Raw genomic sequence first — 72,089 nt, forward strand, 5'->3', positions numbered from 1 at the left:
GGAAGCTTCAATTTCTGACAGGAGCACTACAGGCTTGATTGAGAGTCAAGCCTGACATGGCCTCACGAGTCAAGCCTGACATGGCCCATGGCCTCACAGAGCGCGCATTTACAGACGAGCTGTCATTCACGGTGTGCGCGCGCACTGGCGCGTTTTCAGTTCAGAGCGGTCGTGTGCATGTTACTTTCGGTTAGATAGAATTAGTGATTTAAAAGCCTTCTGTGATACCGGTATTACCGGTGTTGTCACACATCAATTAACCGGTGGGAAAATTTCCTCACCGTCACATCCCTACTAACCAGATTGACTTTATTTCTGTCAGACGACTACAGAAGCTCTTATTGAGAATCAACAGAGGGTTAGATGTTGATGTTTTATTGAAAATAATTGATCCGTTTGAAGTCACCGTTATGGTGATTAGTGTTTGATTTAGTTGGGCTCTTGACTTTTCAAACTTAGATTTTCTCTGGCTGCTGTAATTAGTTTTTATGTTGAGAACAGCAAGAGAAAGTTGATGATGTCGAATTGATGATACAGTTGTTATCGTCATATAGTGGCCTTAATTGCTGATCTGCAGAGACTCATTGATTCTTAATCAGAGGAGATCCAACAGTGTTTTCATCAGATAAACTGAATGTTTTTTAAAATGTGTACTTAAGTTTTGTCCTCCGGTTTAATTACACAACACACAATAAGCACTTCTGACTCCTACAAGCTTTACTCACACACAGACATCAAGAATCAGTCTATGAATCTCAACAATGGTGACAAGCTTCATGCCGCAATGCAGTCTGGGTGCATTATGCAAAAAACATTCATGGCTCCCAGAATGCCTTGTGGCATGAAGCATGTCACCATTGTTGAGATTCATAGGCTGATTCTTTATGTCTGTGTGTGAGTTAAACTTGCAGGAGGTCAAAGTGCTTAGTACACAATCTTTTTTCAAACGTATTCAGCTTTTCTGATTAAAGCTGTGCTGGATTTCTTCTATAATCACAATAATACAAAGTTAATAGTATATTGCTCATACTCAGTCATAAGAGCTGTGAATTGAGCCACAACACAATGATCATATTCTTATCATTAAGCAGCCGACAGCATCTGATTGTGTTTTCTCTTGCTTTTCTTGACATAGCAAACGCAGATACAGCAGTCTGAGAAACACTAACATTAAAAAGTTGTAAAACTGCCCAAATAAAGAAAACACTGATCACCATGATGGTGGCAAAAACAAACTCTATTAATTCTCAATAAGAGCTTCTGCAGTCGTCTGACAGACAAACAGTCAATCTGGTTAGTAATGTGTGAAGCTGGTAATGCTGTTTGTGGAGTTGTTTAATCCTCCTCTGCTGAGATCTTCAGATACGTAATGTCTTCTTTTATTTTCTGTTGATTTCATCTAAGGCTGTGGCTGAAGTCACTTGTAGTTCTTGTGTTTCTCTGTCCTTCAGTGATTCTGCTCATTATCATCAGGTGTTCATCTCTAATGCCCAATCATCACTTAATTATCTCATTAACTTCAACACTGATTCAATGTTACCTTTTAACACTGTGAGTGTGGACTCATATAAACACCAGCAGTGTTCATTTAACACATTTTTGCGGTGTACTAAGTGGTAGGACGTCCTTCTAGTAGTTTGTCTCTTCTAGAGTGTGTTTACTAGAGACTGACGCTGGAGCTTCAGTTGGGCATATTTGCTTAGTTGGCCTAGGCTGTATGGAGGTTGGAGGTGCGCTGCTGAGGCACTGTCACCTCTGGCTGTTCACTACGTGAATCTAAGCCTTTATACCATCCCTGTGTTGCTAGCCTCCTCTCATGTGAGAGTCACTCGGTCAGAGCCAGCCCGTTTTTGCTAATGTCTGGGTTCACAGCAGCTGCGACCAGGTAGCTGCCTAAAAGGCCTCCTGTGGGCGGCCCCAGTTGTGTGAATTGGTGTGTTATGCTTCCCAGATATGTTGACTATTGTGAAGACTCGTTACCAGCTTGTAGGCTTTACAAAGCCTCCCTGAGGGCGGGTCCCCATAGCAAGGTGCAATGGGTAGTTACTAGTCAGCCAGTAGTCTAACTGTCAAGGGTTTCATTGCAGTCAGTTGTGACTATCTACCAGGTGGTAGGCCTCACCAGGCCTCCTTGGAGGCGAGTTCCTGAGTTCGATACTCGGCTAGCATGGCTTGCTATCGAGTGGTAGGCCTCATCAGGCCTCCTTGAGGGCGAGTGCCAATGTGTGACATCGGTACGGCTAGCCTGACTGGCTATCAGGTGGTAGGCCTCATCAGGCCTCCGTGAGGACGAGCCCCCAGGGTCTTTTTTGTTATTCTGACAATTTGTATAAATTGCTATCAGTTGCCAGGCCTCTCTAGGCCTCTCTGGAGGAGTGCTCTGAGTCTCAGTCACTTGACGGTTAGCATGGTTAATGCTAGTAGATAGTAGGCCTCACCAGGCCTCCCTAGTAGGCTTGCTATCAGACAGAAGGCCTTTCTAGGCTTCTTTTTGAAGGTGAGCTCCCGAGATAGGAGTGCTCGGGTAGCTAGCATGACTTGCTATGAGGGTAGGTTCCTCACCAGGCCTCCCTGAACGCAAGTATCGATGCGTGGCATTGGAATAACTAGCCCGGCTGGCTATCAGGTTATAGGCCCCAGTAAGCCTCCCTGAAAGTCGGCTTTCAGGTGGAAGGCCTCACCAGGCCTCCCTGAAGGCAGGTACCAATGTATAGCATCGAGGTGATTAACCTGGTCGGCTACCAGGGTTTAAAAGGCCCCATCAAGCCTCCCTAAAAGTCGGCGTTCAGGTGGAAGGCCCCACCAGGCCTCCCTGAAGGCAGGTACCGATGTTCAGCATCGGGAAGAATTGCCTGCTGGCCATCAGGTTCTAGGCCCCATCAAGCCTCCCTGAAGGTCGGCTGTCAGGTGGAAGGCCTCACCAGGCCTCCCTAAAAGGCATGCTATCATTTGGAAGGCCTCGCCAGGCCTCACTGAAGGTAAGTACCGATGTTGGCATCTGGTTAAATAGCCTGGCAGGCTGTGAGGTGGTAGGCCTCATTAGGTCTCCCTAGAGGCTTGCTATCAGGTAGGAAGCCCCATCAGGCTTCCCTGAAGGCAAGTACCGATGTTCTTCACATCCGGACAGCTAGCCTGCTGGCTATTAGGTTGTAGGCCTCATCAGGCCTCCCTGAAGGCCTGCTGTCAGATGGAAGGCCTTAGCCAGGCCTCCCTGAAGGCGAGCACCGACGTACGGCGTCCGGGTATGCGGCCTAGCAGGTTATCAGGTGGAAGGCATTACTAGGCCTCCCTGAGGGTGAGCTCCCAGATTGTGGTCACTTGAACAGTTAGCATGAGTTGCTATCTGACAGTAGGCCCGCACCGGGCCTCCCTAGAGGTGACCTCAGCTATTAGCATGCTTCGCTGGCAGGTAGTAGGCCTCACCAGGCCTCCCTGAAGGTGAGCTTGAACGCTCTAGAATCCGGCATATATTGCTATGCAGGTGGTAGGCCTCTTCAGGCCTGCTGGAAAGCCTGCCGTCAGGTAGTAGACCTCACTAGGCCTCCCTCGAGGGTGGAGTCCCGAGTCATGCTCGGGCAGCTAGCATAGCTTGCTATCAGGTAGTAGGCCTCTGTAGGCCTCCCTGAGGAACCCGCTATCAGGTAGTAGGCCCCACGGGGCCTCCTTGAAGGCAAAGTTCCCGAGTTTAGGCACTTCTCGGTTACCAGTTCTCTGTGAGTAGAACCTACGGTAGCTTAGCCTACAGCTGGAGGTTACCCGCCAGGCAGGTTCAGCTGCTCCCCTCATTGAGGGTTGTCTACAGCACACAGCCGCCTGAGCCTGGTCAGACGGTCGCAGGCCTGTTGTGAGGCTTCCCTGTTAGATCAGTCCATAGGCCTTTCCAGCCTCCCTACTGCTTTGAAACACAAGCACTTGGTAGATCCTTGATTTGAGCAGGCACACTCCCCTCGCTAGCAAGGGTTGTAAAGCGCTACGCTGAGTGTTGCTCTCTGGGATAACCCGTCTCTGAGTTCCGGGCTAAGTAGGACTGCCAGGGTTTCAGTCTCTTAGTCTGGATGCCTTCTGAGGCACCATCCGGAGGCTCTGTTTCTGAACAGACAGGGTTGGCTAAACCAAAGTGTCCATAACACTTAGGGCACCAGGTCAGGCCTCCCTGGTGGCACTCGGGATAACTTGTTTCCCGAGTAGTGACTGGCTGGGGCTCCTTCGGGTCCCCTAGCCACATTCCCTTAAAGGGACCCCTTCTGTTGAAGTAGTTGGTCCCGGGCCTTTGAGCAATCTGGATAAGACCTCATGCAGTTGCATTAAGGTCCCGTTTTAGGCGTATAGCTTGGGCTATGACCGAAGGGGATGCTGTCACTGACAGCCCAGTGTGACCTGAGGGGGAGTTGCCCAGGTTTTTCAGTTGAATTTACTTGTGCTGACAGTTGTCACTGCCAGTGGGCAGACACTCCCCTCAGCATTGCGGCGTGGGTATATCGTTCCCCATAGTGTCAGCTGACGCAGCGAGAGTTCCCTTTCGAAAGAGAACGTCTCAGGTTACGTATATGTAACCTCTGTTCCCTGAGAACAGGGAACGAAACGCTGCATCTCGTTGCCATGCCTCTGGGCCTGTCTGCCGAACAGTCCCTTCAGACGAGAGGATGTGTATGTGTTGGCAAGGCACCCTTATATACTTCTGGGTCGCACATTGATGACTGTCGCCGGTCAATAGGATTGACTTGATTCGATAGTAGCTTCAGACACCTGTCACGCTGGAGGCGTTCCCCATAGCGTCAGCTGACGCAGCGTTTCGTTCCCTGTTCTCAGGGAACAGAGGTTACATACGTAACCTGAGACGTTTTATATTCATAATGGGGTGGGATATCACAATTAATAATGGCTCAGAATCAGAAATCAATTTTATTTCCAAGCACCGCAGTACTTTCTGAGTATGAACCTTAGAAATAGAGAAAATATATCTGAAGAATCCTGAAAAATCACTAGGCCTATTTATTTCTGTTTTCTATTTGAGATAGATAGCATATGATAGCATAAAATATTGGTATGAAATTCACAGCAGAAAAGGCATACAGCATACATAATAATGGAGTTCTATTACCTCTAATTGGGGCGAATCCTTCAAGAAATAAGGCAGAATATAAAAGAAAGTACCATTTTGTATAAAGTACCAGTTATAGTGAAGGTGAGAACTATAGCAGGATGCACCCAGTGGAGGAAACGTCTCAGGTTACGAATGTAACCATTGTTCCCTGAGAACAGGGAACGAGACACTGCGTCAGCTTTTGCTTACGCTATGGGGAACGCCTCCGGCGTGACAGGTGCCTGAAATCACAATACCAAAACGTCAATCCTATTGACCGGCGACAGCCTATGATGTCATCAAGGTGCGACCAGGAAGTATATAAGGGCGCCTTGCCAACATGACAGTATCAAATCGTCTGAAGGGACTGTTTTCAGCAGGCAAGCCCTGCGGCATGGCAAAGCGACGCAGTGTCTCGTTCCCTGTTCTCAGGAAACAATGGTTACATTCGTAACCTGAGACGTTCCCTTTCGAAAGGGAACTCGCACTGCGTCAGCTTTTGCTTACGCTATGGGGAACGATATACCAACGCCGCCATGCCGACGGGAGTGCATGCCCACTGGCAGTGACAACTGTCAAGACAAGCAAATTCTACTGAGATGCCTGAACCACTCCCCTTCTGGTCACATTAGGCTGTCAGTGACAGCGCTCCCTACGGTCATAGCCCAAGCTATCGCCCAAGAAGGAACCTTCACACACATGAGGTCCTTCCCAGGCCCTGCTCGAAGGCCTGGAACCAGCCCATTCGACTTAGAAGGGGTTCCTTTAAGGGAACGTGGCAAGGGAGCTACGAGGGAACCCTATGCCAGTCACTATTCGGGAGGTTCTCACCGAATGCCACCAGGGAGACCTGACCAGGTGACCCAGACTAATGTGGGACACGTAATACGGTCAACCCTGTCTGTACAGTACAGAGCCTCTGGTACTCGCCTCCGAAGAGGCATCCCGCTAGGGTGCTGCAAAAAAGGCAGTGACATCCACTAGCCAGATCTCAGAGACGGGTTATCCCGGAGAGCAGCTCTCAGCGAAGTGCTATATAACCCTTGATAGCGAGGGGAGTTTAGCCGCTCGATCCTCGGATCTACCAAGCACCTACTTTAAAACGTGCTTAGGAGGCCAGAGGCCTTACAGGCTGATTATGCCAGGGAGGCCCCGAAGGGCCTACGACCCTTAACCAGCGCCAAGCGGCCGTAAGCTCATAGTAGACCCTCATTCGAGAGGAGCTCATAAGCCTGCCTGGTAGGTAACCATGCAGTAGGCAAACTATGAAAGACCCCTCCCGTGGGGACCGCATAGCAGCAGTAACGTCTCGTCGTGCTAGGGTAAGAGCACCGCCTCCAGGTCTCGCGAACGGCCAGAGACCGGCGCCTGATAGCGGGTGACCACTAGCTGTCAGCGTAAAGCCAGTTGTGCGTTCCCACCCAGGGAACTCGTTCTTCAGGGAGGCCGAGAGGGGCCTCCACCTGATGACAGAACATGCCGCCCATAGCCAGAATGTGCTACTCATAGCACTCCATGGTCACCGCCTCAGCGGCTGCACTCAGGGAGGCCAGTTGTGGCCTACTACCTACTAGCACTCGTGCTAGCCATCCAGTGCCTACTAGCAGTTTGTACCAGCCGTCGAGGGACTTAATGCCAGTAGTGCCCCCTCGGGGAAGACCAGGCAGCGCCTGCTGACCACAGCAGGCCCTCAGGGAGGCCAATCGGGCCTACCACCTGAGCGAAGGTAACCCAACCGGGAGCCTACCCCTCAGGGCGGCCTTAAAGAAGGCTGGCTGCTGCGCCTGGGCTGGCGGCAGCTGTCTGCTGCTGACAAAGCCTGGAAATCCAGATCACACCTGGGGACTCATCCCCAAGGAGACTAGCTGACGAAGTTACTGCTGATGTCAACACCAGTGGAGAAAATCCTCCAGGGCCCACTCGTGGGCCACGGCGTCGAGACTTCCTTGCAGGGAGGCCAGTTGACGCCTACTACCTGTTCTGAAGTCCAACTGCCCAGACTGCCCAAGCTGGCTACTAACAACCAGCTGGCTCCTACGCCCTGGGGCTGGCTCCATCCCAGAGGCAGCTAGGGACAACTGCATTGCCGTGTCCTAGGGCCCCCAGGACGGCGCAGTCTCTCGGGCAGCGCCTACAAACATGGACCTAATCACATTGCCAACAGCAGTGTACTCAGCGAAAGTGCTTAAACAAAGACCCTCTAAAGCGAGGGGAGTACAACTTACGTCACCTGCCTTGGGGCGGCTGTCCTACTTTCCATGCAGCGGCCAACCATAAGTGCGAGGGCGTCAGCCATTGGCAATGCTCGGGCCTCAGGGGAGCATCCGACCAGAACCTCCACAGAGGTTTATCTGATGTTCAGTTCAACCCGAGCCCTAAAGGAGGTGGAGCAGAGACATAGAGCAAGGATGAAACAATACCTTTTCTTTTTAGAAAATATAGAACCCACCGGCCGAACATCCTCCAGGAAGAGGCCGGGGGCCGCCAAAAGATGGCGGCCACCAAGCTCTGAAAGGCGGAAACGGCAGATAAAGTCTGATCGCAAACCAGCGAAAGACGCTTCACTCCGCCCCACGACCACTGGCAAAGTCGCTGTCTGCTGCAACACCCCGACTGCGTTACTCGTAACCCCAGAACGCAGAGAAGGGGGCGGGCCTTGGCCGGACGACTCTGTAACAAGAGGAGGCTGAAACAAGGATGCATAAACCACGCCATGTTCTTATATCAAAAGACAGGTCAGGGGCGAACAACCCTCATAAAAGGGAACGCCCCCATCCTTGACAAAGCCTAGGCCAAGTGGTGCGACGTAAGACCGCACTAGATCCACTCAGGGCTCGGGAAAGAAATATTATCACCCCTAATATTACACACTGAGGCCCCGAAACCCCTTTTTCCAAAGCCCCGCAGAGCTGGGCGCAGATCTTACTACAGCTCGCGCATTAGCGCGTACCCGGTCTTCAGCTACTTCCCACTTCTACGCTAGGAAAACACAGCTAGCCCTCTACACTACAAGCCCTCGGGCAAGAGCGCGAATTAATCACCCACATAGTGGGAAAAATAACACGGAGAGGCAGCAAGACTCAACTAGCAAAAGTGAGGCATACACACACAACCACATAATGTTGCAAAGAAGATCGTTCTTAGCTTACTCACGGGGAGCTGCAGGCCCTGCGAAATCCCGCGACGATCCAGAAGTTTTCCCCAGCACCCTCTCAGGGGAGCGACGGTTCAAAAGTCCTGAAAAACATAGTTTTGAAAATGTTTCGCCCTCATAGAGGGGACTCACCAATCGCTCCTAGCGGCGCGTCAAACCAGCCTTTTCTTTTTTTTTTTTTTTTTTTTAAGCTAGTATCCGCCCGCCGCCCTGAGGGGGGCACTTCAACAAACAAACCAGGCGGGCCGTCAGAATCTTACATTTCCTGCTCATCATAGGCCCACCGGCCTGATGTAAAAGCGCCCGGGGAAAAGTCAGAGGAAGGGAAAAACAGCATTCATCTCCGCGCCCTCGGGGGCGGAGTCTGCTGCCTACGCTGTCGGTTGCCAGCCCCGGCTTCCCTCCTCTTCCGGTTGCGGGTGTCCCGCCCCCTCAGCGCCCCGCTCCTCCGCGGCGGGGGCGCTCGAGAGGCAACGCTGGCTCGCTGCTCCTTTCTCCAGCCCTCAGACTGAGACGGGAGAGGGACACTCGACCGCCTGGGCGCTGTCCCGGACCTCCGCGGTATACATGTCCTAAATGCCGCCGAGCGCGCCCTCGCCTCTCTGAACTTTCCCACCACCGCTTCTACGGAGGTGCCGAAAAGCTCAGAGGGCGATACTGGGGCATCAAGGAGAAAGATTCTTTCTTTCCCCCCGATGTCCGCCAGGTTGAGCCACAGATGTCTCTCCGTGGCGACCATCGCCGCCATCGAGCGACCGATGGCGAAAGCAGTTTGCTTGGTGGCCCGGAGAGACAGATCCGTGGCCCGGCGCAGCTCGGCTACCGCCTCAGGGGTTAGTCCCACCCCCTGATCGAGGTCCCCCAGCAGGTCTGCCTGGTAAGCCTGTAACACTGCCATCGTGTGTAAGGCTGCCCCGGCATGACCCGCCGACATGTATGCCCTGCCGTTCAAGCGCGCGGTCGTCCTGAGAGGTTCAGACGGCAGGGTGGGAGTCCTTAATGTCGATAGCTGCCCGGAGGCGAGGTAGTTCGCAAACGCCTCGTCTACGGGCGGCAACGCCACATATCCAGCCTCGGGCAATCCCTCGACATCAGCGAAATTAGCCCGCTGATGCCGATGGATACGGGCTGAATAAGGTTTCTTCCATCCTTTCGCGATCTCTTGGTGGAGATCAGGAAAGAATGGAAGACTCCCGGGAGCTGGTTGGTCATGGGCGGGGAGATAACGGTCGTCCAACCTACTCGGACGCACGTCATCTCTCCTAACGCGCTGCCAGGGCAGCTGCAGTCTACCTGCAGCACGCTCCATGACCTCCAACAGCTCCCCATACATGGGACAGGATGGTTGAGAAGCCTCAGCCTCAGGCGCTTCATTCGCCTCCTCAACCATCCTCTGCTCAAATGGAAAAGCAGCAGACGAGGGGGAGGAACTCAAATCCTGCTCCTACTCCGAGGTCTGCCCCTCGCGATCTGGCTCGTTGTCTGCCAACACTACACCGGTCTCCAGACGACGAGCCAGATCCAGCTGGGAACCCCAGGTCTGAAGCCGCCGCTCAGCCTCAGCACGAGCGGGGCCGTTCCCAGCTGCTGAGCTCTCTCCCCTCGAGAAGAGAGCCAGACGAGAGCGGAGCGTTCTCATGGGAAAACGCTCGCAGTTCGCACAGGATGCTCCCTCGAGAACATCCCGTGCGTGCTCTTCCCCCAGGCAGTATACACAAAGTGTGTGCGTGTCATCAGGTGTAAGGTACCTGGTACAGGGATCCACACACTTGCGGAAGTGGCGCTGCTTCTTGGCACACTTCATTCCTTGTTGACGCTTTTCTTCAAATGCGATAACAGGCAAAACAGTCACTGAAGACGAAGAGATACTGTCATGTTGGCAAGGCGCCCTTATATACTTCCTGGTCGCACCTTGATGACATCATAGGCTGTCGCCGGTCAATAGGATTGACGTTTTGGTATTGTGATTTCAGGCACCTGTCACGCCGGAGGCGTTCCCCATAGCGTAAGCAAAAGCTGACGCAGTGCGAGTTCCCTTTCGAAAGGGAACACACAGGTCCACTGCATGAAGCCAGTTAATGGGTAGAGTAGTGGTGAAATTATACAGAGGATGGGCAGATTTCCATCTTGTTCTCCCTGTATTGGAATTACGGAAGCACGTGTAAAATCATGTCACTATTATTGGCTGACGGCAGTCCTATGATGTCACATAGAGTGCCTGTGCATATAAATGGTCAGCTGCATTACACATCATCAAATATTAATTGTCTCAAGGAAAACGTGCAAACATTCCCGAAGTATGGAAACTTGTTCCCTTCTCAGGGAGCCCCAAGACCTTCCCTTTCAGGGTACCTTGATGCTGTATCAGACGCTATGGGGACGTTAATACCCAATATTCAATTAAAGTTCCTAGAGGTCCAGGTCTCCATATTTCCTTTCAAGCGGAGGTACAGACAATACTTTTTTTCTGAAATAGTTATACATTTACATCCGGGCAGCAGTAGTACTTTGTTAAAGAAAAAAATCAGGAACAGTCAAAAATAGTCATCAAATTGGGCCAAGAGCAAAGCAGTGGTGTCTAAAAAAAATCCACAGAAAAAAAAGTACATATTTCATAAGTTGAGCCTAAATGGATATGAATATTAAAATGTAAGATCTGATGTTTTAAAATATTTGTACATTTAGACATTTATGTGTATGGTACATAGGAGGCCTTGTGACTGAGAAAACATACTGTATGGGGGTGCACGGTTTTCCTCTTAAGAAAAATCAGTGCCATTGTTATATGTTGTTATATGTTGTCAAAATAATAAACAAAAAAACAAATACACAAAATGTACATAATCGAATAACCCAAACACTCATCATGAGCAGAAACAGTTAACTAGTCATTTCAAGTAGCAAGTTTTGGTGACTTCCTAGACTGGGTAAACCCAGCCTGATCTGCCGGCGATTTGATTTTGCCCTGCAACTCAGTCTGGAAACCTGTACATTAATTTCTACTGCGTCTGTTACACTTTTGCGGGAACCAATCACAGACTGGCTTATCCACCTGGCACGCTATTGGCAGGTTTAACACGATGACTAATAGAGAAGCGATGGGTCGTTGCCCGTTGATCACGCCTCTTTTGGTCTGATTGGTTGAAGGACTATACAGAGTCTTTTAATTTATGCTCGTTTATCACACCTCTTGTGCAGTAGAAAATACATAGCAGACTCCCCAGACCAATGTTCAATCTTAAATTGAGCTTGGTCTGGTGATAGCCAGACGATTGATCCAGCAGAGGTAAGGTAATTTATTCTCACTTATATTAGTTAACATGTTATTGTTGCATAACCTTCACATTGTACTGCTGTTAGTTGAACTATTGCAAGACTAAAATGTATGAAATCGACAGAAACATGGTGAAATATGAAAAACCGAGACCAGACAAAGAAGGTATCCAAGGTGTGTGCTTAAGTAGGGTGAGATAATGAGCTCAGTGGTGTCAGGTCAGGTGCGGTTCAGGTGTGGATCGTGACAGTACTCCTCACTCCCGGAAGGCGTATCCAGATCAGATGGTGGACCTGCGCCCAGAGAAGACCAAAACATGACCCTAAAGTGTCTGCAGAGACTGTGTCAATTAGACTCCCCTGAAATTGCATCGTCGACACTGCATCCTCAATTAACCCGTCTCCGGCGTGATGACTCCGATTGTTCGAATATTAAAGTTTAATAATTATTTAATCAACACATCAGCCTCAATAAACCCGTCTCCGGCGTGTTGCCTCCGATCTTTCGAATATTGCACTTTAATAATTATTTAATCAACACATCAGCCTCAATAAACCCGTCTCCGGCGTGTTGCCTCCAATCCTTCGAATATTGCGATCTATTATGACCTCTGACCTGTAAAGTTTCCAGAATAATAATCATACACTGCTTGTTAATTGGCCAGAGGAGAACTGCCACCCCGACTGAGCCTGGTTTCTCCCAAGGTTTATTTTTCTCCATTAGGTCACCTGATGGGGTTTTTGTTTCCTTGCCACTGTTGCCTGTGGCTTGGCGAGCTCAGCTGGGGACACTAAATTTTTCAAAATTTTTCAACTAAATATCCAAATAAATCTAATTATTAATCTAAATTAACCATATAAACTAAATTACTGATCTTACTACTGATCTAAAGCCCACACTGTCACTGTATGATAATTGAAATGAACTGATGACATAATCGTTTTCTCCAGAATGGCTAGACGGCTGGATAAAATTATGCTGCATAATTTTCCTGTTTTACACTGTAAAGCTGCTTTGAAACAATCTGCATTGTTAATATAAATATAGTTGACTTGACTTGACTTGACTTGACTAACCAAGCAGATAGAGCAACTATTGACACATGAGTCACATGAGTCAATGAATGCATGCGAGGCACCGGACCCACAAATGCACATCTTACTCGTTGCACGCACAGATTCGGACCAACATCAATACAAAATCGAAGTTTTGCATTCACAATTATGTCTCTATTTGTACCAAATGCTGCACATTCATGTAATTCTGTATTTAGCACACACAAGTTTAAAGGCATTTGTTTGTGGACAGTAAAAATATCTACAAAATGTATCAAGTTCATGGATAATTGTGCGTGCATTTATCAACCATTTTGATAGTAAAATCATCCCATATTTGTCCAGTGTACAGGGAGAAACGAGGCGATCGGATGGTCGGATGAATTTCTGGCACGTCAGTTCTTCTGGTTGGCCCTTGTGCGGGTATCGAAGCTACGAACTGATTGCCCTGTTGGTGCGGTGAGGGGAAATTTGACAATCAGTTTGTAGCTCTGCTTCAGCTGTGCGATTAGCTCACGAGGGCCGACCAGAATTACAGAATTCAAATTTAATCTTTAACAGAGTTTATTTGAAAAAGCACGAAGCAGCAGGCAATGTAAACAGGTAAGTAGACACACAGTACAGACTTGATGTTCTTTGGATGTGAGAATGATTCCTTACAGGTGCAGGGACTCAGGTGATTCAGGTGAAGAGGAAACCAGGTTGAATACACACACCTCTGTTTGTGATGGATGAACATGAAGAGTGAAGGTAATCGCAGGAGAACAGGACACTGGGGAAATCGCTGGAGAACAGGAAACTGGGGAAATCGCTGGAGAACAGGATGCTGGAGAAACGTAGGTAGTCTGTGTTGTAGAATCAGGCTGATCCTGATTGCTCCTGTCTGATTGATTGCTCCTGTCTCCTGTCTGCCTCCTGCTGCAGCTAGAGTTTGTAGCTCTGTACAGTCTTGCTTTTGAATCTCTATTTGATATATTTTCTTTGTTCTACTGCTAAATATAACTTACTCACCACCATATATTGTTTAAATATTGCCTATCACGTTAAATATGACATTGCTAGCCTTTAATCTAAATCACCATCACACGTTAGCATTTCGCTTGCCTGTTAGCTTGTCATCTCTGCACCCGAAACTCCTGTTTTCTGAGTTCATTAAACAACCGTGGTGAGTTGGATTAGTAAATAGTGTCCAGCAAACAACTGTGGTAAGTTGGATTAATCAACAAACGCGATAAGCCATATCATCTTCTCCCATCACTTGCTCTACATGTAGTATGTTTAGCATAGCCTTCTCCATTGGCGAACAGAGCTTTACTTGTGATAAATGTAAGGAGATAGTCAGGCTGACGGAGAAGATTTCAGAATTAGAGAATTAGATAATTACTTTATCTGAGAGTAGTGAGAATGTAACAGCTTTAGACACTGATTTGGATGCAAATAGCTTAGTGAACTCTGTACATTGTTCCGTTCCGGCTTTAGAGCCCCTGCAGCAGGGCAACTGGGTAACGGTGAGACGGCATAGTCGGCATGAAAATCGCTCTTCCGTTCCGATTAGAACATCAAATAGGTTCTCCCCTCTCAGTGATGCACCCACTGAGTATATCCTGTGGAAAGTGTCCTAGTCATTGGCGATTCTATTACACGGAACATGAAAATAGACACACCAGCCACCAAAGTCACATTTTTACCGGGAGCCAGAGTGCCGGACATCAAAGCAAATTTAAAGGTGCTGGCTAAAGCTAATCGTAAATTCTCTAAGATAATTATTCCCGTCGGCACTAATGATGTTCGACTTCGCCAGTCGGAGCTCACCAACATTAACCCTCTCGAGTCGCCGTCGCTCCAGCGTGATTGGCTTGCTTTTTTTCTTATCAGTACCAAAGAGACTCAATAACTCTGTAGTTTTTTATCATTCAGGCAAGTGTTATACATCCTTATAATCTGTTAAGTTTCTATTTTTTTGTGTACAGTCACAATAAAAACAAATTGTTGTGCTTTTTGCAAAATAAAGAAATCATACATGATGCGCGATCTGCAGCCTCTCTGTCAAAGACGTTCATTCAGATAGTCTTCAGAAATTGACCTCTAGCTTAGTGAATACTTGTCTCACAAACATGAGACATATGTCTAAAGAAACGCTGAAATGTCAGGTTTTAAACACTGTAAACCAAATCCAAAAACAAATATTCTGTGTTTATGTAATCTGGTTGAAAGCAGAGAGATGTTAGTCGTTCCTGAGCAGCTCATTATACACTAATGCGACCACGCCCAAGAAGCGTGCGCTCTATTGAGATTCAAATACTGAGGCTCCGGAGACTACACCCACACACATCATCATCTCAAACTAACGCATCAAGGACTGCATTCCTACTTCAACTACATCGTTTTGAGACGCGTTTAATAATCCTGGAATAATTCTCCATTACAAGTTGTTCATTTCTGAAAGAAACGATCCACCGTTGTGTGTAAGTAGGCAAAGATTACTCTGTAAGCATCTGTGAATATTAAACGCAAAAACCTGCACGAGGACGCACTGAAGCTTTCTTTGTTTAAATTAGCTCAAAATTACTCTCAGATGTAAGTAATTACCTAGACAAACTATACTTAATTTAAAAGATCTAAGATCTAAGATAAAAGATCTCCATTTTTTACCTTTTTATTCTCAAAGTCATATAGTGACCGTAATTTGTTAATATGTGTCAGGAGTTATGAATATGAAAACCGCGTCGGTACCTTTGATTGTAATATGAGCGTCAGCTGATGTCATTCATAAAAAAGTCCTCTATGTTCGTCATGAAGTCTCGCGACAAAACAACGTCCCTCAGGGCTTTTAGTTCAAAAGTGTGCAGATGAGGAGAAATATTGATAGATTCGCATATGTCTGTGTCAAATTTCTATACAGAGAAGTGTTATTTCAATCTGTTGTGTTTTCAGTTCATAATGGCAGCCGGAGGGCGCTCCGTGCACATGTAGTCCATATATAGCACGCATGAAGAAGATACCATGTGACATTCTCTCTGACATAAACAGCTTCCAGAAATCGCTCTAACATGCAGATAGACACGTTTGAAGATAACACACAATCGCGACAATATATGGCTTATCTGTGTTATTTATACCATGTTGGCTTGGCTATTTATAACTTTTGACTAGAGATATAAAGTAAGTTTGGAGTAAAAACATGGTTTTAATCTAATTAATTGTTGTGTTTTAATAAATTGGTGTAATAAATCATAAATTATGGTTTAATAAATCATAATACAGATATAATAAAGATAATACAGATAATATGTTTTAAGTTATCTGGTCTACCTTTATGAAGCAACTCTGCACTGTGCCCAAGCAGAATTTCCCCTTGGGGACAATAAAGTTAACTAACTAACTAACTAACTAACTAACTAACTAACTAACTAACTAACTAACTAACTAACTAACTAACTAACTAACTAACTAACTAACTAACTAACTAACTAAATAACTAACTAACTTTTTTTAAATAATCTTCCTCATCAGTATCATCTGCTCAGCATCCCAGATAGTATAGAAGAACTCGATGTTGCAACAGAAACTATTGACTCTCTCTTTTCCAGTACTTTAGACACAGTTGCTCCTCTGCGCTTAAAGAAGATTAAAGAAAATAGTCCAACGCCGTGGTACAACGAGCACACCCGGGCCCTTAAAACAGCAGCCAGAAAAATGGAGCGCAGCTGGAAGAAAACAAAATTAGAGGTATTTCGTAATTCGTGGAAAGAGCATATGATCACATACAGAAAGGCCGTAAAAACTGCTAGATCTGCTTATTTCTCAACTCTCTTGGAAGAAAACAAACACAACCCAAGGTATTTATTCGATACAGTGGCTAAATTAACCAAAAATAAAGCTTCAACTTCTGATGATTGTAAACAGCACAGCAGTAATGACTTTATGAACTTATTCACATGTAAGATTGATAATATTAGGAAAAAAATGTTAACCATGCAGCCGTCTACTACAGTATCACATCAGACAGAGCATTGTAGTGTCACTGAGGAAAAATTACATTTATTCACTGCTATAGGAGAAGAAGAATTGGCTAAACTCGTTAAATCATCAAAATCGACAACATGTATGCTCGACCCTATACCGACTAGGCTATTAAAAGAGATGCTACCAGAGGTCATAGATCCTCTTCTTAATATAATTAATTCATCTTTGTCATTAGGATATGTACCGAAAACTTTTAAGTTGGCTATTATTAAACCACTTATTAAAAAACCGCAACTTGATCCTACAGAATTAGTCAATTATAGACCAATCTCAAATCTACCCTTCCAGTCAAAAATACTTGAAAAGGCAGTGTCTTCACAATTATGTTCCTTTTTAGAAAGAAATGGTATCTGTGAGGATTTCCAGTCAGGATTTAGACCATATCATAGCACTGAGACTGCTCTCATCAGAGTTACAAATGATTTACTCTTATCATCCGATCGTGGCTGTATCTCTCTATTAGTGTTACTCGATCTTAGCGCTGCATTTGATACTATCGACCACAACATTCTTTTGAATAGACTCGAAAATAATGTAGGTATTATTGGAATTGCTTTATCATGGTTTAAATCATACCTATGCGACCGTTATCAATTTGTAGTAGTAAATTAAGATATGTCACACCGATCGCAAGTTCAGTATGGAGTACCACAAGGCTCAGTGCTAGGACCGCTACTCCTCACCCTGTACATGCTACCACTGGGAGATATCATTAGGAAGCATGGCGTTAGTTTTCATTGTTATGCTGACGATACTCAGCTCTATATTTCTTCACGCCCTGAAGAAACTTACCAATTCACAAGATTAACGGAATGCATAGCTGATATAAAACATTGGATGACTGGTAATTTCCTGCAACTCCATTCAGAAAAAACAGAATTTTTAATTATTGGACAAAAAAGCTCCACAAGTAGTAGCCTAGAATACTGTCTAACACTTGATGGCTGTTCTGTCAAGTCCTCGTCGTCAGTGAGGAACCTGGGTGTGCTCTTTGATACCAATCTTTCGTTTGAAAGCCACGTTTCTAGCATCTGTAAAACTGCTTTCTACCATCTTAAAAATATATCTAAATTACGGCACATGCTCTCAATGCAAAATGCTGAACAGTTAGTTCATGCGTTCATGACCTCAAGGCTAGATTATTGTAATGCTCTACTGGGTGGTTGCCCTGCTCGCTTAATAAATAAACTCCAGCTGGTCCAAAACACAGCAGCTCGAGTTCTTACTAGAACCAGGAAGTATGACCATATTAGCCCAGTTCTGTCAACACTGCCTATTAAACATCGCATAAATTTTAAAATCTTACTTATTACTTACAAAGCACTAAATGGTTTAGCTCCCCAATACTTGAGCGAGCTCTTAACATATTATACTCCATCACGTCTACTGCGGTCTCAAAATTCTGGCCAGTTGATAATACCTAGAATATCCAAATCAACTGCAGGCGGTCGATCCTTTTCCTATTTAGCTCCGAAACTCTGGAACAGTCTTCCTAACATTGTTCGGGAAGCAGACACACTCTGTCAGTTTAAATCTAGACTAAAAACACATCTCTTTACTGTGGCATACACATAAAACACTTTTTCAATGAAATGATTGTTAGGCTGCATTAACTAGGTCAGCCGGAACCGGGAACACTTCCCATAACACCTGATGTACTCGTTACATCATCAGAAGAATGGCATCTACGCTAATGATAGTCTCTCTGTTTTATCCCGAGGTTTACTGCAGTCAGCCGGATCCGGGCCGTATCCAGTTCAGATGTTGGACCTGCGCCCGGAGAAGACCAACACAGGACCCCGAAGTGTCTGCAGAGACCGTGATTAGACTCCCCCTGCAACTGCCTCATCGACACGGCATCTCAATAAACCCGTCTCCGGCGTGTTGACTCAGATTGTTCGAATATTACAATTAAATAATACTTAAATCGATATGTCCTCCTCAATAAACCTGTCTCCAGCGTGTTGCCTCCGATCATTCGAATATTGCACTTTAATAATTATTTAATCAACATCATCCTCAATAAACCCGTCTCCAGCATGTTGCCCCCGGTCCCTCGAATATTCCGATCTATTATGACCTCTGAGCTGTAAAGCTGCCAGAATAATAATAATAATACGCTGTTTGTTAATTGGCCAGAGGAGAACTGGCACCCCGACTGAGCCTGGTTTCTCCCAAGGTTTATTTTTCTCCATTAGGTCACCTAATGGGGTTTTGGTTTCCTTGCCACTTTTGCCTCTGGCTTGGCGTGCTCAGTTGGGGACACTCAATTTTTCAACTAAACATTGAAATAAATCTAATTAATAAACTAAATTAACCATTTAAACTAAATTACTGATCGAATTATCGATCTAAAGCCCACACTGTCACTGTATGATAATTGAAATGAACTGATGACATCAGCGTTTTTTCCAGAATGGCTGTACAGCTGAATAAAATTATGCTGCATTATTTTCCTGTTTAACACTGTAAAGCTGCTTTGAAACAATCTACATTGTTAAAAGCGCTATATAAATAGGTTGACTTGACTTGACTTGACTTGACTAAGCAAAAACTCAATTCATTTTGTGTTGCAGGTCTGAATGACAGGAAAGGATGCATATTTACAAATGACATGAAGTTGACCAGACAAAACATGAAATATTTTGTGTTCATATTGTCTGCAATGAAATACAAGTCAAAGTAAATTTAGAAATCACTTCTTTTTTTTTTTTTTTTGCATTTTCCATACTGTCCCAACTTTTTCTGATTTGGGGTTGTAAATGATCAGTGCTTATGCCACTCTCTCTCCTATTGCGGTCCTTGATTTTGAAATTAGCTGTTGATCAATACAATGCAGCTCATATTTGTTGATTTCGGTGACGTGAACTCCATTATAAAAGCGTATATTGTGGGAATTGAAGACAAAACAATTATGTGACCAAGTCTAAATGGAATCGTTTTGATAAATCATATATCTGATCTGTAAAAACTAGGGGTGTAACGATTCGTTTTAACAACGATTCGATTCGTATCACGATTTGAGGTTGTCGATACGATTCAAGGACGATATTGGTTAATTTAGAACGATACGATCTGAAACGATTCAGTGACTTGAAATCGATTCAGTAACTTTTTAGCCAAAAATTGTGTGACTGAAATAAATATCTGGATACTGGTCAGTGCAGGTGAAGTTTCCTAGATTCCTGTTGTTTCTTGTAAGGGAATCAGGTATAAATTAATTATGGATATAAACAAACAAGTAAACAACAATTAATGGCAAATGCATTCAAATTTTATTTGAATAAAGTGCAACCAACAGTTTAGGTTGAATTAACAGGAAGTTAACCTTTTCTGCTCTCATTTTCAATATTCAATACATTTTCAATAAAAGCACAGTAAGTGCAACCAACATTTCAACAGTAGGTTTACCTGCTACTTCTGCTTTTGTTTTCCAACATAAAAATATTACAATATTAATATCAAAAATAAAGTGCAACTAACTTCTCTTCAGGTTTAATTAATAGTAGGTTTACCTGCTACTTTTGCTGTTGTGTTTCAACATTAAAATAATATAAATACAATATTAATATAAAAAATAAAGTGCAACTAACTTCTCTTCAGGTTTAATTAATAGTAGGTTTACCTGCTACTTTTGCTGTTGTGTTTCAACATTAAAATAATATAAATACAATATTAATATCAAAAATAAAGTGCAACCAACATTTCTTCAGGTTGAATAAACTGGCTGAACCTGCTACTACTCTCAGTTTAATAAACAAACAATATTTAACAAAAGATAAAATGTAACCAACTACTCTTCAATGACTCTACAGATTTTTTTTCCAAAAATATCAACATGATCTGACCGCAGAACACTTCTCAGTGCGTTCATTATGTCACCAGCAGTACTAAAAACTCGCTCTGCTGGCACACTGGTGCCATGAATGCACAGGTAACAAGCAAGGGTTGAAAGGACAGGTAGCTCTTTCTCCTGGTGGCTTGATAATATCGCTCATTGGCTTCTCCTCTACCATCCGCCATGCAATGTTTTGTTTTCTTAGCGCTGCTGCTGGTGCGTGCGTTGCGATGATGTCACAGATAGGCAGACTGAATCGAGTAACGTTTGACGCCTTTATCATTAAAAGTGCTAAGAAAAAACATCCTTATAAAGTCTGACGTGCTTAAATCCAATGCGTTATTTCCTATTATCGATACAATCGATTGATTATGTCACCGGGTGAAAACCTGGTAAATCCAAAAAGATTCCTCATTGGTTCTAAATCTGGCTCTGTTGAGTGTTGGCCATAACGAGCGCCAGCTGAAGCAAATCAGCTGTGCTTCATTGAAGCATGTGCTCAGGAAAAGGAGCATAAAAAGGCAGTGTTTGTGCAGTGTGGGAGGACGGGTAGGCAGCAGTGTGTGTTCTGACAGCGGCGGTGAAAGAGGAAGGCTGAAGGTTTAATGCCGGATCGGAGTTCTACTGTGAGATTCCCCGAGGCATGCTCATTTAGTGAGTTTTCTGAAGAAACCACGAACAGCAACGTAATGAAGTAAGTGAGAGAGGAAACCACTGCAGGATATTGAGTGACTCACCGAGGAAAAGTTAAGTGCACCCTTCATTTGATTACCCGTTGAGAAAACCACAGTTGAAGATTGACCATCACCAGAGTGCAACTAACCTTTGTTTGTGGGCAGTGTGTGATCTTGTTGACAGAACGAAGCGTAGTAACTGGAACAGCTGGGAGGATCGTTGCTGTGTTCATGCTGATCTTCTGAAAACGTTATTCCTCGAGTCATCCACCCTACAGAGAGAAGAGAAACGAGTCGATTAATCACTGTGGAGATGAAGTGAGTTTGCAGTGTCTGAAAGAGTGAAGTGCACACGTGTGAAGATTTATAAGAGTGATTTATGCACAAGTGTGGTGAGATCAAACGACTGCGTTTCCCTCTGAAACTTTGATGGATGAATATTGACTTATGACTGTGAAGATCCCTTCAAATTGATCTGTCTAAAGCTGTGTCCAGGTTTCCACTTGAGTGTACGGTGTGGAGGGAAAGAGCTCAACGCACCCCGAGTACCACACTCCACGAGCACTGTCTCCCGCGTCCACGAAAGTCCAGTCTCACGAACTCTCCCAACGACGCCGCTCTGCTACGCACGGAACGAGAGTAAAGGCGGGTAAATTACCACGGTCCTGTCTCACTTGTTATTGCCTGATCCACCGTCACTGTCTGTCCCTCAGAAGAGGTGAGGAAGCTGCTGTCATTCGATCGGCTGTTCTATGAACACGTCCACAAGCCGAGTCTGGGCACCGTCACTGTCTGTCCCTCAGAAGAGGTGAGGAAGCTACCGTTCATTCGATCGGCTGTCCTAAGAACACCTTCACGGGCCAAATACTTACCTGCTCTGTCCGTGGGGAAAGTTGAAGGCGAGAAGAAGCCTCTGTCCGTCCTACAAGCACCTTCTGACGAGTCGAAGAAATTACTGTCCCACCCACGAGTCAGTAGAGAAGAGGAATATCCCCCCCCAGTTCCTCTTCCCAAATCGGGTTCCAGCCACGAACATTCTCAGCACTGTTTTTATTGTTTTAAATTAATAAAAAAACTTACCTTTTGAAAGTCATTCTGTTGTCCGCCTCTTGGTATCCTCAGGTGTCTGCTCCTCCGGAGTGTGGTAATCGTCCCTCGGCCCTAACATCGGTTACAATTACCTTTTAAAACGATGTTAGATCGATATATGTCGTCCGGAAGGCCAAGTTGCAGAGCACAGATCGATGTAGTTAGATCATAGGAATATAAATCGATACATCGATGTAGTAGATTAATCGTTTCACCCCTAGTAAAAACACATGAAGTGGACCAGGTATAAATAGTCCCAGCAAGATAACTGTTCGGGATGCTTGAAATATAGGAAGAAAAATATAAATATTGAATTGGGGAGGGGAGGGGGGTTACATGTATCTCTGAATGAAACTGACTGTCTCCAGAATAGTTTTGATGGCATTTTACAGTGGTACCCAAAGAAACGCTTTTCCATAAGCACCATCTACTGTCAAAGAGTGAATTAGCATTTTTATTCAGTACATCTTTTTTTGTTTTGTGCAGGTGTCTTGTGTAACAATTTCACAAAGCTACAGTCAGACCATTCTGTGTTTGCTCTAAGTCTTGAAATTATGCAATCTAATTTAAATAAAAAAACACTGCTCATGCTACATGTGTCACAGACACGGCAGGTTCCACCCTCCACCAATCACAGCGCACTCCATCCCCAGAGTACTGATCACTATCACCTGCACCTCATCATGGCACTAATCTCCAGCACTATAAGAAGCACACGCACACAGCACTCCACGTCCGGTCTCATTCGCAAATACTCCTGGCTATGCTTACCTCAAGGACTCTACTACTGATACCTACCTGTCTCCAGCGTGTCTCCTTCCTTCCGTGTTCCTTGTCTGCTGTGTGGGTGTGTTCCTGTCTGTCCCTCTGTACTCCAGCGATCTCCAGTCTCCAGTTACCTCCAGGCTCCAGCGTCATTCCATCTTCAAAACAAAAGACAGTAACTCTCTCTCTCGTATCACCATCTTATCTACCAACAACCGGTTTACTCACCTGCTCCACATCCCCTGCTCTACTGTGGTCTAATAAACTAACCATACCTGTTTACATCTGTGTCTGCCTCCTGTCTACTTGTAACAACATGTGTGTATCTTTGTTTGGATCATGATTAAAATGCAGGGGTTTCCTCACATTTCAAATGGCTAATTTTTTTTTTAAGGCTAGTTTGGGCTGTTATAGAGCAAATAAACAACAAATTAATTTGCTTGAACAAAAAACAAACAAAAAAAACCAGACAGATGTTCTCGAAATAAATAAAAAAAAACCTCTGAATCGGCCATGAAAAATCTATAAGTAGATCTTGCCTTTCATCAAGGCTGAGGTCAGGGATCTTTGGCTTGAAAAGGTTGGTGACCACTGCTTTATATGATTACGCTTTTTCTCATATAAACGTTGATCAATTACTATTACAATTATCTCACAAATTTGCTAACTAATTGTGTTGCAATAGCTTACACATACAGCACAAGGAAGCTTGATTTCGAATTGAATTTAAAAAGACGAGTAAACGGTAATTAAATAAGCACAATAGCACAAATAAATACAATAGAATAAAGATACAAATGAAATAGACTGCTTTATTTTTTCAGGTAGGTCTAACAGTATTTAGGTAAGAAACTGAATAAAAAAACAAAGTAATCAAATTTAAAATAACATTGGATAATCTTCATTAAAAAAAAAAAAATAGAGATTAATCCATTAAAGTTACACAAGTTAATCAGTCAAGAGCAGTAAGTGATCGTTTGTCTTTTTGTAGTTTGAATAATAAATAACTGCTGTCCCTTTAAGACCTGACGCACGCATGGATCCCAAACACTGTTCCTGTTACACATTCTGAACTGGTTACGACTGTGTTTACGTTAATACTCACTAAGATGGACATTTACATTTTTTTTGAGTGTATTTTACCATTAATAAGCTGGAAAAAGGAGCTAATTTTTTCACTTGTATGTCAGAGGTGGCTTTATTACGGTATGTGTGTGTGTGCGCTTCAGATGCGAACGCGAAATCTGCTGGAATTAGTAGAATTAACGTTATGTGCAATCCCGCGCGAAATTTCAAACCATTCACACCAACACCAACACGCTGTCATGAGGAAAAATCCAGCAGAACATGCGTTCGCCATGTTCAGAGAGTTAACCGGACTGAATGCGAGGCAGGTGCGTGTCAACTCGCTGTCGGTCGGAGAGTATGGAAGCAAATTAGAGACATAATTATTTGAAATTTAACAGCCACTGAATACTTAGTTTTGAAATATTTTAGTTTTAAAAACTTTTATCTGAACTTCTTTTGCTCTGAATTCACCCCTTTGAAATTATTTTACTTTGGAAACCATTCGAATTTACCTCTCAACCTGAATTTCGATTAATATTTTTCAATGCTCACAAATTCAGATACAAAAAAAAAAATCAACTTGCAGAATTTCAGATAAAATAGATTCAGGTTGATTAAATTTGATTGCTCAAATTCAGATCTCAAATTTCAAGTTCATATTTTTCAAAGAAAACTTCGGTCTAATTCGACTGCTCAAATTCAGATCGAAAAATTCAAGTTAAATATTCAGACGGTAACATCCGGGCTACCCAGGATAGGAAAAACAGTTGAGCGCCTATCAGAGCACGACGACCTGTCTGTCGTGATGACTCGTGATCCAATCATCCAAGAAGTCGATCGGCACGGAGGGTATTAAGATGTCTTCCAGGGGAAATGAAGTAAGTTTGCTGTTTATGTACAATCAGACTCAGGGCTCGACAGAAGTATGTTGTTGCTAATTATGTTAGGAACACAGCTATGGTTTGTGTGAATCGTCTCTCTTTGTAGACAGTCAGCTAGGTAACACGTTATAAGCTAACGTTAACGTTACTGAGAATGAGCGCTCAATGCGTGCTCTAATAACACACACACACACACACACACACACTGGACGCTCGTGGTGTTTTCAGCGTTTCACTGTATGAGGACATGATGTAGGCTGCATGTAAACTTCATGACAGAGCTGCTATGAGAGTCAGTTCACGAGAATCTCACCAATTCTTTTGATAAAACTATCGTCATTCATTTGTATCATATACACACAGAACTAGTGTCTTTACGACAACCTGTCAAAATAAAAGTTCGGTATCGCGAGGAAATTATAACAGAAATATATTGCGATTACACAGTAGAGTACAGTATAGTCTACTTCAAGTAACTTTAGGCATAATAATACAGTAGTTTATTAAAACACACAGAAACTCAAATGTCTATAACCCACCGAAATAAAGGTCCGGTCTAACTCAAAGAAATTATGAAAGAAATTGCACAGTAAAATGTACTTTAAAATAATAATAATAATAATTTAAGATACTTAAAAAAAAAACGTTACAGCGGGCTATTTGTCATATAAACAGCTCTCTATGCAGATTACACTGTAGCTTTAACATCAGTCGTATGGTCAGTGGGTTTAAACCTTTTTTTCTCTCTTGTGATGTTATTTTGTATTTTCTGTATGATGTTTGTGTTGACAGGGTACTAGTCATGCTGAGCTGTTACGATCAGCCAGGCACTTAATGTCCTTATTGACCGAATCTGAAAGGGGAGGATGTGCAGCCAGTAACGTTAGTGATGTTCCTTGCAGCAGTCAGGATATAAGGTTAAGTGTTTAAAAAACATTTTTAAATCTGTTCACATGGATATTTTTCAAATCTGTGATTAATGATTATTTTTGGTTACTATACTGCAGGGAACGGAGGCAAATAGGCCAAAATGAGAGGTCAGGCAATCAGCCACCAAGACCTTCTGTTCAGATGGAACAGAGGCAAATAGGCCCAATTGAGAGGTCAGGCAATCAGCCACCAAAACCTTCTATTCAGATGGAATTGACAAGGTTCAGCATTATATTCTCTGGATTAATTGAATCTTATAAAAACTCATAATTTGATAGTAATCAAGTTTTAACAGACTGTGCTATATCCTACAGGTCGTTTCCAGGTATGTTCACTAAGGGAAAAGGGAAGAGGCGTTTTCCGGCAGTGAATCTTGTTCCTGCTAAAAGGCCTAAACCAGTAGAAGTTGCTTTTTACCTTTTACCAAAACAATATGAGAAAACCCCAAAAGAACAAGACCAACTAGTCCACTTGCAGGCAGGACTGGGCCGCAGGACTGTTAATTTAGATGAGAGCACAACACATGATGAGGTAAGCAGATTCCATAGATGTATATTTGCGCTAGCTTCCATAATGACTGAATTTTAACTTTTGGGTAAATTATACCTTTAACATAGTCTGCATTAATGTATTTGAAAATTATAATCCTTTGGCACAGGTTTTAATTCTGAATTCTAATAAGCTAAAATGCATCTAATCAAGACTGATGTTCTAGTACAATCATCCTTCATTTCAACAGTTCAGCATCCTTTCTGGATACATGCATATTATGGACACTTTATATTAGGTGGCCTTAACTACTATGTACTAACATTTTAATTAATAATTTGATACATTGCACTTATTGTGTACATACATGTTTTTACATTGTACTTACATTTAAAAAAATACCTGCATGTAATTACATCTGTAATTAATTTCGGTAGCTACATTTGTAATTACACTGTTGACACTTTACCTACACCTAACCTTACCCTTAAACTTACCCACACCACCACACCTGTCCCTAACCCTACCTTTAAACTTACCCACACCACTACACCTGTCCCTAACCCTACCCTTAAACTGACCCACACCACCACACCTGTCCCTAACTCTACCCTTAAACTGACCCACACCACCACACCTGTCCCTAACTCTACCCTTAAACTGACCCACACCACCACACCTGTCCCTAACCCTACCCTTAAACTGACCCACACCACCACACCTGTCCCTAACCCTACCTTTAAACTTACCCACACCACTACACCTGTCCCTAACCCTACCTTTAAACTTACCCACACCACTACACCTGTCCCTAACCCTACCCTTAAACTGACCCACACCACCACACCTGTCCCTAACTCTACCCTTAAACTGACCCACACCACCACACCTGTCCCTAACCCTACCTTTAAACTTACCCACACCACCACACCTGTCCCTAACCCTACCCTTAAACTTACCCATACCACCACACCTGTCCCTAACCCTACCTTTAAACTTACCCACACCACCACACCTGTCCATAACTTTACCCATATCCCACTTCAATATCAGCAAAGATGTTTATAGTAGTTAAGGCCACCTAATATAAAGTGGGGCCCATATTATTAATGTTCTGTGTATCTGCTTTGCTTACAGATATGTGAGACACTCAAAGGTGTCTATCCTCAATTTGAGGCTGTAACTGGAGGCTGGATGATTTACAAAGCAACAGGTATGCACAACTTTTTGTGTGTGTGTGTGTGTGTAAACAGTTTATATCATATTTTAAAGCATTTTTAGATTTTTTTTCCCATGTTCATGTTTTCTATAGGAGGATGGGGTTCCCGAAAGCTCTCCCTGGTGGCACCTGATCATACTGGATACACAGGCAAGATCGTAAAGGCTGCAAGCCAGGGGGGTAAATCTCCTCTTTACATAGCTCCAATTCAAGACGAACTTAACACTACTCCTTTGCAACTAAGTAATGAAGTATTCAGTGGCATGCCCAAGGCAATGTGCCAAAAGTGTGGAGCAGCCATTCCCCTGCAGCTCCTTATGGAACACTTGAAGTCTTGCAACATCATTGATGTTGACAATGATGAAGACAATCTGGATAATGTGGAGGAGAACAGTGTGCAAGGTGAGAGACAATGTAAAAAATAAATTAAGCATTTTCAATAGATTTGACATTCAATATGGATGGCCTAAAATCATAATTTTTGATAAGGGCAAATGGCCTTGTTGAAAAATACAACGCCATGACTAAATTTATTGGTTCTTGCTGAAGTCACATTTTTGATTATCTTTGCTATTTCCATTTTCTCAGCACCAGTTCAGGAGCCCTGTCCTATCTGCATGGAAATGTTTACCACTGACTTTATTGAAGTACATGCTGCTTCGTGTGGTGAAAGGTACATTATATACTGTAATTCAGTTTTATTTGTATGTACTTGTTTCACTCACCATCAGATATAAACCATGAAGCAGCAACAAATATAATTATAGTGTTCAACATTGTGTTGTGAATGTGGGCAGTGCAGAAATGTATGAGGTGTTGGATAGGAGTACTGTTGAAGAGCAAGAAGCAATGCCTGGACCGTCCAGTTGTGAACATGTTACAGATGGTAGGTCCTATTCAGGGTTAGCAGTAGGACAGTAATGTTATGGAGGGTAAACTGTGAAAGTAAAATTGAAGAAATACTCTTTCCGTATTAACTTGCATATCCAAAGTCATTTTATTGGTAACATTTTCTTTTTATCTCTCACTAGAGTGGCTCACGGTACAAGACCCTACCAAGGCCATGTCTCTGTTTCGGGATTCTATTCTCAGCCATCAACAAAGTAAGAATCCCTTACTTCTCAGCATGGATATTAGAAAGAGCCCTGCTGAACAAGACGCTGCACTCATCTGCTTCTATAAGAAGCCGAATGTGGAATGGGCACGACCCTTGAATTGCAGACTTGAAGGTAGTTTAAATTTCATGTCAAAGTAGTAAAAGCCTACCTTAAGTATTGCTTTTCCCTTTTACTATATCAAACCCTCCATTGTGTTACAGGTGATGCAGCCATTGGAGAGGGTGTGAGTCGCTTTTTCCTCTCAACTTGCATGAACAAGCTTAAGTCTGGGTTTTGCTTCAACTTTGGTATGTTGACTGTAGCTATGTGTAATCTGACTTGTCATTAGCAAATATTATGTTATTAAAGTCTTGTGTTTAAACATTTTTTCTTTTAAACATATTGTAATTCTGTTATGTTTGTTTATATATATATATATATATATATATATATATATATATATATATATATATATATATATATATATATATATATATATATATATATATATATATATATATATATATAAACTTTTTTTTTTTTTTTCTTAACCTGGTACTTCTAAAGTTTATAGAATATGTAGTATTTTGAACTTTCTTTTGTCTTAATTTGTAAATTTCTTAAACAGCAAACACTGCTGTTACACATCTCTTTGATGGACAGCCAGGCCATTTAGTGCCCTCAGCCTCTCACTTTCTTGTGGAAAGTGACATGTTCGTCATGGCAGGCAGAATGGTGGGGCACTCCTTTGTTCATGGAGGACCATGCCTGTCAGGGCTTAGCCCTGCTGTTGTGCATGTCCTGTTTGGAGGAAGCCCGGAAACTGCAACAGTAACACCAGAGGACTGTCCAGACCTAGACATCCGTGAAACAATCAGGCTTGTATGGTTTTTTTATCTAACCTCATTATTTCTGGACTTTCCCATGGATTTTCTGAAGACTGTGCTTTTTTTTAGCTTTTTTTTTTTTATTCGCCTTAATGAATGTTTTTACATTTTAAACTGCTTTTTAATGTTGAATGTAAAGCAATTTAAATAGTGCTATATAGATAAACTTGCCTAGCCTTTTGCTTCCCTCTCTGTCTTAAAGCTTGAAGAGGAATCTGAACTCTCAGACAAGGACAAAACCAGTGTCCAGGAGTTGGCCTATGCTTGGGATCTCCCTGGCCTTACTGGAAATAACCGAAGATGGCTTTTTGAGAAGATGTTGATCCATGCTGTGCGTGAAATTTAAAGAAACTGTCACATATTGGCACAAGTCATCCTCAGAACTGGCTTTGGGATAATAATAAAAAATGACTTGTTTCACCTTCTGTCTTCTGTCCGGTAATGTCATCAACAGGTAATTGGACGTGTAACACGACAAATCAAACAATTCAGGCGTGGTCTTAAAGAGACACCAATGTGGACATTGCTGACCAAACGACCTGACACAGTGGCCCAGCTTTTTCCACAGGAGAGAGCAGTGGATTGTAACCCTGCGGTAAGTTTTTACAATTTGATATTATTTTGTGTGTGTGTATATTATATTATATAGATAGAATCCTTGATAAAGTGGTAAAATTATTAAAGTCATGTTGTTTTATTGTCAATGTAGATAATCCTACAGCACATCACCTGGCCTCATGAAGATGATGATGACGACGACGACGACGATTATTCACTTGACACAAAATGCCGCATATCAGGTTATCTTCGCCACTTCATTGAAAATGGTATGTGTACAGAGTTCGAAATCTTGCCAACCTGTTAATTAAATAAGTTAGTCACCCAAAGTTTTTATTTAAAAGTGGCAGGTTACTTTTTAAACAGTTAGTTATAGAAATTGTTAAATTCATTATTAAAGGTGAACTATGTAGGATTTTTGCAGTAAAATATCCAGAAACCACTAGGCCAGTGTTATATATTTTGTTCAGTTGAGTACTTAGATTATCCCAAATGTTTTAAACTATTTGTAAATCGTGAGAAATTTGCTATTTTAACCAAGGAACCGGGACGTGTGAGCTATGCGTGTGAGGGAGTCGCCTGTCGATTGCGTCATATCTGCGTCACCCGCCTCGGTCTCCGGTTTTATTCAGTGAAACACTTTACTCTCACCGCATTGTGAACAAGTGTCATAGCAGCCGCCGAGCGACCGTCATAACTTCCTTTTCAACACACTCAGATATATCTAATACGATAAACAGAGTTGGGTTACCTCAGACTCATGACTGGAAAAGAGGAAGTAGCGCCGGCAACCGTGTCATAATAAAAGTTCAATCACTCCTGCGGCCTTGCTCAGCTCCACAACACTCGCTCCTGCTCTGCTTCAGACTACAGTAATGTTAATAATCGCATCCATGAACATGATTTCTGCCCTAGTCCTATCCTGACTGTTTTCCACCGGCTGTGAGGTGAAGACCACATGTCCCGAGATTCTGCGCTCAAACGTGCCGTCATCAAACTACGCCTTTGTTTTGAACAGGCGACCTCTAGTGGACGGAAAAGTTACATAGTGTAGCTTTAAGGTTACTATTAAGACTATCTTTGCACACCTGTATATATGACAGAAAGAGTAGATAACCGCACACTCTTCGCACACAGCTTTATTAATAGGATTTTTTCATACCTTTTTGACATTTCACCAGGGTATATGGTGTTATGGTATTTCTGTTCAAGAAACTGCTTTATTTGTTACATAACAGAGCTACTATGATACATTTATTGAATACTAAACATTATTTTAATTTTCTAAATTATTTTCATTATTTGTAGCAACCTATCATTTGATCCATTTTGTTTAATCCACAGCATCACCTGATGAATTGACTGACCTGTTGAAATTCTGGACAGGGTGGGAGATTATGCCAAGGAATAACCTATCCATTGAGGTAGTTAAAGGCAGCTTCCCAACAGCCTCCACCTGTTTTGAGACCCTGCGAATCCCAGGACATTACAAGGACTATGCATCCTTTAAAAATGACATCCTGGCTTGTATTGGCACTTGCCAAACAGGATTTGGTCTTGTGTAGGGACAAAGCAGTGGTGAATAACGCCATATGTTAATGTTAAATGTTTAAATGATTGCATATTAATATGCTAAATTACGAATATAAAGTTCATTGTTTTTTGATGGATATATACAGTATAGGGGGTTGAATAATTGTATTAAATGGCATGCAGCCTGCTAGCAATAGCAATGTAGCAACTTCAAAGTTAACGTCCTTTTAAAAAAAAGTTAAGGAAAGTTAAGTGTTATTTTAGTAATGTACAAATGCAGTTAAGCACAGAAATATTTGGATGAAGTGTATTTTTATATTTTGTTACCGCTGCTGTTCTCAGATTGCTTCATCAGTGTTTGTCTGCGAGGTACTTATAATAAATGTATCATTGTGTTCATGACAGATCCATCAGTGTTTTCATTACATAAAAATGCATCATTGATTGACATTTATTATTTCAGATTAGAATGATGGAAACTCATAGATTAACTCATATGATGCCTGTTGTATTTAGCTGTGCTTAACATCTTATGCAGGAATGCATCTGTCTCCAGAGTGAATGTTCAATGCCTAGAACAAATCCACTATAACCTTTGTTGCTTTTGCAAACATGCTTTTCCAATCTTTGGTACCAAATAACTTCTATAAAGACATGACACTCATTATCTTAACACCCATCTGTGCTTTTAAGGGTCATTTGACTGCAATTAAGCAACAGTTTTCAGTCTGATTTACTTCATAACGTCCTAAATATGAAAATAGTGCATGTTTAATCCACCGGTTATACAAGAAAAATATGTATATTGTGATGCAGGGTCAGTTTGATTTTCAGTACAACTCATGTACTGATTAATTTGTGGGGCGTTTGCTCAAATAGACACATTAGCAGCTGCTACCAGTCTTAAAGGGTTTTTATTGCCAGTTTAATTAAGTTGTTTACATCTGTACAGTATAAAGGCCTGTTCATAAAACTCAAAACAATTATAAGAAATGCCTAAAATGTATTTATGTCCTGTAAATGTTCGTAGTTCGCTTGCCCTGAGTTTCAAACAGAACAGAAACAAGGGGGGCATGCGTGTGTCTCTCAGTTTTCAGATAGAACATGCTCACAAAATTGAACAGCAGCAACATAGATATCACAGCCAAAGGACTGGGATATAGCTCTTGGGTCAACAACTTCTCTTAAAGCTGCCATTTGTCCATCAGTCAGTGGGCTTTCTGTGTCTGGGACGATGACACTGGAGTAGCCATCAGCAGTAAGTCCACTGTTTTCCCACTCAATGTGAGGAATATCCATACCCTATCAAAGCAAAATAGAAAAACCTTACTTGTTTGCAGTATTATTTATCCTAATGGCTTTATGGCACTTACTGTAACCTACACTTTTGTAAACCACTTTGCTAAATATTTATTAACTTAAAGGAATACTTGACCGATTAGCATAAGGCTTTGTATCCGTAGTATCTCGATAGTATTTTCAAACGAATGTGCGTCGTTTCCTCATATTCCTTTGCGATGAGAACTTCTCGTCGCAGTGGGATATGAGGGACCGACGCACTTTTGTTCGAAAATACTACCAGGATACTACGGATACAAAGTTTAATGCTGATCAGTGAAGTATTCCTTTAAGGCCAGCCTTTGGTAAGGGAGTATTGACAAACGTGCATTGTCTTCATAACTAATGTTTGCAAGCAAAAATGTATACTATTGAAAGCATTCAAGTTGTACATTTGGTACATACCTCCATATTTTCTGGGCCTTGAATTGGGTGATGGATTCGGCCCAGCTCCCACAGCTGATTAGGGGTCATATGGCCTTCTGTTCTTATTGGATGATTGTCCCAGCCACAGCGGAAAGTGTCCAGGGAATCTTGCAGCCGTGGCAGGAACACATAATGGCAACAGAGGAGGTGTGTAGCATTGGCGATGTTGAGGAAGCCCTCTTCTTCAAGGTAGTGGAGAACATCATAGTAGATGTTTGTGACAGCTACCCACAGGTCTCTCCAAAGCCTCTCGATTCTGGAAAATAGTGAAGTTCAATAGGAACCTTTAAACTTATGTACAGGGAAAATTCATCAGATTGTTCAATGCATAGTTGTGTTTTTCTTTATCTACTTTATTTGTTTAGAAGAAGAAACCATGTTTAATGGAATATAATGTCACTGCATTCTATCAAAACAGAAGTGACATACAGATGTAATTCCAGACCCATTGCCCAGCAAAAAACTAACTTATTTTTTTGCAGCAAGAAAAAGGCTGTTGAATTTGCAAGGAGGTTGCTATTCAGTACCCTTTAACTGACAGCAGCTTCCACTGGAGACTTTCAGCTCACACTCCTCAAATAGTTGTCCTGCTGCAAGCTGATATACTGTATTTTTAGCAAATAATAATGTTCTTGCATGGCAGCAGTGAGGTGGTATCTTTCAGCTAGCATTATCTGAAGTTTTGGACTGACCGTTGATTGTGAACACTCTTGCCGGATATGAAGCTGCCCCTTCCAGTGCCACGGACTGTAAACATGAGGCGTGCAATGTCTACATTTTCCACACCCTGATCAGCCCGTACCCTTGAAACAGAGTAACATTTACATGAGTTATTTTTTTTATATACATCTCAACAAAACATTAATGTGGAACATGATGCATGCTTTTAACTTAGTTATAAAGGGTACCCCATTATATCTATATAGATTTAAAAAAAAAAAAAAAAGATCTATACAGTCATACAAAAATAACTGAAATTGTCTCGGTTACTAACATAACCTCGGTTCTCTCTAGAAGCGGGAACGAGTGTTGCGTAAGCTAGTTTATCCGAGCCCGGTATTTATAGCCATAAGCCACGCCTATTTCGGTGGGACATGACCTGCCAAGGTGCTGACATCACTGGCGGCTTGTCGATAGGTTGCCGCAGAGCAGCCAATGGGCGCGCGAGCCAGCTCACCTAGGTCTGCTTGCTGCTGCAATGTGTTGACAAGAAATGAAAAATTATGGATAATTTCCATAATAGGTTTTCCCGTACAACACGAGAGTACTCTCGAAAGACAACCTGTATAAATGGCTCCTGAAGTACCGCATGATCTTTATACAATTTATACAAATATAGAAACAGTGTTTTAGGCAAATACCACACAAAAGTGTACTTTTGGTTATTTCAAAGAGGTTTAAAACCATTCAAGCATGACTGTAAAACTTAAACATTCCTAAGTAAAATACTTACCTAAGAGGGAAACCAAACTTCTCCACAGATTCTTCGAAGAATGCCAGGGATGTTGCAGCAAGGTTGTTGGAAGCTGCACCAAGATACATAATCTGCAGTACAATGCAGTTTTACTACTTGGATGAAACACAAATGTATATAAGAAGGTCAAACGTGTACTGTGTATTTATCACTGAATACTGTGCTTACCTTCCGTGAAAAGCCATCTATGCCACCAAAGATGACAATGTTGTAGCTGTAGGAAAACACACATACAAAAAAGATAAATATAACTTAGAGAAAATGTTAGTTGTTTGCTTTTTCACAGGTAAGCTTTTGAAAAAACATCTGAATTTTAACAACTGCAAAATGAAATACAGCAATTTCTAAAACCCTGGATTATTACTGTCATTTTTTGAAGCAATCAAAAAGTAATTTAGTATGTCAAAGCACTATTAAATAAAGATGGTATGCTGAATAGGCCTATACAAAAGTATAATTATTTGATTACAATATTATCTTACAGTTTTTAATTAATCTGTCCTTTGTCAATAAAAGGACTTTAAAAACTTACCGGATTAGTTTATGATTTGTATCAATGTGCATCAAGGACTGGGGGCTAGGAACGGAATAGGTTCTTCGAACTATGCAACCTAAGTTTGTAATTCGGGATATGACTCCGATGGTGTCAACACGGTGCATGGAAGCTCTGACCCGTTCATACTGCACCCGCAGTCCTTGAGCTTGAAGAAGTCCTTTCACCATTCGATATCCAGAATGAGGCTGCCTGGATTTTATGTCTATCACACACTGGTCCAACTCTTCATCTGTCAGAGTGCTGTACAGTGCCCTAACTGAGAGATCAGCCTCAGCCATGCGTCGATGGACTGTTCGCCTCGACACTCCCAAAAGCGCAGCTATGCATGGGATGGACAGATTAAGGTCCAAAAGGCTGGAAATGTACTCCAAAGACAGGACCATTCTCGGTCGTCCAACTGGTCCTTGCTCAAATTGTACAGTTTTACAGTGTTGCATATTTTTTTCTTTTTCTACATTTACAAGGCTATGTAGCTCTGTCAAGGCATCTAAAATAGGCTGTGAAACAGCTACATGACTGGATATGGCATTTAAAAACACAAATTCTTGTGTGCTAATGAACTCTAAGTAGTCCAAATCCAGAGGCAATTGTCCAAGAATATGCTCTAAACGAGAGCGGAGTCGTTCCAAAATGTGGTCAAGCAGCCATTCCTTAGAAACAAAAAAATGGAAGTCAGAAAAAACAGCTGCATTAATGAACATACAGTAATTACATTTCAAATCCTAACATTCTCCCAACAGTTTAAATGCGGTTTCAGGGCTCAATATTCAGCAATATGTTTAAAGCAATGGTTATTATCTTAGAACTATGATAAGAGTGTATTAGTAACTTAGTAGTAGGCTCGTAGTAAATCACTGAAAACTCACACAACGGATGAATCCCCAACTTTAGCTTATTAGCTTACCATGACTTATCCAACCGATTCCCTAAAGCTAATATATTCACTCCAAGTCTGGCGTGATGTAACTTTATCCTACTCTGAAAAGCGTTTTATGTGGGATATCATTGACCAGCCTACAGGTATGGTCAGTATAGGTAATCTGCATAGAGAGCTGTTTATATGACAAATAGCCCGCTGTAACGTTACGTTATACTCAGTGGTGTAGTAGTCTAGTTTTTTGTAGTGAGTATACCGTGATACATCGTATTCAGCTGACAATTTTCACACACAACATTTTTTTTTTTAACATCATGGGCACAAAATACAAATTAAATTTTAGAAATGGTGTTTTTTGGGGGGGAAAATGGTGTTAATGTTTTGGCAAGTTTACTGTTTGAATTAAAACCTGTATGAAAACTTGTGTGATATTCCTTTTTTTTTTTTTAAGTATCTTAAATTATTATTAGTATTATTTTAAAGTACATTTTACTGTGCAATTTCTTTCATAATTTCTTTGAGTTAGACCGGACCTTTATTTCGGTGGGTTATAGACATTTGAGTTTCTGTGTGTTTTAATAAACTACTGTATTATTATGCCTAAAGTTACTTGAAGTAGACTATACTGTACTCTACTGTGTAATCGCAATATATTTCTGTTATAATTTCCTCGCGATACCGAACTTTTATTTTGACAGGTTGTCGTAAAGACACTAGTTCTGTGTGTATATGATACAAATGAATGACGATAGTTTTATCAAAAGAATTGGTGAGATTCTCGTGAACTGACTCTCATAGCAGCTCTGTCATGAAGTTTACATGTAGCCTACATCATGTCCTCATACAGTGAAACGCTGAAAACACCACGAGCGTCCAGTGTGTGTGTGTGTGTGTGTGTGTGTTATTAGAGCACGCATTGAGCGCTCATTCTCAGTAACGTTAACGTTAGCTTATAACGTGTTACCTAGCTGACTGTCTACAAAGAGAGACGATTCACACAAACCATAGCTGTGTTCCTAACATAATTAGCAACAACATACTTCTGTCGAGCCCTGAGTCTGATTGTACATAAACAGCAAACTTACTTCATTTCCCCTGGAAGACATCTTAATACCCTCCGTGCCGATCGACTTCTTGGATGATTGGATCACGAGTCATCACGACAGACAGGTCGTCGTGCTCTGATAGGCGCTCAACTGTTTTTCCTATCCTGGGTAGCCCGGATGTTACCGTCTGAATATTTAACTTGAATTTTTCGATCTGAATTTGAGCAGTCGAATTAGACCGAAGTTTTCTTTGAAAAATATGAACTTGAAATTTGAGATCTGAATTTGAGCAATCAAATTTAATCAACCTGAATCTATTTTATCTGAAATTCTGCAAGTTGATTTTTTTTTTTGTATCTGAATTTGTGAGCATTGAAAAATATTAATCGAAATTCAGGTTGAGAGGTAAATTCGAATGGTTTCCAAAGTAAAATAATTTCAAAGGGGTGAATTCAGAGCAAAAGAAGTTCAGATAAAAGTTTTTAAAACTAAAATATTTCAAAACTAAGTATTCAGTGGCTGTTAAATTTCAAATAATTATGTCTCTAATTTGCTTCCATAGGAGAGGACGCTGCTGGTATCGATACTGTAGAAAAGGAGCATCGCATTGTTTCAGATATTTCAGTATCGATACATATCGAAATATTGATATTTTTGACAACGCTAATTTAGACACAGTTGCTCCCCTGCGCTTAAAGAAGATTAAAGAAAATAGTCCAACGCCATGTTACAACGAGCACAAAACAACAGCCAGAAAAATGGAGCGTAGCTGGAAGAAAACAAAACAAGAGGTTTTTCGCAATTCGTGGAAAGAGAGCATGATCGCATTCAGAAAGGCTGTAAAAACTGCTAGATCTGCTTATTTCTCAACTCTCTTAGAAGTAAACAAACACAACCCTAGGTATTTCTTTGATACAGTGACTAAATTAACCAAAAATAAAGCTTCAACTTCTGATGTTTGTAAACAGCAGTAATGACTTTATGAACTTCTTCATGTGTAAGATTGACAATATTAGGAAGAAAATGATAACCATGCAGCCGTCTTCTACAGTAGCACATCAGACAAAGCATTGTAGTGACACTGAGGAAAAATTACACTCATTCACTGCTATAGGAGAATAAGAATTGGCTAAACTCGTGAAATCATCAAAATCAACAACATGTATGCTCGACCCTGTAGCGTCTGGAGCCTCTCTCTCATAAGATCAAAGAGTAGTCAAGTCCACTATAAACACCAGGGGGCTTTCAGCCGCATATAAATTAAGTTCTTGTTGCCAATGAGTCTGAGGTAGATGGCACCTTTGACGGTTTTGGGGCTCGACTGAGGCATTGCAGACCAATCCTCGAAGAGCCAGAGTAACTTCAAAGGAACCGCTATCAGATCACATGTCTCTAATCCTACCCCTTCCCACACACACACACACACACACACACACACACGCACACACACACACACACTCACACACACACACACTCACACACACACACACACACACACACACGCACGCACGCACGCACGCACGCACGCACTCACACACACACACACACACACACACACACACACACACACACACACACACACACACACACACACACACACACACACACACACACACACACACACACACACACACACACACACACACACTTTTATGTAACTTGTAATTAAACCATACCAGAAATATATATGATGATCCCTTTTTATATGAATGTTGACCACAAAGTATGTATGTGTTTGTGTGATGTTAAAGTCATCTTAAATGCTGAAATTGCTCTGTAAAGAATATTCCTGCTTTTAAGCCTCAAACCGAAGCATGTTTGGTATGTAAATGTTTCTCTGTCTTTGTCTTAATCTATGGTGCAAAGTATATGATTATGAGATGTACCATTAGTATGTTTATCCCTGTTGGAATAAAAAGTTGCTAATTCTGGCCTGCCACAAGGACATTCCATTGAGTTATAAAATTCGAACAAAGAAACTTTGGCCCGCCTAAAGTCCACGCCTATGATTGGCCAGTTCAGGAAACATGGGCATATGTTAATTAGCCTTAAAAACACAGGACAGGACCTTAGTCTTATCTGCTTCCTCTTGTCTTCGCATCTTCCTCCCGTCACGTCTGCGCGGCTCACGGGGCTTCGGCCCATCAGAACGCGCTCCATCACTGCGCATGAGGAACTTTCTCAGCTCGGACGAGATTAACTTTCCCTTCCAAGACACTTGCTCGTAACCACCTTTAAATTTTCCCACGGACAACGCTCCGGAAGAACCAAAAGGAGAGAGAGCTTCAGAGCACGGACACTCTGAGAAACGTAATCGCACGCATCTTGCTTCACACAACACAAAGAAACCATGCAAGTATCAATTCTATCGAAATTTAGATGCGTCAAGATATTGTACCCCTGTTTAAGGTGAAAATGGTTCTTGCTGGCTCTAGTGGTTATGTTTGTGAAAGTGTTGGATCGGACCCTCCCATACCCTTCTTCCTTTCTTCTCATCATCTTTCGTTACTTTTCATTATTCTGTATATACATGTATTCTTTATTTAGTCGTATGTAATCGTAGTATCAATAATTAAAACCATTGTATCCACGTTTTGATTGTCATTGTTGTCGCTTACAAAACATGAGTCCCTTTAATGTCAGATCTAAGCTACGAGCTCTCATAAGTATCTTTGAGTACTTTAATTACCCCAATAATTCAGAGAGTTTATTCTTTCTGGCCAGAGGAATAACCTCTTCGAGGATTTGGTAGAAAAGAGTGAACTTTGAGAGAGTTGATAAAAGATTGTACTGCTCGTTCGTTAAAAGGAACAGATTAGAGGAATTTTGAATCAATTCTTAAAAAGGTTACTCTGTAAAGATTTAATATACTCCGTAGTTAATTGCAATCAATTGTTGTTAACCATATATATATTGCATACAAACCTAGGTCAGGTATTTCCCTTTTGGGTAATTTAGAGATTTATGATCTGATCATAACCCTCTATGATTGATCATAAACAACTAAATATTAATACCCATAATTCCCTATAGAGCTAATTTTAATTAATAATATATGTGGCCAAAACGCTACAACTCTACTGACTAGCTAGGATATTAAAAGAGATGCTACCAGAGGTCATATATCCTCTTCTTAAAATCCTTAATTCATCTTTGTCATTAGGATATGTACCGAAAACTTTTAAGTTGGCTATTATTAAACCACTTATTAAAAAACAGCAACTTGATCCTACAGAATTAGTCAATTACAGGCCAATCTCAAATCTACCCTTTCTGTCAAAAATACTTGAAAAGCAGTGTCCTCACAATTATGTTCCTTTTTAGAAAGAAATGGTATCTGTGAGGATTTCCAGTCAGTATTTAGACCGCATCATAGTACTGAGACTGCTCTCATCAGAGTTACAAATGATTTACTCTTATCATCTGATCATGGTTGTATCTCTCTATTAGTGTTACTTGATCTTAGAGCTGCATTTGATACTATCGACCACAACATTCTTTTGAATATACTTAAAAATGATGTAGGCATTATTCGAATTGCATTGGTATGGTTTAAATCATACTTATCTGATACTTATCTGTTATCAGTTTGTAGCAGTAAATGAAGAGATGTCACACCGAACACGAGTTCAGTGTGGAGTACCGCAGGGCTCAGTGCTAGGACCGCTACTCTTCACCCTGTACATGCTACCACTGGGAGATATCATTAGGAAGCATGGCGATAGTTTTCATTGTTATGCTGACGATACTCAGCTCTTTCTTCACGCCCTGATGAAACTTACCAATTCACAAGATTAACGGAATGCATAGCAGATATAAAAAATTGGATGACTAGTAATTTCCTGCAATTCAATTCAGAAAAAAAGGAATTTTTAATTATTGGACAAAAAAGTTTCATAAGTAGTAACCTAGAATACTGTCTAAAACTTGATAGGCTGCTCTGTCAAGTCCTCGTCGCCAGTGAGGAACCTGGGTGTGCTCTTTGATACCAATCTCTCATTTGAAAGCCACGTTTCTAGCATCTGTAAAACTGAATTCTACCATCTTAAAAATATCTCTAAATTATGGCACATGCTCTCAATGCAAAATGCTGAACAGTTAGTTAATGCGTTCATGACCTCAAGGCTAGACTATTGTAATGCTCTACTGGGTGGTTGCCCTGCTCGCCTAATAAACAAACTCCAACTGGTCCAAAACGCAGCAGCTCGAGTTCTTACTAGAACCAGGAAGTATGACCATATTAGCCCAATTCTGTTAACATTGCACTGGCTCCCTAATAAACACTGCATACATTTTAAAATCTTGCTTATTACTTACAAAGCACTAAATAGTTTAGCTCCCCAGTACTTGAGCGAGCTCTTAACACATTATACTCACGTCTATTGCGGTCTCAAAATTCTGTCCAGTTAATAATACAGTGAATATCGAAATCAACTGCAGGCGGTCGATCCTTTTCCTATTTAGCACCTAAACTCTGGAACAGTCTTCCTAGCATTGTTCGGGAAGCAGACACACCCTGTCAGTTTAAATCTAGACTAAAAACACATCTCTTTAATATGGCTTACACATAAAACACTTTTTCAATTAAATGATTGTTAGGGAACACTTTCAATAACACCTGATGTACCCGTTACATTATCAGAAGAATGGCATCTACATTAATGTTAGTCTCTCTGTTTTATCCCGAGGTTTACTGCAGTCAGTAAGATCCGGGCCGTATCCAGATCAGATGGTGGACCTGCGCCCAGACATGACCAACGCATGACCCTGAAGTGTCTGCAGAGACTGTGTCAATTAGACTCTCCCTGAAATTACCTCATCGACACTGCATCCTCAATTAACCCGTCTCCGGCGTGATGACTCCAATCGTTCACATATTCCTATTTAATAATTGTTTGATCAATACGTCATCCTCAAAAAAAACGTCTCCGGCCTGACGGCTCCGATTTTTCGAATATTGCACTTTAATAATTGTTTAATCAATACGGCATCCTCAATAAACCTGTCTCTGGTGTGATGAAACAAGATCTTTTGGTATAAGTCCAATTAAACGTTTCCTTCCTTTGGTAGGATGGAGGATTCAGCAGATACTTTGTTGTATTTGGAAAAGTGTAATGATTATCTAGCTCTTTGTTACTCTCAGGAATGTTTTGCATTGAACCACTCGAGATTCGTGGGATGTGGCATGATTGGAAATAACAACCTGGGACAAGTTTGAGCAGAAGTTTTGAATTGCTTTTATCCCCGAGAATTATGACGATACATTGGCATAGTAAATAAGAACTTGCTTAAGAGATTTTGCTTATATGTATCGATCTCTTTGTAAACGTTAGAAACCTTACATCGAGGAAGAGGAAATTATAATGTTTTTCAAAAACACAAATCCTCACCTGGCTAGTCAACTAAGATGTAGTAGTGCAAAAAGAATAGAGAAAATCAACAGAACTATGAACGGAGGAGAGAATTTGTCAACAAAAAAAAATCTCAACCTAAAACTCCACATACTTCTACGGGTCATCACAGCATTTTGCATCCCATTGTTTCCAATTCTACTCCCTCTGTGCTTTGCTGGATTTGTAAAAGTGCTCACTCTCCTACAACTTGCCCACTACTAACATCTTCTAACAAAAGTATATCATATAATAAAGTACCACGCTCCTCATCTGTTCAGAATTACTAGAAAAGAACAGAACATCCAATTGTGAGTACTCTTACTCATTCTGGTTCTTCCAAAGGTAAAACCTCTAAATCTGATCCAAGATTTTCTAATTCCAATGTGTCCATTCCCCAACAGCAAGATGTTTCAATATCCATTGGAAATTGTGGTGCTTACATTGACACTGGTTCCTCTTATACATTGCTATCTGACAGTCTTTGGAAAAAACTAAAAGCAGCTACCGATGAATTGAACCTATGGACTAATGGACCTTTATACTTGGCTGATGGTAGTGCACTGTAAAACCTAACAGTTGTATGTACTAAATAAAAATGAGTTCACTGCACTCAAATATTACAGAATGTTGTGTGGACACAATGACTGAAAATGAACTCAAACTGAAAGAGTTATAGAACATTTCTAGATCCCAGCATGATAACTGGATAATAATTGTATTGTTAAGTGATTAAATAAGTGGTAATTGCGTATTGGTGGTTACACCTGATGATGGCAATGAGCAGAATCACTGAAGGAAAGAGAAACACAAGAACTACAACTGAATTCAGCCACAGCTTTAGATTAAATCAACTGAAGGATAAAAGAAGACATTAAATCTCTGAAGATCTCAGCAGAGGAGGATTAAACAACTCCACAAACAGCATTACCAGATTCACACATTACTAACCAGACTAACTTTATTTCTGTCATTTCACCATGATGGTGTTCAGTGTTTGCTTTTGTTGGGATCTTGACCCTTGAGCAAACATGTTTTGCTCTGGCTGCTTTAACTGTGTTTACGAAGCACATTTGTTATAGTAAGAAAAGCTAAGAGAAAATATGATCATCTGGGGTTGGTTGTTTTTTGCTGATGATATTATTGTCCTGTAGTGACTGAATCACTGATCTCATTCAGAGTCTAATGCTCTGGTTATAAAGGTTTTATGTTATAATTTTTTTTGTATTATACATAATAGAACCTATGTGATTCTACAGCACAAGATCCAGGATAGTTGTGGTAATCGTACAATATGCAGTATATAAATGAATAAAATTAATGTACAAAAGGTTTTAATCTACAACAATACTCGGATACACACCGACATCAAGAATCAGAGTATGAATCTCAACAATGGTGACAATAAAAAAAAAAAAACAGATCAACTTTGAACATAAAACAAGCAACAAAAACATCACAACAAACACAGCAAAAGTAAAAGCAAATAGTAAGAATCAAAGAAAATTAGTCACATTTCAGATGCATAATTTATTCATGCCACAATGCATGCTGGGACCCATGAGGGAGTTTTGATCGGTGGTACCCAGCATGCACTGCAGCATACGATTTTCATTGATTGTCACATTGTTGAGATTCATACACAGATTCTTGTCTCTGTGTGTCTAAGCAATGCCATAGATTAAAACCTTTTGAGCTATTCAATTAGCCTATTCAATTAGCACAACAGTGCTGGATCTCGTGCTGTTGAATCATGTAGCCACCATTATGAATAATACTAAAATTAACAACACAATACTGCTATAACCAGAGCATAAGACTCTGAGTGATATCAGAGATTTAAGCCATTACATGATGATTATACCAACATCATTGTATAACCAATATCACCTAATCACATTTTCTCTGGGCATTCCATAACATAACACATGTGCTTATACAAACAGTTAAAGCAGCCAGAGAAAAAAACTAATATTAAAGATTTAAGGGTCAAGAGCCCAACTAAAGCAAACACTCATCTCCATCATGGTGACATAAACTATTATTTTCATTAAAACAGAAATGACATAAATAAAGTCAGTCTGGTTAATAATTTGTGAAGCTGGAAGTGCTGTTTGTGGAGTTGTTTAATCCTCCTCTGCTGAGATCTTCAGAGATGTAATGTCTTCTTTTATCTTCTGTTATTTCATCTAAAGCTGTGGCTTAAGTCAGTTATAGTTCTTGTGTTTCTCTTTCCTTCTGTGATTCTGCTCATTATCATCAGGTGTTCATCACTAATGCGCAATCATCACTTAATTAATCACTTAATTTCTTGATTGCAATGAGTGTCTTATTTTAGTGAACTCAATTGAAATAAGTTCAAAGCACTCATAACTATTGTTTTCTAAATTAAGGTAATCAGTGTCCTCAAATGTAATGAGTTAGCTTAACTTACTAGATCTGATTTGTGTGTGCTATTGTGAGCTAGCAGTAACTGCAAGCACTCTGAGTTCATTTAAAGTTTGTAATTTCAGCTGTTTTACTCAATGTTTTCTGGCGGTCTACAGGAATATTATTTTCTATGACATTTGAAGAGGTTTAATTTTAATTTTACATTAAGTTACTAGTTTTACAGTCTCCATTTTTGCATTTTGAAATAAATATTTCTATGTGCTATATTCCTCTGTGTTGTGTTTGTTTTCTTTTTCTGTTCAGAAGAGAACTGAGCCTTTAAATCTCCTTTGTAAAAGCTTTACGAGGCATAAATAGTCCTCACTTCAGGTGAGCTCACAGAAATAGTTAACTGACAAGTACTAAATGTTTTATACCATAAAACTTCAAATAATAGCCGAGTCCCAAATAGACGCCTGTCTCTTTTAAACGCCTGGTGTGACGACAGATTTGGGTAAATAAAGGCCGGTCTCAAATAGAGGCCGGGTCTGTTTTTTAGTATCGGGCTGTATTTGATCTTCTCAAACCCGTCAGATCGTCTGTTCTATGTTTTGATTATATTTCACGTGACAGACGGAACCGTTCATGAACGACTTCTCACTATGGCAACATAACAAAGAGGTTAACGAACTTTCAGTCTTCAGTTTTTCTTAATTCTCTCAATACCACCATGGAGAAAAGTATAATTTGACATTTAAGCTGACAGTTGTCAAATTTCAAGCGTGGGTAAAGCTGGATATGGAGCGGCTGAAAAATTCCTTTAATGCTTGCGCGCAGACGTGCGAGTGTGTTTGTGTGTGCGAGGGAGAAGGAGGAGATATATTTCATTAACTTCGGGATGTTATCCTTAGGTATGTGGCCTGACAGTAGCTTCTGATGGAAGCGAGGATCACCTTATCCATTGTTTCAAAGAGGGAGAGCCGTGCGCATCTGGGCGGGATCTGTTAGTGCGAGCAAGGCAGGCAGAGTTGCGGAGGCTGGAGAGGGAGACGAGGAGGAGGAATGAACTTGTAATTGAAAATCGCGGGGATGATGATAGTGATGAATAGAGTAATTTTCTATCACATGATTGCAGTTGTTTTACATGGTAGCCTTCATTCTTTCTTGTTGATGTGTTTCGGGCAACAAGTTCATACGCTCAATGGATTTTAGCGGTAACTTATATTGTTCTGCCCATTGCTGTCACATCGTTTCGTTTTTTGTGCTGCCAATAATCTAAGACATTTCTTACATTAAAAATAGATAAATAGGTAAATAGAAGCCCGGGCTATTATTTAAAGTTTTACGGTAACTACCTGAATTAATCATGAATTACAGTATGAATACATGTTAATAAAGCATTTATTAACACACTGAGTAACTATTATTATATGTCTAAATAATAAGATTTATAAATGTACATTTAATTAGTTTATTAATCCTTTACTTACACTTTCTAAATGATCTTATGAACCACTGACAACTCCTACATAACTGCTTTGTAAATAATGTAATACTTAATTTAGAATTTATGAATTGATCATTTATAAAGTATGAACATACAATTATTAAACACATTATAGATATGCTTATAAATCAAGAATAAAGCATTCATAGCTGTATTTAAAAAACTGCCTATTAATGTCTATTAATGCTTTATGAATGATTAATTAACTATTTACTAATGCTTAACTATTGCTTCATAGCGTGTAGTTATTATAAAGTGTTACCAATTATTTTTTTAAATAGGCGCTCTCTTTATAAATAAACCACAGATTTGAGCTTTTTGAGCAGATTTGAGGGAACTACATTCCCACCTGAAAAAGTCTTAAAACTACATTTTGTGACACAATAGTAGTATTTTTAAATTATGCAGGGTTTCTCATCACGTCACTTTACCACGTGACAGCAGCAAGCAGGCTCCTGATTGGTTAACGCGGCACGAATTGACGCCAAAGTTCAGATTTTTCAACTCGGGCGTCAGACGCGAATTCGCTTCAAACGCGTGAATGCAAAAAAAGCACCACTTGCGCATAACGCGCGAATCTCTCAAGAAGCTCAATTTGGGTCATTCGCGCGAACTGGATGCACGAATGAGGCAGAATCGCATCCATCGCGGCACGCAAAACGCGTATATCGCGCCGCAGGACCTCCAGACGTGTGTCAACGTGCCTTTCCATTGACTTAACATGGAAATCACTCGTGCCAGACGCTCTATTCGCGTTCGGTGTGAACGCAGCATGAGGCGAGATGACTAACAAGCAGAGTCCTGCAGGCGGGCAGGTACCTGCAGGTACCTGACGGGTGAACCGCTAATTTTGATGTAACGGGTGGGTTCCACATGTTACAAAGTTCGTAGAATACGAATACTGTTTCACAATATCAAAGCTATCTTTGGCTGGGCTGTGTAGTTGTAACCACCTCTTAGCTCTGGTCTCTGTTTTGGTCTCTGTTTGCACTTTGACTATTGAGATATTGCACTTAATAAGACTAAGACAAAGACAAAACTGTGTTGTTTTTTTGTTTTGTATACTGTTTCTATTTATATGTTCAATTTGTGGAAAGGAGTTCAATTAGGAGGTCACACCTCAATCAGACGTTTTGGAAGCTCATAATTCATGTATAGTAAGGTCTGAAGAAATCAAACAGGAGAGATGCCAGTGACTTGAGTTTAGTAAAACCTTTTACAGTGCTTGTATATAGTTGTCTTTCAATGCTTTTCAATGCATTCATACTCAGAAAGTAGAATGGGCATTCATTACAAGATGATTAGTTAAAACATTACAAAATGCACCTGCAGATTATTTTTCCAGTCATGAATTTTGTCAAAAATCTCATCTTCTGAACCCAATCTTGTGTCTCTTCTCTTGAGCTAAGTGTCTCGTCACACCCCTACTAGACAGCTGTTAGGGCTGACAGAGGTAGAAATTATATTTCACAACAGATCTTGTATCTTATCTGTTGTTGTTTTATCCTCATAGACTCTCGCTTTTCCTGCTGTTATCGGACTTGACTTCCTTTTTTTCAGTGGAATGCAGCTTGATGTTATGAATCGGATGTATTGGTTTCAGGATGATAAGAATAAACATTTTTTCCAGAAGGAACATCATTGTTACGAACTGCTCTGAGACAGAAGGGTTGAGAATCCACTCGCAGCTTTATTTGAGGGCAATCCAGAGGCGTAATCCAAAGTACAGGCAGGGGTCATACACAGACAGGCAGTCCAAACAAAGAAACAAACAAACAAAAACAAAACAGGCAGGGACCAGAGGCAAGAGAGTAATCCAGGGAACAGGGCAAGAAATCCAAAACAAGAAAACCAGGAGACAAGAAAACAGGAGAATGCTCGGAATTGCAGCGTAACACTAAACAAGACTTCGCCGTGAGTAAATGAATGACCAAGGTATAAATAGACAGGAAATAACAGGATGGTGAGACACAGGTGAAATGCAATCAGTGAATGAGGGACAGGTGAATGTGATTAGAGAAAAGTGATGATGAGTCCGGGCAGTGAGTTATGGGAAATGTAGTTTGTGAGTGATAATAGTCTTATGTGTGGAGTGCCCTCTGGTGGCTCTCAAGGGCACTCCAGCTGGTGATCGTTACATAGCCCCCCCTCTAAGGAGCGGATTCCAGACGCTCCTAAAACTGTCACGGAGGGAGGAGGAGCGGAGGCGGACCCGGGGGCAGGATGGAGGGCCAGGCCCGTGGAGCGGGTAACGACCTGGAGACTGCGGCAAGCTGGGAGGCCGCGGCGGATCAGGCTGTGCAGGCGACCAGGGCGGATCAGGCTGTGCAGGCGACCAGGGCGGAGACGACCCTTCAGGCGGCCAGGGAGGAGACCATGGCACAGGAACAGACACCGGCTCAGAAACAGGACCAGACACCGGCTCAGGAACAGACACCGGCTCAGGAACAGGACCAGACACCGGCTCAGGAACAGACACCGGCTCAGGAACAGGAACAGACACCGTGTCAGGAACAGACACTGTGTCAGGAACAGGAGCAGACACCGGCTCAGGAACAGGAGCAGACACCGGCTCAGGAACAGGAACAGACACCGGCTCAGGAACAGGAGCAGACACCGGCTCAGGAACAGGAGCAGACACCGGCTCAGGAACAGGAGCAGACACCGTGTCAGGAACAGGAGCAGACACCGGCTCAGGAAGAGGAACAGACACCGGCTCCGCGAAGACCATCTTGTCCTGGGACACTGGTTCGGCAAAGACCATCTTGTCCTGGGACACTGGTTCGGCGAAGACCATCTTGTCCTGGGACACAGGCGTGGAGTCGGCCATCTTGTCCGAAGACACAGGCGTGGAGTCGGCCATCTTGTCCGAAGACACAGGCTCGGCGGCGGCTATCTTGTCCGGAGACACTGGCTCGGCGGAAGTGACGTGAAGCTCAGTCTCTGGATCGGCAGAAGTGACGTGAAGCTCAGTCTCTGGATCGGCAGAAGTGACGTGAAGCTCTGTCTCTGGATCGGCAGAAGTGACGTGAAGCTCTGTCTCTGGATCGGCAGAAGTGACGTGAAGCTCTGTCTCTGGATCGGCAGAAGTGACGTGAAGCTCTGTCTCTGGATCGGCAGAAGTGACGTGAAGCTCTGTCTCTGGATCGACAGAAGTGACGTGAAGCTCTGTCTCTGGATCGGCAGAAGTGACGTGAAGCTCAGTCTCTGGATCGGCAGAAGTGACGTGAAGCTCTGTCTCTGGATCGGCAGAAGTGACGTGAAGCTCTGTCTCTGGATCGGCAGAAGTGACGTGAAGCTCTGTCTCTGGATCGGCAGAAGTGACGTGAAGCTCTGTCTCTGGATCGGCCAAAGTGACGTGAAGCTCTGTCTCTGGGCTTGACAGGACCAGCGGTGAAGAGGGCTTTGAGCTGGACAGGACCAGCGATGACGAGTGCTCTGAGCTGGACAGGACCAGCGATGAAGAGGGCTCTGAGCTGGACAGGACCAGCAATGAAGAGGGCTCTGAGCTGGACAGGACCAGCGATGAAGAGGGCTCTGAGCTGGACAGGACCAGCGATGACGAGGGCTCTGAGCTGGACAGGACCAGCGATGAAGAGGGCTCTGAGCTGGACAAGACCAGCGATGAAGAGGGCTCTGAGCTGGACAGGACCAGCGATGAAGAGGGCTCTGAGCTGGACAGGACCAGCGATGACGAGGGCTCTGAGCTGGACAGGACCAGCGATGACGAGGGCTCTGAGCTGGACAGGACCAGCGATGAAGAGGGCTCCGAGCTGGACAGGACCAGTGATGAAGAGGGCTCTGAGCTGGACAGGACCAGAGATGACGAGGGCTCTGAGCTGGACAGGACCAGCGATGACGAGGGCTCTGAGCTGGACAGGACCAGCGATGAAGACTCTAGCTTGGCGGGCATGACGCATACTGCCTTGGCTTCGGCAGATTTGGCGTGAAGTGCGGGCTCGGCTGGACTGGCGTGAATTGCAGGCCCGACTGGACTGGTGGCCATGTCGTCCGAAGACACATGCATAGCAGATGCAGTGGGTATGTCACTATCCTTCTCCATTATACCCACTGTAAAAGCAGAACCGCTCAGTTGCAATGCAATGTCAATGTACTTTTTTAGAGAGCAATTAGGATCATGCAAAGGCATGATAGAACTGAGTGGCTCAGATAGTCCTCCTCTGAAAAATATCATGAGGCATACCTCGTCCATTGAAGTCAAATGGGCCAGCTCAATGAAGTCCTCTACATAGTCCTCGATGGGGCGATCTCCCTGACGGAGACGAATTAACTGTGCTGCTGGATTCATAGTGGCGAAGTCTTCTGTTACGAACTGCTCTGAGACAGAAGGGTTGAGAATCCACTCGCAGCTTTATTTGAGGGCAATCCAGAGGCGTAATCCAAAGTACAGGCAGGGGTCATACACAGACAGGCAGTCCAAACAAAGAAACAAACAAACAAAAACAAAACAGGCAGGGACCAGAGGCAAGAGAGTAATCCAGGGAACAGGGCAAGAAATCAAAAACAAGAAAACCAGGAGACAAGAAAACAGGAGAATGCTCGGAATTGCAGCGTAACACTAAACAAGACTTCGCCGTGAGTAAATGAATGACCAAGGTATAAATAGACAGGAAATAACAGGATGGTGAGACACAGGTGAAATGCAATCAGTGAATGAGGGACAGGTGAATGTGATTAGAGAAAAGTGATGATGAGTCCGGGCAGTGAGTTATGGGAAATGTAGTTTGTGAGTGATAATAGTCTTATGTGTGGAGTGCCCTCTGGTGGCTCTCAAGGGCACTCCAGCTGGTGATCGTTACAATCATGAGTGGACTATGGAGTCACAGGTTGATTTGTTCTCTGCTTTAGCTCCTTGTCCAACAAAGTCTTCTGATCTGGAAGCATCCTTTAAGTCTCCTGACCCCATCATTAATGATGTCAACTTAAAAGAGTATGAAAAACGATGTCTTTTTGCACAAATAGATGCAAACGCTGATGTTTGTACCACAAAGCTGGGATGCACTAATGTGCTTACTCACAAAATCTTTCTGACACAAGAAATGCCCATTAAGCAGTCTTATCGTGCTTCCCCATCCAAAGCATCAGGAAAGAGCACATTAGTGAAATGTTGAAAAATAAAATAATTGGACCCTCATCTTCAGCCTATGCTGCTCGTGTGGTTATGAAACCTAAGAAAATAGGGGGATTTAGTCTCACCAGCAGGAGTGCAGGCTTATTGGAAAAACTGAAAGGTAGTAAGTTTGTGTGGAGTGAAAAGTGCCAAGAATCTTTTGAAGCTTTGAAGAAACATTTTGTATTGCCACCAAACTTGGGACATCCTATGTTAGTTGGGTTGGGTGCAGTACTTGTACAACAAGTGGGAATTGGAAAAGAAGTCATAGCCAGAAACTACCCCACAATATAAAAATAATGTTTGGCCGTTGTTTGGGATATTGAGAAGTGTAGGTATTGTTTGGAAGGGGGAAACTTCACCTTGGTCACTGATCACTTCTCCCTAGTGTGGGTTTTTAAAACCCAAAAGCCCAGCACACACCTGATCTGAGACATTACAAATTAAATGTTGTAGTTGAATATAGAAAAGGGAAGCATAATACAGTCCCAGATGCCCCTGTAGAGAATCTGGATTATCCTTACCAAGCTGTGCTACTTTGCTGTCAACCAAGAATGAAAAAAACCAAGGACTTGCAAGTTTCAGATGATGAGATATGGAAGGCGCAACAAAATTATCCAGCTATCCAATTTCTCTATATGACCATTGTTCCGTACTTGTTACAACCCTTTGTGTAAATTGACAGACAGTTTAACTCCTCCTCTAGTCACCACACTGGACGAAGGTGAATCGTTTACTTCTTTAATGATGACCAAAGGTAGGGTAAAACTGAAAACAAATATATACATAAATGAGTACTAAATCTTCACATTGAGTCTGTTCACATGTTCTAAACAATACACGTACAAATAACTTGTTATTTTACACAATAAAATGGCTATTTAAAGGTTTTTAGTCATAACTTAGCTCAGACTATTCTGTTTATACCACGACCGGAATAAGTGAACATCCGGAAAATTATACAACAATTTTAATAACATTATATCTCATCTTACATGAAAATATTCATCTGCATATATAGATGACATGTTAAAGAACATTTACATACCGACGATGCTCGTTTATAGCTTGAACGTAAGCAGAAGGACTTAGATTGATACACAAACACAAGACGCAGCTGTCTGAAGGAATTACTGAGCGCTTCCTGATGACATCATTCAATGAAGCCGCAGAACAAACGTGACTGAGATTTCTTTAGTATACCACAAGGGGGAGACACCGAGTAACAATACAGAACACTCCCCGTCTGGTGTCCCTGCATACCATTACTTAATATACCATACATGTCTGAAAGGGCAGTAGTAGTCTAGTCTTCGGATGGTAAAAGGAGGACCAACTCTGTAACTGGCCTGAGGAACACTTTAACCCCATCTGTGTGTACTACCTTCACTTCCACTTTGCGGACTCTACCGTCCTTGCTGGGAAACAATTCTGTGATACGCCCTACAGGCCATGTGTTTCTTTTGGCTTGATTGTCCTTAATGAGCACTACACTCCCTTTAGTGAGATTTGGCTTGTCAGACTGCCATTTTCTTCTTGTCTGCAGAGTGGACAGGTATTGTTTCCTCCATCTGTCCCAGAAGGTGTTGGCAAGACTTTGTACCTGTCTCCACTGACGTTTGTACAAGTCTTTGCCATCAAAGTCGCCTGGAAGAGCAAGAGAGGGACCAGTTTTTTGTGTTAACAGAGTTGCAGGGGTGAGTATAAATGGGTCGTCAGGGTCTGTAGACACTGGTACGAGCGGTCTGGAATTTACAATGGGGGTCACTTCAGCCATCAAGGTGACTAGGACCTCATGGGTGATTTTTGAAGACCCAAGCTGTAAGAACATTGAGTCCAAGATCTTGCGTGTCAGCCCTATCATCCTTTCCCAGGCTCCGCCCATATGGGAGGCGTGAGGGGGGTTAAACTCCCACACGCAACCTTGATCTGTAAGAAACCTCTCCACTTTACCATTGATGTTGGAAGGGATCAGTAGCTCATGACAGGCTCCGACAAAATTAGTTCCCCTGTCTGAGCGAGTTGTTTGACCGGTCCGCGTATGGCGATGAACCTTCTCAAGGCACTGATAAAGGAAGAGGTGTCCATAGATTCGATGATTTCGATGTGGATGGCACGAATGCTTTGACAGCAGAAGAAGACAGCCCATCTTTTACTGTCTGCATGACCACCCCGTGTGCGTCGTGAAGAGACTGACCATGGTCCAAAGACATCAAGTCCAACGTACGAAAACGGAGGATCCGTGTTGAGGCGGCAGTAGGGTAAGTCAGCCATTTTCTGAGTTTCGCAGGTGCGCCGGAGTCTACGACAGGTGACACATCTGAAGATAAGACTGTTCACACACCTTTTTCCACCCACAATCAACAAGCCGGCAGAACGAATGGCGCCCTCTGTACAGAGACGTCCCTGATATTGAGTCCGTTCATGATAATGGCGCACAAGAAGAGTGGCAATGTGGTGACGACCAGGAACTATTATAGGTTGCTTCTCCTCGCATCTTATTCTAGCCTCTGTGATGCGTCCGCCCACTCTAATGAGACAGTTTGTGTCAATGAAAGGGCTCAGGGCTCTGATGGGGCTGTCCCGTGGAAGAGGTCTTTGATCCCTGATACACTGCAGCTCTTTTGCGTAAGTCTCCTCTTGGACGGTACGTATGATTGTTTTTTGGGCGTTGGTGAGCATCTCTAACGTGTGATCTTTGGTGCAGTGATGCCATCCTTTGCAACCATCACGAGAATCCTCTGTATTCTTCCTGTAGAGGCGGACTATATGGGTAAGACATGAAATGGCACGGGTGAGTGACTTCCAGCTTGAGAAGCGGCAAAACCGTTGGGACCCAAGTAGTCTCTCCCTGGCAGCTGTACTCAGGGTAGTCACAAGGGGGCGGACATCTACGTCCTGTTCCGGCTTCACTAGGTCAAAGGTGACCTGCTTGTCATGCGTTTGCTCAGGCTGTGACAGGAGAGCTGGACCTGTGAGCCACATGGTGTCTTTAAGGCGTGCTGCTGAGATGAATCTCGTTGCGTGATCAGCAGGATTGTTGTCCGTTGATACAAAGTGCCACTGTGTGGGGCTGGAGAACCTTCTTATCCGCTGCACTCTGTTGTTCACGAAGACATAAAATCGACGCTTTTCATTGTGGATGTAGCCCAATACTACCTTACTATCCGTGAAGTAGCGGATGTCATCTATCTTCATGTCCAGTTCAGCAGTAATGAACTCTGCGATGTCCACTGCTAACACGGCAGCACATAGTTCCAACCGCGGGATAGTCAACTCTGGTCGAGGAGCTAGTTTTGCTTTGCCTAGAACGAAGCTTATATGACAACTTCCATCTTGATCAAAGAGCCTTAAGTAGGCCACAGCTGCTACTGACTTGACTGATGCATCCGAGAAAATGCAGAGTTCTCTGCGTTGGGCTGTGGGTGGGGAGACCTGTGTATAGGACCTTGGTATCTGTAGGTTTCTGAGTTCTTGGAGTGATTCTCTCCATGCTGTCCATAGCTGCTCTTTCTCAGGAGGTAGCGGTGCGTCCCAGTCGTGACAGTCAACTGTTAATTCCCGAAGTATGGTTTTCCCCTGCAACAGGATCGGGGCGACGAATCCTAAGGGGTCATACAGGCTGTTAATGGTTGACAAGACTCCACGTCGCGTAAAAGGTTTGTGTTCCTCAGACACTTGAAACGTGAATGTGTCGTTCTTCAGGTCCCAACTGACACCTAAACTTCGCTGCATGGGGAGATCGTCGGCTCCCGGATCTAGATCCTTTAGGTCGCTGGCATGGTCGTCTGAGGGGAAGGCTGCCATGACTTCTGCATTGTTTGACGCGATCTTATGCAGCCTGAGATTGGAGCGTGCCAGCATCTGCTGTGCTCTTTTGAGCAGATCGATGGCAGCTGAAGCTGAAGGTAGAGATTTTAATGCATCATCTACGTAGAAGTTCCTTTCCACGAATCTTCTGGCATCTCCTCCAAAGGTCTCCTCTCCCTCTTGCGCAGTCTTCCTCAGTCCAAAGATTGCAACGGCCGGCAAAGGACTGTTACCAAAAACATGCACGCGCATTCTATATTCCCTGATATCTCTGTTAAAGTCATTATCTTGATACCACAGAAAACGTAAGAAGTTTTGGTGGTCTGGTCTGACAAGGAAACAGTGGAACATCTGCTGGATGTCCGCTTTGACGGCAATAGAGTCCTGGCGGAAACGAAGGAGCACGCCTAGGAGGTTATTATTCAGGTCTGGACCAGTCAGGAGAACATCGTTAAGAGAGACGCCATCGTGCTTAGCACTTGAGTCGAAGACTGCTCTGATCTGTCCAGGTTTCTTAGGGTGATACACCCCAAAAATAGGTAGATACCAGCACTCCTCCTCCGGTTCGAGTGGAGGTGCTTCTTCTGCATGCTCATTCTGAAATATCTTTTGCATAAATGCGAAGAAATGTTCTTTCAGCTCTGGTTTCCTGTTGAAGGAGTGCTGCAGTGATCTGAAACGGTTAAGGGCTTGAGCCTTGTTGTTGGGCAGGCGACGTCTCTGTGTCTTAAAGGGTAAGGGAGCCGTCCAACTGTTATCTTTATCTTTGTAAAACCCTAGTTCCATGATGTTCAGAAACGCCACATCTTCAAATGAAGGTGCAATTTTGTCGTCGTCTTTGGATCTCTGAAACACATCACATCCTATGTGGTCTTTGCTGTCCTTGCAGATGAGAGACCCAATGTTGTCATGTGTTTCACTGCATGAAAACACTGAAATCCGGCACTATCCGGGCATGGTATACTCCTGTGTAATTTGATGTTTACCGGATGTATGTGGGAAAAAGCGGATCAGAGTAACACGGAACAGTATATTTCCAGAAAAACCCGGAAACCTCACGTATGCGGACGTATACAGGAATCCGTGAAATTTCACGGACATATACAGCTGAAACACTGCTGGGTGTGCTAGGACTGAAGACTGTTAGGTGTGAAGAAGACCTTTCTTTCATATGTTAATGACTGACACTTGTGCTGGCTGTTCTCAGAAGGAGGGGGGGCAGGGGAGGACTTCAGGATTGAGAATTATCTCTGGTCTACTGTAGGCTACAGCAAACAAGCTTTTTGCACAGAAAAAAGAATTCTTAAGGCCCTGAAACACTAAACTGAACTAGCAATGACTAAAGCCGACTGTGGGGTTGGTTCACGTTGCCTGGGTCTGAGCCAAACCATCAGAATGGTGTGTCAGGGCCTTAAAACCACTGCATGAAAAGAGTCTCTTAATCAAATATTTTTTATAAAAACAGTACAAAATAAAAACCCTGTCTGAACATATACGTTCACAAAAAAATCTGAATATGTAATGAAATAAACAAAGAAATGTAATGGAATTAACAAAGGATAATTAACCAAACATTTTAGACTATCCCCAAACAATTTTTGCAAAGTTTTACAAATTGTAGGCAATAATAGAATTAAATAAAAAGGAGATGAGATGTGGAAAATGAAAAAGTTTGTTTTAAAAACACCAAAAACTGTTATGCTCAAAATAAAAATATGGAATAAAAAAGAGCAGGGATTCACTTGCTCAAGAAACACAGAAACACAAGCAGATCTTTCAGCTCTGCAACTGTTCACAAAAAGTGTCACTCCAAGATTCTTAACTTTAACACGCTGCAAAAGAGGGGCGTTTTGAGGTTTGAAATCCACCACTCACAATAGATGTAGGTGCAACCAATAAGGTTACCAATAAAAATAAGGCAACCAATAAAAATAATCCTAATTTTACAGAAAAAAACTTTTACAGTATTTTCTTGTAATTTTGAATTATGTTTAAAACGATGTAAAATTACAAACAATATCTAAATAAACAACTTGACTGTTATTTTAAGGATTATATCATTAATGACAAATTACAGTAATTCTCATTTTTTTTATACAGGAACATCACTGTATTATTTTTCTGTTTTCATAAATAACAAATTCATGCAAAATTACAAACAATATCTGTAAATTAACAACTGTAATACAATATTTAGCTTATTATATTAAAGGTTTATGTTTATGTCCATACTAACAATTTAACATTATTCTTTGTCATTTTAAAGTAAATCTTATTAGTTTTATATTTACACTGTAAAAATAAAAACCTAAAAAAACAGCAGCTACAGCTGCAAAACAAAAACCGTAAAATTAAAGTCAAATATCTTAAGTCAAATAAAGTTAAAAAACTTCACAGAAATTTACATTAAATGTTTTAGAGAAAACACTATTAGTTTACAGATTTTTCCTTATTTAAATTTTACTTTAATTTTCTGTTTACAGTGAAGGTGTATTTTTACATTCAAACTGGTTTTACATTCAATTCTGGATACAAATATAACAAACTATATAGCAAACTAAATATCAAACAATAATTGTTTTTAAAGAGTACAAATCTGCACTGCTCTCCAGTTTGAAACTTCCAGGCCTCTGCCCACACCACAAAACACCATTTGACCAATTAATTAAATATAACAGCAAATAAAACTAAATATACACATTTTCTAACTGTGGTTTAAAACAATTTTTTTCTTTATTTGCAAGGCTATGCTCTCTTTCCGTGTTCTTTTGAGCGTGATTGGTCAATCTGAACGTCATCCAGAAATCTGGCCAATGACAGTGCGCGCCTTCAGTTTGAATTATACACCCGTTGTCGTTGGAGTTGCTGCTCGTGGCTCGCGGGGACGCGACGCGATCACGGCTTCTAATCTTCACGTCGGTCTATTAATGGCATTGCATGGACCATTTAAACCTGTTAAAATCTTATTTTGGACGAATTTTGATTGTGGGATGTCGACTGAGAACGAAAAAACATGAATACGAACAGACTAAGTTTCCAATGGCGGACAGCAGACGGCAGAAGGTAACGTAAATCCCTTTATATTGTTTCTACTGCTCATCAAGATATAACGTTAGTGCATTAAAGTCATGTGCTAATCGTGATTAACTTACATATTCTGTTTCTGTGTTTTGTTGTGTTGTAATATTGTTAAGATAGGGCTGGGTGTTATGGCGATCTGATGATACTGACTATTGTTAGCGATTTTGCTGTAAACTTTAACATTACCTTTTTATATTGCGGAATGGGAATATAGCGTATATAACGCAGCACTGACTGTACTAAAACTTTTTGACATTTTGACAAGGAAACATGCATGAATGTAGAATAATGAACGGGACATGCATGTGTTAAAATAAGCCTCTCTCAGACAGCAGGCGATCCCGAAATCAATTATCTTTCTGTAAAATGCACACAATTATCTCAGAAACCTTGTCATGTGAGGTATTCACTTGATTTAAACAGTCAGTTATGTCTTAAGTTAAACAGTTCAAGTTAACGTGGGGAAACCCAGATGTGTCATTCTGTGCATCCGTTCTTAAAGGGGCTGCAGCTTTGTCATCATTTTAATAAAACAAAAGAATAGAGAAGACCTTCTGCTTCTTTAAGAATTAAGTGATATTAATTAATTGAATATCATACAGTGAAGACTTTTAAAGCAGTATTATTCTGTAGCATTTTAATAAAATATCCATCAAAATAAATATTTTGTGATATCGTTATTGTAAAATAAAATTTCTCATGTATGTATAATTATATGGTCATAATGCCCATCCCTACTGTCAGCTAGTTTTAAGATCAAGCTTGTCATAAAATGTAACAGAGTTTTGGAATGAATAATCTGAGAACACTGTCATGTACACTTGTTCAACAGAGAGGACAGGAAACCACCATACTTGGACTCTGAAGAATTATAGGCAAACCAGGATTTTGGATCTACTGTAAAGTTTTTGTATGGGCCTGGTGAGTATGTTTTGCAAGTCCATGTCCGTAAGTTGATAATTAATATTAATGTTTTATCAAACAAATTAATATTCATTTGTGTGTGTGCATGTTTCTTCCCCCCTCATGATCCAGAAGTTTTGGATCCATGATCCTGAAGAACTTTTACAGATGTTGACCCTGAATGTGTAAAAGGTAATCTTAAATATGTTGTCATTATTTTAATGTTCTCTGTTTTTTTCTGTAATGTAGACGCATGCATTTTCTGTGAAGTTGCTTTGAAACAATATCAGGGTTTTTCCTACATTGAGAATTTTTTGCCGGCCGCCAAAACAAATTTTTGTCCCGCCAAAGCCTTATTTGATGAGTTATTGTGATTTATGAGTGATGTAGAACAGATGACTGCTGCACTTGAGTTAACTGAGTGACAGAGAGAACGACCAGTGAGCTCCTACCCCGCTCGCACACTCTCTGTCTTCAAAATAAGCATTCTTAGCTTTCTAATGTTTCACATTTTACGTTAATCAAAATCAAAAGGTCGGAAGACCGAATCCATGTTGCATGTGGCGCTATCAGACGTCTTCCTTTCATTACCGCTGGGTGTGAAATGCGCTCAAAAAACATTGACTGATTCTCTGACCAGCTGACACAAAGCATACTTTAAATAAACAGGAAACAAATCCGATCCGGTTATGAAGTGTTTTCTGTGTGTTGACAAATCTTTCGCGATGTTCTAAAGACGGGATTCACACACAACGCGTCTGCTAATGTCCGATTCGCCACCTAATGACTCCTTTGAACTGAATCATTTTAACGACTGGTTAGAACAACTGATCTGTCCAACACTGAACTCACGAATTAGTTTAATCATTTACTCAGAACAACACCTGAAATGAGAATACAGGTGTGCTTACCCAATTTAGCAAGAGTGGATAGTAAGAATTATTTTTAATTATCAACAGTCTTTCAGCTTATTTATGTGGACAATGTGTAGTAAAATAAATAGCCTAAAATCATTTAGTTTAGACTGGAGTGAGGTGAACCCAGAACATATTTGTTGTTAGCTAGCTGATTGTATATGGCAGAAAATTAGGCTATTTGTTCATTTTTTTAATACTATTTTTTAATATTGATATGATTACCAAAACAAACAATTATCAGTAAATAGTGTAAAAATGAGGAACAAAAACAAACATCAAGGTATCAAAATAAGATAAGCAAAAGTTACAAACTTTCTTTGAATTTATTTCAAATTTATTGTCAGTATTGCGCTTGCAGATCAAGTGGGTAGGGTATTTTTTTTTTACCGTGTGTGTGTGTGTGTGTGTGTGTGTGTGTGTGTGTGTGTGTGTGTGTGTGTGTGTGTGTGTGTGTGTGTGTGTGTGTGTGTGTGTGTGTGTGTGTGTGTGTGTGTGTGTGTGTGTGTGTGACCATGTCTGTCAGCCACCACCGAAGACCATTTTTGACCCAGGAAAAACCCTGAATATGTATTGTGAAAAGCGCTATACAAATACATTTTAATTGAATTGTTTTACTTACTTTTATTGGCATTAACTATATATTATTCATGATTTATTTGGCAGGTTGCAAGATGTATTTTATTTTGTGAGACTTTGCTGAGGAAGTATTCTTTGGCTCAGTCTGAAAAGGCCCAGAAAAGAAACACTATGAAGAACATCACACAGAACCGTCAGAGAAAGAGACGGGTAAGTTAAGAAACCGGTTAAGCTTTTTCCCCCCAGAATGTTACTATACTCCTCTCTGAGTTTTAGTGGTTAATTTACTGTCATGTTTTGCAGTTGCTGGAGACCAGGTCCAGGGTTGCACAAACCAACACAGAACCTGTGGAAGACCGCAACTATAGACTTGATGAAGATGATGCTGTTGTTGATGGAAGGCCAGTGTGGATGGTTAGGCTAGCTACTACAAACCAGACTAGACTGACCCACACTACGTGTCACATCACCAGCCCATCACGGCAGTTTGAAAAAATGTTCAAAACTCAAACAACATTGTGTTAGAGTTGGTCACAATTATTTTATAATTATAATTTTAATATTCAATTGTTCCATTTTATATTTTCTTTATTCCTATGTTTATATGCTTATACTTTTATTGGTTCCCATGTATAGAACATTTACATATATTTTATATACACTTTTTAATTTATAGATTTCTTTGTCTTGTTTTATATTGTATACTTTGTATGTTTGTTCCTTTTTAGATGTCCATGTTGCTTTTGATCACCACGTTTTGTATTGTTGTTCCTCTTACGTCGCCTTCCTTTAGAAACATTTTGTTCACTTATCTTTTCCCCTATTCATTTTAATGTATGTTTATAATGCTCTTTGTTCTTTTTATTTGGTTATATTGTTTACTTGGAATATTTATGTGTATTTTATTTACACTTTTTTTGTCTTATAAATTTATTGTTCTCATTTTATATTGTTTTAATTTGTATATTTATTCTTTTCCTTTTTATGTTCACTGTGTATTATTCCTTTACATCTCTGTCTTTTAAATGCATTTTGTTCATTTTTTTTTCCCTTTTTGTTTCTTTACCAATTCATTTTAACGTATATTTATGTTCTTTGGACTGTTTATATTTTTACATTTGTTCCTTTACATTTTCATCCCTTTTAAATACATTTAGTTCACTTGTTTTTGTTTCACCATTGTTTTAATGTTCGTTTATAATGCTGTTAAGAATGTTTTTTTTTATATATATATATACCTTTTTAATAAATATTTCAGACTTTCTCAAATTGTTTTGTGTGTATTTTTCTTTTGGGAGGGAGAGGGGATTATTTTTTATATATATTATATATTAATGAGCAAAATCTGCATAGCTGGCCTATAACCAATCAAGTCCCTATGCTACAAAACCTAGCCCACCCTTAGCCTTAGAAGTAACCAATAAAGTCACTTGACTGGGTTTTCAATGCGTCCTGTCCTCCAATAGCAGTCTGGGTTTTGGGAGTGGTTTTTAAAAAAACAACCAATCCAGTTTGAGATGAAGGACCAATAGGGGGTGGAAGGCAAAGCTGTTTAGAGGTGTGAAAATGTCTCCTGGGAAAAACTTGATGGGATTATTTGCCATGGCAACAAATGGCTGTAGCATGGGAGTATACGGCCACAACATACATCCGATTTGGTACCATTTCGGATGAATACGGACATATACGGATCCATGGAATTTGACCTATCCGGCCAGTATACTCCTGGATTCTTCCGAATTTCAGCAGTGTATACAGGAGTATCCTGGTCCGGATACACCTTTTTTCATGCAGTGTTTCTTTCACATAGTAGTGGTTGGGACATGGCTTGAAGAGGGATGCTGGTCCATTTTCCAGTGTGTTAGTGTAGAAGGTGTTTACTGTGTCTGGTTTGTGGACCTTACCAAGGCAGACACTGCCCACTATAACCCAGCCCAAGTCAAGCTTTTGTGCGTATGGAGAGTCGTGTGGGCCATTAATTTGTTTACGCACTTTATGGACTCTGATGAGGTCTCTGCCAAGCAGCAACATTATGGGTGCCTGGTGTTGTAGAGTAGGAATCTGATTTGCGATACATTTTAGGTGTGCATGTTGAACAGCTACCTCCGCAGTAGGGATTTCAGATCGGTTGTTGGGAATTTGGTTGCACTCTATCAGAGTAGGGAGGGAGAGAGTGACTTCTTCATCCAAAGATTGTACCTGGAAGCCATGCGCTCTTCTCCCTGACTTTTCCATTACTCCCGCACATGTCCTGAGGGAATATGGAGAACGATCTCCTTTAACATTGAAGAGCTCGAAGAATTCGGATCTTACCAGGGACCGGTTACTCTGTTCATCCAATATGGCGTACAGCTCTACTGCTTTATCCCATTGGCCGGTAGGGAAGACTCTGACCAAACAAATCTTAGAACAGGATCTTCCAGTCGTGTCTCCGCCACAAACTTCTGTACACTTTGATGTCACTGCAACGCTTGGACCGACACTCTCATCCTCCCCGCCATGCTCGTTAGTAAGTTTTAGGGTCTTGGTGGACCATGGAGCGGGCCCCGGGTGTAGAACCGAATGGTGCCTGTCGTCGTCACACTCAGTGCATCTAACATTCTTTGCACAGTTCTTCGCGAGATGAGATGTTGACGCACAACAACGGAAACAGATGCCACTTTGTTTTAGAAAGGCTTTTCTCTCCTCGAGGGGTCTCTCTCGGAATGCATGGCATTTGTAAAGGGGGTGGGGCTTCTTATGGATAGGACATGTTTTTGCTGGGTCTTCTATCTTTGTGTGTGTAGGGTTGGCTGGTGTAACTGAGGCTGATGAGATGTCAGTCTTATGGACTGATACAGGTGTACGGTAGCTCATGTTTTTATGAGTATATTTGTCTGTCTTGATCTGATCTCCAGTACAAGGAACAAACATGAAACTCGGGTTGTTACGTGTCCTTGCTTGCTGGGAGACAAAGTTGACAAAGAAAGAGAATGGAGGGAAGGCAACTCTGTAGTTGTCTTTGTAGTTGGAGCCTTGTGTCATCCATCTTTCTTGCAAAGCAAACGGTAGCTTCTGTACAATGTTGCTTATGCCGCGTGCTGTGTCTAGATATGCGAGGCCTGGGAGTTCACCTTCTGATTTTACAGCTTGTAGCTCTGTCAGCAAGTCCGCCAGCTCCCTGAGTTTCTGATTGTCTTTGTTTGAAATCCTTGGAAAGTTATCTAGTCTCCTCCATAGTGCGTCCTCGATGACTTCGGGCGCACCGTAGCACTCTTCAAGTCTCTCCCACACGATTAACAGCCCTTTTCCTGGGTCGTTGACGTGTACAGCTCTCAAGCGTTTTGCATGTTCTGCTGATTCTGGCCCTAGCCACTTTACTAGCAAGTCTATTTCTTCTTTTGCGGTCAGATTAAGGCCTCTGATAGTGTTCAGGAAAGACGCTCTCCATGCCCTGTAATTTCCAGGCTTATCATCAAATTTCAACAGTCCTGTTGAAACAATCTCTTGTCTGGCAAGGAAGCTTACAAAGTCTGTCACATTATTATTTTCGTTAAACGAACCTCTGAGTACCTCATCTCGGTGTTCGCTATGGACAGACCTACTAGGCGGGTAGTGACGGCCGTCATAAGCCCCTATGTGACTCCCATGATATGCTTGCTGGTGGTTATTCATAGGTGTGGCTAATGGCAGGTGATAGCTGTCGTATATTTTTGACCCCGGAGCTCAGTGTATTTTCCATCTCCTATTGGTGTGTGTGCGGGGTTTTTGCTTATCATGGAAGAACATTTTGGAGAACGGTGTGCTTCGATCTGTGAGTCCTCATTCCTTTCAGGCTTGATCTGCGTGGGTTGATAAGTGAGTGCTGTAGGTGCTTGCGGAGGGAGTGTTTGCTGAAGTTGGGTGGTAGTGGGGGAACCCTGTAGTTGCGCCCCTGGCTTTAGACTGCTGTCTACTATACTATGTTTTTGTACATACTCTTTAGTCATTTGCATGGCGTTGTGAGATCGCTGCTCTGATCCATCCCTTAGCTTAGGGCAATGCCCATCATTCTCGTACTCCAAAGCGGCCTCTAGAGCCTCTGCTTTAGCTAAGGCCGCAGCTGCTGTTTCTGCGTTCAGTTTTTCCAATGATGCCTCCAATTGTGCTTTTTGAATTTTGATTTGCATCTCTTTTTCAGCGTATGCTACTTTTGCTCTGGCTGCTTCCGCTTCTGCGCGTGCCATGGCTGCGGCTGCACTAGATCTGCTAGAGCGGCTGGATGTGTGGGAAGCTTGAGATCTAGTTTTCCATGAGCCGACTGATTGTGTATCCTCTTGAGACATTGTGTGTGCTGGCTACCTTTATTCCAACGGTACAGCGTGCAGGGGTCCAGATCTGCTGTAGATCAGCTCGTTTATGAGGCGTCGTTTTACTGTTCCGTCCTTGTTACAACCCTTTGTGTAAATTGACAGACAGTTTAACTCCTCCTCTAGTCACCACACTGGACGAAGGTGAATCGTTTACTTCTTTAATGATGACCAAAGGTAGGGTAAAACTGAAAACAAATATATACATAAATGAGTACTAAATCTTCACATTGAGTCTGTTCACATGTTCTAAACAATACACGTACAAATAACTTGTTACCCAGGTGGAGCCTACTGACCGAGGGAACCCAGCTATGCCAAATGGCAGATGGTCCACATTGTAATCGTGGGCGGGAGGAGCGTAGGCAAAGGAGTCTTGGAGACGGTCGAGGAGGAGCAACGTCCACAGAGGTTGTAGGCAGAGTTGAGGACTCCTCTTGCCCAGAACTATTCAAGCTATGAACAATACACAAGCTTCAATGGACATTACTAAAAGTATTTTGAATGGACTTGAATGGAGAAGTAATGAAATTGTAAATGTTTTTTTTTTTTTTTTTTTGCTTATTCGATATGTTTGGAATTGACTCTATTTGATATGTTTGGATTTATTGTATTAGTGGAATTTGTTAATTGGTATTATGAACTTGTATCGCACTTCATGGATATGTGAATATATGTTGTTTTACATGCTCTGGGTTGTGAAGAGTCATTTGACCATCTCACATGGAGGTCTCTGGCTGAACTCTGGGTTGGTAGTGGGGCTGGTGTCCTCCTTGGGGCTGATGACATAATCTATTCCATTATGCAGCAGCACCCACTCCACAGCAAAGTCATCACAGGGACCATTCACTGGCAGGTGTGCCTTCGCCTGCTCACTCTGACAACATGAAACAGCATGATAACACAACAATAACGGACAATGAGGGAAAGAAACCAATCTTTCAATTGAAATCCAAATTTCTAGCATCTAGCATTTCAAGCGCATACACAGATTACAGTAACATTATGACCATCTTCCTAATATTGTGTTGGTCCCCCTTTTGCTGCCAAAACCGCCCTGACCCGTTAAGGCATGGACTCCACTAGACCCCTGAAGGTGTGCTGTGGTATCTGGCACCAATATGTTAGCAGCAGATCCTTTAAGTCCTGTAAGTTGCGAGGAGGGCCTCCATGGATCAGACTTGTTTGTTCAGCACATCCCAGATGCTCGATTGGATTGAGATCTGGGGAATTTGGAGGCCAAGTCAACACCTCAAACTCATTGTTGGGATCCTCAAACCATTCCTGAACCATTTTTGCTTTGTGGCAGGGTGCATCATCTGCTGAAAGAGGCCACAGCCACCAGGGCATACTGTTGCCATGAAAGGGTGTACATGGTCTGCAATAATGCTTAGGTAGGTGGTACGTGTCAATGTAACATCCACATGGATGGCAGGATCCAAGGTGTCCCAGCAGAACATTGCCCAAAGCATCACACTGCCTCCACTGGCTTGCCTTCTTCCCATCCTGGTGCCATGTGTTCCCCTGGTAAGCAACGCACACGCACCCGGCCATCCACGAAATATAAAAGAAAACGTGATTCATCAGACCAGGCTATACCTTCTACCATTGCTCCGTGGTCCAGTTCTGATGCTCACATGCCCACTGTTGGCGCTTTTGGCCACCTTTCTATCAGAACCAGCATTAACTTCTTGAGCAATTTGAGCTACAGTAGCTCGTCTGTTTGATCGGACCACATGGGCTAGCCTTCGCTCCCCATGTGCATCAATGAGCCTTGGCCACCCATAACCCTGTCACCGGTTCACTACTGTTCCTTCATTGGACCACTTTTGATAGATACTGACCACTGCAGACCGGGAACACTTAAGAGCTGTAGTTCTGGAGATGCTCTGACCCAGTCGTCTAGCTATCACAAATTGGCCCTTGTCAAAACTTGCTCAAATCCTTACGCTTGCCCATTTTTCCTGCTTCTAACACATCAACTTTGAGGACAAAATGCTCACTTGCTGCCTAATATATCCCACCCACTAACAGGTGCCGTGATGAAGAGAAAATCAGTGTTATTCACTTCACATAATGGTATACCTGATCGGTGTATACTCTCAATAAATGCAGAATATTAGTTAATGACATCAAGGCTAGATTATTGTAATGCTCTTCTGGGTGGTTGCCCTGTATAATTGTTACAGCCCTGCTCCTTTTTTAGCTTCAGTTTCCTTTGTGAGAATTCTAGGACAGAGACTCCTCCTTGGGAGGCAGGACTGTAACAATGCTTAATAAACAAACTTCAGTTTGTCCAAAATGTAGCCACTAGAGTTTTTACTAGAACCAGGAAAAATGACCATATTAGCCTGGTTCTGTCAACACTGCATTGGCTCCCTATTAAACATTGGATAAATCATATAAAATCTTGCTAATTACTAACAAAGCACTAAATGGTTTATCTCCCCAGTACTTGAGCGAGCTCTTAACGCATTATAGTCCTAATATAATCATAATGACACTGTGTTCATTCGTTGACCAGAGCAGAACTGGCCCCCCAACTGAGCCTGCACTCAAAAAAATATTTTGGTCTAAATATAAGTTTTATGTATTTGAATTAAATTACAATTTTCCATCCATTTGGACTACATAGTTTTAACATAAACAAACAAATAAACTTAATGTGATTCATATTTGTCAGTCAAACGTAAATGAAATAGGTAAGTTTTATGTAATGGTACACAGAAAAATGCCCATGATATATTAACACAGCCTAGTGCACACTACTGAGATAAAGTACCATTGAAGCAGTGTTCAAGTTAATGAGATAATTGAGTGATGATTGAGAATTAATTATGAACACCTGGTGATAATGAGCAGAATCACTGACGGAAAGAGAAACACAAGAACTACAACTGACTTCAGCCACAGCCTTAGATGAAATCAACTGAAGATAAAAGAAGACATTAAATCTAAAGATCTTGGCAGAAGAGGATTAAACAACTCCACAAACAGCATTACCAACCTCACACATTATTAACCAGACTGACTTTATTTCTGTAATTTTCTGTTTATAGTTTTGTTTGAAGTCACCATGCTGGAGATCAGTGTCTGCTTTAGTTGGGCTCTTAACTCTTAAACTTTTTTCTCTAGCTCCTTTAACTGTGTGTTTATAAAGCACATTTGTTATGGCAAGGGAATCCAAGAGAATATCTGGTGATGTTGGCTATTTATATATTGTTAATGACATCGTGTGGCTAAATCACTGATCTCATTCGGAGTCTAATACTCTGGTTATTGTGGTACTGTGTTAATAGTTTTGTTTTATTCATAATAGTTGCCATGTGATTCTACAGCACGAGTTACAGCACCGTTGTGATATTCGAATAATATGCAGGATTTAAATCTATGGCATTGCTTAGATATTCACAGACATCAAGAATCAATGTATGAATCTCAACAATGGTGACAATCAATTAAAATCTTCAAGCTGCAGTGCATGTTGGGTACCACCAATCAAACCCCTCCCCCCATGTGTCCCAGCATGCATTGCGGCATGAATAAATTATGCATCTGAATTGACAAATTTTCTTTGATACTTACTAATTGCTTTTACTTTTGCTGTTTTTGTCGTGACATTTTAGTTGCTTGTTTTATGTTCAAAGTTGATCTGTTTATCTTAATTTTTTTTGATTGTCACCATTGTAGAGATTCAAACGCTGATTCATGATGTCTGTGTGTGTCTAAGTAATGCCGTAGATTAAAACCTTTTGTGCACTTTTTTTTAAATTTTTTATCTGGATATTATTCAATTAACACAACCGTCCTGTATCTTGTGCTGCATAATCCCATGGCTAATACTATGAATACAACACAATTAATAACACATTACCTCTATAACCAGCAAATTAGCCTCTAAATTAGAGCAGTGATTCAGGCCAAAACAAATAGCCAACATCACCTGATAATATTTTCTCTTGGATTCCCTTGAAATAACAAATGTGCTTTATAAACACACAGTTAAAGGAGACAGCGAAAAACTAAAGCTAAACAAATTAAGGGTCAAGAGCCCAACTAAAGCAGACACTCATCTCCAGTATGGTGACTTCCATACTATGAAACTATTATTTTCATTAAAACAGAAATTACAGAAATAAAGTCAGTCTGGTTAGTAATGCGTGAAGCTCATAATGCTGTTTGTGAAGTTGTTTAATCCTCATCTACTGATATCTTCAGAGATTTAATGTCTTCTTTTATCTTCAGTTGATTTCATCTAAGGCTGTGGCTGAAGTCAGTTGTAGTTCTTGTGTTTCAGTGATTCTGCTCATTATCATCAGGTGTTCATCATCACTCTCAATCATCACTCAATTATCTCATTAACTTCAACACTGCTTCAATGGTACTTTATCTCAGTAGTGTGCACTAGGCTGTGTTAATTTATCATGGGCATTTTTCTGTGTACCATTACATAAAACTTACCTATTTCATTTACGTTTGACTGACAAATATGAATCACATTAAGTTTATTTGTTTGTTTATGTTAAAACTATGTAGTCCAAATGGATGGAAAATTGTAATGTAATTCAAATACATAAAACTTATATTTAGACCAAAATATTTTTTTGAGTGTATTCCTTTCTCCAAAAGCGAAATATATGTATTTATTTACTCAAATGACTAGATTATGTAATAAATACAAATTAAGTTTAATTAACAAAGTTCGGGAGGAGCATGTTCAGGTAGGCCTAATCAAACCAATCAGCGCAAGAGGAAGCCAGTAGCCGTCTCTCACCTCTTTCCCGCATCCCGCCACCACCCCATCGCCTTACTCTTGGCTGGTTTCTATCCCAGTCAAGGAGGGAGGGTACTCTGGGTTTGGACCAAATTCCGAGCTCAGAGCCCTCCCCCGGCAACACATTCTCACTCCCAAATCGTCAAATATTGACGCTTGGTCAGGACCCCTCTGTGTCACTTTTTAACGCACAGGGTACCCCTTTAGCATCATTTTTCGAACGAGCAGGGTGCTCCATTCATTTCAATGAGAAACCTTTGGCGTCATACACAGACGTATTGGGCATTTCATCATGATGAAATGATATATTGGGTTATGATTTTGCCATTATGACATGTTGCAGTGTGATCCTCAATTTAATCAGCAAGCATACTTTTATTTACATGTATTTATTTATTTTTATTTACACTAGTTAAACACGTTTGAACATGTAACCCAACCCCATCCCTAAACCTACCCATTTGTGTAGGCTATTATATGATATAAAACACAGGATATAAAAGGCAGATACGACTGCAGGCACAATTTATTCAAAAAGTACAAATATTCCAAGTGTTCCCGAGGCCAAACGATTGATTTGTATGAAGAAAATCCCCAAAAGCAATCAGCGTCTCCATCCGCCGAAGATCAGGCTCACATTCAAAAAATGCCGCCCAAAGAAGCGTTATGTCAGATTTGATCGTGAAATTGCATTGGCTCTCGTGTGTCTCGTGACCAATTGTGTCATGCTCAAGAGTCGTGTGTATCATTTGAATGAGATATAAATGAGTGCGTTCACGGAGCAGCGGGATCATCATTTCAGCGATAAAAACATTATGATCAACTCTGTTCTTTACATGAAGATATGGTATGACTTCAGAAGACTTGGAATGCAACATGAGTTAATACTTTTATTCTGCTTTTGGTCAGTTTTTGCAATAAAAACCTGTGACTGTACCTTTGCCTGTTAGGTGTTTTATATTGTTTAGAAATGGGTAGGTTTAGGGTAGGAGTGGGGTTAGTTGCTCCAAAATCTAAAAGTAGCCTATAAATATTCATAAAATCATGTCTACTTTTAAAAATGCAAAGGGGTCTGAAAAAATTACGCTAAAGGGTTCATGTACGTGTAAACTTGTGGGTTTAATGCATAGAAATAAAATCAGTCCATTATCTAGAGTATATTTCAATGTTTCCAAAAAAACATTTAATATAAAATGTTTCTCTATAAGCGAAATAAGCAATAATTATAGCTTTATCAAGAACAATTTAATTATTTAGTTAATACTGAAAGCAGCACGAAAACATCAGATGACCACCAAACCAAATTTTTTGTGTTTTTATTTTTCAATTAAAAAAGGCCATTGTGTAGATCATCTGCTCAATCTTCCCATTCAGGGGCATCAGCAAGGGAGACCAAAGGCTCCTTGGCACTGCTTTAGTTTAATGTATGAGATGTGATGCAAGATATGTCAGCTAATAATAACTGGGAGTCTCCTCGACTGTTCTTATGCTCCCAAGAGGATTTTGTTTTTCATTTGCATTTGTAAACTGCTCTTACATTATAAACATGATTCATGAATACATTAATCACATGGAGTGCTTAGAGACTGGAGAGCAAATAAGTAAAGGTTCAATCTCAGTAGATTTTGTGTTCCATTCATATCATGGTTCACATCAACCAATCTTTCTTGGGAAAAACAGATTTGTCAGTAACCAGGCTCTGTGTGCACCTGTGCAACCCACACTTCCAATCTCAACTTCATAATTTAAACCAATTAGATTTGGAGACGTCGTAACACAGAGGTTCGCTTAATTTCTCCACCCCACACTATGAATGTTTCCTCAATGTATTCAATAAAAAAATTTGAAAAGTACAATTATTTGTGTGTTGTACGTTTAGTAATAATACATTTAGTTTTTCTATAATGGTGACTTAAATTAAGATCAGACCAGATTTATCAGTAAATAATGCATAAACCCACACTC

The 72,089-nt window shown here is 41.5% G+C and overlaps 2 protein-coding genes across 2 annotated transcripts; one reads left to right on the forward strand and one right to left on the reverse strand.

Annotated features, from left to right (window-relative positions):
* The first annotated feature begins 24,836 nt into the window (after nucleotides 1–24,836).
* On the forward strand, nucleotides 24,837–32,022 carry LOC307137810 (uncharacterized protein). The gene is made up of 15 exons (XM_079835775.1): nucleotides 24,837–24,904; nucleotides 25,700–25,824; nucleotides 25,915–26,058; nucleotides 26,152–26,368; nucleotides 27,464–27,539; nucleotides 27,639–27,947; nucleotides 28,134–28,218; nucleotides 28,343–28,431; nucleotides 28,577–28,774; nucleotides 28,864–28,950; nucleotides 29,271–29,524; nucleotides 29,732–29,860; nucleotides 29,984–30,124; nucleotides 30,239–30,356; nucleotides 31,432–32,022. The coding sequence occupies exons 1-15, from the start codon at nucleotides 24,884–24,886 to the stop codon at nucleotides 31,650–31,652; spliced, it is 2,214 nt and encodes a 737-aa protein (XP_079691901.1). The 5' UTR covers nucleotides 24,837–24,883; the 3' UTR covers nucleotides 31,653–32,022.
* A 494-nt stretch (nucleotides 32,023–32,516) lies between these two features.
* Nucleotides 32,517–37,551, reverse strand: LOC307137177 (uncharacterized protein). The gene is made up of 7 exons (XM_079834675.1): nucleotides 37,377–37,551; nucleotides 35,391–36,064; nucleotides 35,027–35,072; nucleotides 34,838–34,929; nucleotides 34,077–34,187; nucleotides 33,364–33,640; nucleotides 32,517–32,922 (listed from the first exon to the last, which is right to left on the reverse strand). Exons 1-7 carry the CDS (start codon nucleotides 37,395–37,397, stop codon nucleotides 32,707–32,709), a joined length of 1,437 nt encoding a protein of 478 aa, XP_079690801.1. The 5' UTR covers nucleotides 37,398–37,551; the 3' UTR covers nucleotides 32,517–32,706.
* Between the last annotated feature and the right edge of the window lie 34,538 nt (nucleotides 37,552–72,089).

The sequence above is a fragment of the Gobio gobio genome, assembly GCF_949357685.1.
Source record: "Gobio gobio genome assembly, chromosome: 14".
Classification (NCBI taxonomy): domain Eukaryota; kingdom Metazoa; phylum Chordata; class Actinopteri; order Cypriniformes; family Gobionidae; genus Gobio; species Gobio gobio.

What these genes read in the sequence shown, in the direction of transcription:
- LOC307137810 (XM_079835775.1), top strand. Translation starts at nt 24,884, where the DNA reads ATGTCTTCCAGGGGAAATGAA. An exon ending in ATTCAGATGGAATTGACAAG is followed by an intron (nt 26,059 to 26,151) that starts GTTCAGCATTAT and finishes TATATCCTACAG; the next exon opens with GTCGTTTCCAGGTATGTTCA. An exon ending in TCGCCACTTCATTGAAAATG is followed by an intron (nt 30,357 to 31,431) that starts GTATGTGTACAG and finishes TTTAATCCACAG; the next exon opens with CATCACCTGATGAATTGACT.
- LOC307137177 (XM_079834675.1), bottom strand. Translation starts at nt 37,397, where the DNA reads ATGTCTTCCAGGGGAAATGAA. An exon ending in TGTCTTCCAGGGGAAATGAA is followed by an intron (nt 36,065 to 37,376) that starts GTAAGTTTGCTG and finishes TTTGTTTCTAAG; the next exon opens with GAATGGCTGCTTGACCACAT. An exon ending in TAGATGGCTTTTCACGGAAG is followed by an intron (nt 34,930 to 35,026) that starts GTAAGCACAGTA and finishes ATTGTACTGCAG; the next exon opens with ATTATGTATCTTGGTGCAGC.